This window comes from Triticum aestivum, chromosome 1D (genome assembly GCF_018294505.1).
Source record: "Triticum aestivum cultivar Chinese Spring chromosome 1D, IWGSC CS RefSeq v2.1, whole genome shotgun sequence".
NCBI classification, from domain to species: domain Eukaryota; kingdom Viridiplantae; phylum Streptophyta; class Magnoliopsida; order Poales; family Poaceae; genus Triticum; species Triticum aestivum.
Window position 1 is genome coordinate 434,993,734 of NC_057796.1, and position 72,089 is coordinate 435,065,822.

At 47.6% G+C, this 72,089-nt stretch overlaps 1 protein-coding gene across 1 annotated transcript; it reads right to left on the bottom strand.

Annotated features, from left to right (window-relative positions):
- Positions 1-23,264: 23,264 nt before the first annotated feature.
- On the bottom strand, positions 23,265-24,343 carry LOC123160119 (uncharacterized). Its single transcript, XM_044577943.1, has 2 exons — positions 24,160-24,343; positions 23,265-24,037 (listed from the first exon to the last, which is right to left on the bottom strand). The coding sequence occupies exons 1-2, from the start codon at positions 24,341-24,343 to the stop codon at positions 23,346-23,348; spliced, it is 876 nt and encodes a 291-aa protein (XP_044433878.1). The 3' UTR covers positions 23,265-23,345.
- Between the last annotated feature and the right edge of the window lie 47,746 nt (positions 24,344-72,089).

Here is a 72,089-nt window from a genome sequence, read left to right on the forward strand (position 1 = left end):
GTTGTAGGAGAACTCAGCATATGGAAGACAATCTTCCCACTTCATGCCAAAGGAAATGACACAAGCCCTGAGCATATCTTCAAGGATTTGATTGACTCGCTCGACTTGGCCACTAGTTTGAGGATGGAAAGCTATGCTGAAACGAATGTTGGTGCCCATGGCCTTCTGAAAAGAGTCCCAAAACTTAGAAGTGAAAATGCTTCCACGATCTGAAGAAATCAATTGTGGAATGTCGTGCAAGGAGACAATCCTGGAGGTGTATAGCTCTGCCAATTGAGCTGCTATGATAGATTCTTTGATTGGAAGGAAATGAGCCACTTTAGTAAGCTTGTCGATGACAACGAAGATAGCATCATTTCCGCGTTTGGACTTGGGAAATCCAGTCACGAAGTCCATTTCGATATGATCAAACTTCCATTCTGGGATAGCAAGAGGTTGGAGGAGACCAGCTGGTCGTTGGTGTTCTGCTTTCACCCTTCGACAGACATCACATTCGTTCACGAATTGAGCGATTTCCCGCTTCATTCGAGTCCACCAATACGACTGCTTGAGGTCATGGTACATATTCGTACTTCCAGGATGAATGGAAAGAAGAGAATTGTGCGCCTCGTTCATAATGACTTTCCTTAGATCACCTTTAGGAACCAGAATCCGGTCCTCGAAGAATAAAGTGTCTCTGTCATCAATGCGATAGCACTTGTATTTGGAAAGACCCTTGTCAATACCACGTTTCACCTTCTTCACCATGGTATCCAGGAGTTGTGCCTCACGAATTTGATCTTCCAAAGTAGGAGAGACTAGGAGGTTGGCAAGAAAGCCTTGAGGAACAACTTGAAGATTGAGTTTGCGGAAAGCTTCACAAAGATCCGGTTGGAATGGCTTGAGGATTAAGCTGTTGCAATAAGCCTTCCTGCTCAAAGCATCTGCAATGACATTGGCTTTGCCTGGAGTATACTCAATACTCGGATTGTACTCTTGAATCATTTCGACCCATCGAGTTTGCCTGAGGTTGAGGTTTGGCTGAGTGAAGATGTACTTGAGACTCTTGTGATTGGTGAATATGTCCACTTTTCTTCCCAACAAGAGATGTCCCCATGTTATTAATGCATGGACAACTGCCGCGAACTCAAGATCGTGAGTGGGGTAGTTCTTTTCGTTGGGCTTCAACTGACGAGAGGTATAGGCCACAACTTTCTTCTCTGCATTAACACAGCACCGAGACCTTGAAGAGAAGCATCACAGAAAACTTCGAATGGCTTGGATTCGTCAGGAGGAGTTAAGACAGGAGCTGTGACGAATTTCTCTTTGAGAGTGTTGAAAGCAACGTCACACTCAGGAGTCTAGACATACTTCACATGCTTCTGGAGGAGGTTGGAAAGAGGCTTTGCAATCTTAGAGAAATTCTCAACGAATCTTCGGCAATAGCTTGCAAGACCTAGGAAACTACGGAGCTGCTTGACATTCTAAGGAGGTTCCCAATTCACAATTGCAGACACCTTCTCGGGATTAACAGCGATGCCCTTGGCAGAGATGATATGACCAAGGTAAAGAACTTCATCAAGCCAAAACTCACATTTGGAAAACTTCGCATAGAATTGATACTCTCTGAGCTTGTCGAGCACCAATCGCAAATGTTTGGCATGATCCTTCTTATTCTTGGAGAAGACCAAGATATCATCGAGATACACCAGGACGAATTCATTGGTATACGGGTTGAAGATGAAATTCATCATCCGAGAGAATGTTGGAGGAGCATTGACAAGGCCGAAAGACATGACAGTATATTCATAAGAACCAAAACTTGTTCTGAATGCTGTCTTGGGAATATCTTCTTCACGAATGCGAATCTGATGATAACCCATACGAAGGTCAAGCTTGGAGAAGACTTTAGCACCTTTAAGTTGCTCGAATAGCTCATTGATGTTGGGAAGTGGATACTTGTTCTTGATTGTCTTCTTGTTCAATGGACGGTAGTCGACACAAAGTCGGTCCATGCCATCCTTCTTCTAGACAAAAAGAACACCACAGCCCCATGGAGAAGAACTCGGTCTGATCAGACCCAGACGCTCTTGTTCATCGAGCTGTTTATTCAATTCTTTCAGCTCCTTGGGTCCAAGCTTGTAAGGACGCTTGCAAACGGGTTCCTTGCCAGGCTCAACATCGATAACAAACTCAACTGGCCGGTGAGGAGGCATACCCGGAAGCTCTTCTGGAAAGACATCTTGGTACTCACAAACGAATGGAATTTGATAAATAGCATCCAACTCGCCCTTCTCATTGAGAGAAAACAACCGAATGGTTTCATCACGAGCGGCATAGATGATAACATCCTCAGAAGAGTGTGTCAACTGAATTTCCCTGGCAGCACAATCAAGTTGAGCCTTGTGCTTAGAAAGCCAGTCCATCTCGAGAATTAGATCAATATCCGAGTCACCAAGAACAATTGGAGAAGACAGAAATTTATAGTTTCCCATCTTAATAGAGACATCAGGAACTATCGAGTTGGCTCTCATTGACTTCCTCGGAGAAACAACACCCAGAGGTTTATCCAGGTAAGACCAAGTAAAATCATTCTTTGCAAAGAACGATCTTGACATGAAACAAAGCGATGCACCAGTATCGAATAAAACTTTTGCAGGAATATCATTAACTGAGAGATTACCCATTATCACATCAGTAGATTCCTCCGCTTGAGCTGCATTCAACATGTTCACCTTTGCAGACTTGGGATTATGCTTGACCACTGCATTGCTGGAAGATCTCACAAGAGGAGGAGGCGGAAGGCGCCTATGGTTGAAGCACTTGTTAGCATAGTGACCTTTCTGCTGACACTTGTTGCAAGTCACCTCTGAGAGTGGACGATGATAAGGAGCATTCGACTTTGGAGCTTGATTCTGAGACTTGTTCTGATAGCCAGGGTTGGGTGGGTGGGAAGATCCATGGCCACCTTTGTTCTTCTGCTGGAAAGGCTGACGAAACGTAGGAGGAGGAGGCAACCAGAACTTCTGTTGCTTAGCAGCCACTAGTGAGGAAGAAGAAGACTGAACTGCGTCCCTGACTCTCTTCTTAGAAGCCTCACACTTCAGCTGAGCAGCCTCTTGTTTCAGAGCCACATTATAGAAATCATCATACTTGGTGGCTCAAAAAGCACGAGAGGTAATTGCAGATCTTCTCTAAGGCCACCTCTGAATTGATAGATCATGCTCTTTTCACCAGGAACGTCTTGCTTAGCGAAGCGAGCGAGTTTCTGAAACTGGGTATTGTATTGATACACAGACATGCTACCTTGCTTGAGATTGCGAAACTCCTCATGCTTGCTCTCAACAACACTTTGTGGAATGTGGTGAGCTTTGAAGTCTCGGCGGAAATCATCCCAGGTAATCACACGACCTCCTCTGGAATCTTTGTATTGTCGATACCACTCGGCAGCTTGATCCTTGAGTTGAAAAGAAGCGAACTTGACAAAGTCCTCAGGCCTGACATTGCTACATTCAAAATGCTTGTTGATGTCCACGAGCCAATCATCGGCGTCTGTGGCCTCGGCACAGTAGCTGAAAGACTTCGGCTGATTTGCGAGGAACTGGTTGAGGGTAGCGAAGTGAGGCTGATTGTTGCCTTGGCCTTGATTTCCTTGATTGCCTTGCCCTTGGGTGCGCTCTTGCAAGAGTTGCAAAATCATCTGAGCATTGGCGTTGGTGGCTGCCATGATAGCTTGCCATGCCTCCGGAGGTGGAGGTGGTGGCGGAGGGTTCGCCCGACTCCCCTCATTGCGTTCCGGATTCTGACGCGTTGGCGGAGCCATCCTGAAGAGGGTGACATCCGTTAGCATCTTGATAGACAGATAGACAAGTTGAATCAACGGATAGAAATTGCAACATATAGTCTTCACAATAAACATTCGAACGAGGATGAACGAATGAATTCCATAGTAAATCATCACACTTCCATTAAGGTGAGAAGCCACTTGATAAAGGATTGATGAATAAAATAACAAGGTGCAAATGGAACAAATAAATGGTAAGGATTACCCAATCACAAACCAAATATCTGCGGGAAGAAATGCTAAGAGCTACTTGAATCCCACCTATAAACTCCCGAAACTTTCTGGTTATGCAATCTGGTGTTGGGGATACAGGGGACACAAAATATATCACCCAAACTAGCAATCCCTAGATCCAGCTGTATCCATCCGTCAACACATAACCAAGAAACCTTCGGAAATCGTGTACCTCAACCTTTGAAAAGCATCCGTTATACGAGTTATGGCAATACTCCCGAACTCCCACCCCAGTACTGGGTGGCGTCGAGGTGATCTCACCAACAACTGCATAAAAGAGATTTTCGATGTCGGCGAAACTCAGGTATTCCAGAACTGCAACGATAAAATTGTGACGACAACACCTCGGAGCTCAACTCCCCGGGACACTGCCACAACCCCTAAATGTCAGGAGGCACCAAGAACAATGTTCTCGTCACAAAACCATCGGAACGATTCCAAGATACCCGCGTGATCCTAAAAAATTTTAGTGAAATTTGAGGAGAGAAGAGTCAAAACTTCTACGTCAGGAGGCCTCACCAGAGCGACGAAGGGACTGAGGAGTAAAAAGAATCCTACTCTCCGATATATATATAATCCTAAGACTCAAAACATTTTTGTTCTAGACTCAACAACGCCAGCGATTCGATCAAGCAGGGGGCTCCTAAGTCGGGGATGGCTCTGATTACCAACTTGTAACGCCCACGATGCGGCTATATCTCCCACGTGTCGAGGCACGACTTAGAGGCATAACCGCATTGTGGTATTGTCGCAAGAAGGGTCATCTTCACACAATCCCATGTAATGAACAAGAATGGGATAACGAGAGTTGGCTTACAATCGCCACTTCACACAATACATAAATTAAATTCATACATCATCCAAAATCCACACATAGACCGACTACGGTCAAATCCAAATGAAAATAAGATAACCCCAAATGCTAGATCCCCGATCGTCCCAACTGGGCTCCACTACTGATCATCAGGAAACGAAACATAGTAACGACCACGTTCCTCGTCGAACTCCCACTTGAGCTCGGTTGCGTCATCTGCACTGGCATCGTCGGCACCTGCAACTGTTTTGGTAGAATCTGTGAGTCACGAGGACTCAGCAATCTCACACCCGCGAGATCAAGACTATTTAAGCTTATAGGAAAGGATGGTGTAATGAGGTGGAGCTGCAGCAAGCACTAAGCATATATGGTGGCTAACATACGCAAATGAGAGCGAGAAGAGAAGCAACGCAACGGTCGCGAAGATAGAAATGATCAAGAAGTGATCCTGAAACTACTTACGTTCATGCATAACTCAAACCGTGTTCACTTCCCGGACTCCGCCGAAAAGAGACCATCACGGCTACACACACAGTTGATGTATTTTAATTAAGTCAAGTGTCAAGTTCTCTACAACCGGACATAAACAAATTCCCATCTGCCTCATAACCGCGGGCATGGCTTTCGAAAGATAATACCCTGCAGGGGTGTCCCAACTTAGGCCATTATAAGCTCTCACAGTCAACGAAGGATAAACCTTCTCCCGGGAAGACCCGATCAGTCTCGAAATCCCGGTTTACAAGACATTTCAACAATGGTAAAACAAGACCAGCAAAGCCGCCCGAATGTGCCGACAAATCCCGATAGGAGCTGCACATATCTCGTTCTCAGGGCACACCGGATAAGCGAAGCGTACAGGTACCAACGTAACCCAAGTTGCCAAGGGACGGTCCCGCACGGTGCTCTAGTTTGGACCAACACTCAGAGGAGCACTGGCCCGGGGGGGGGGTTAAAATAAAGATGACCCTCGGGCTCGCGAAAACCCGAGGGAAGAAGGCAGGTGGCAAATGGTAAAACCAAGGTTGGGCCTTGCTGGAGGAGCTTTATTCAAGGCGAACTGTTAAGGGGGTCCCATAAATCACCCAACCGCGTAAGGAACGCAAACTCAAGGAACATAATACCGGTATGACGGAAACTAGGGCAGCAAGAGTGGAACAAAACACCAGGCATAAGGCTGCGCCTTCCACCCTTTACCAAATATATAGATGCATTAATTAAATAAGAGATATTGTGATATGCCAAAAATATCCATGTTCCAACATGGAACCAACTTCAACTTCACCTGCAACTAGCAACGCTATAAGAAGGGCTGAGCAAAAGCGGTAACTTAGCCAAACAACGGTTTGCTAGGAAAGGATGGTTAGAGGCTTGACATGGCAATATGGGAGGCATGATATAGCAAGTGGTAGGTAGCGCAACATAGCAATAGAACGAACAACTAGCAAAGCAAAGATAGAAGTGATTTCGAGGGTATGGTCATCTTGCCTGCAAGGTTCTCAGAGTTGTCGAATGCTTGATCCTCGTAAGCGTACTCAACAGGTTCCTCGTTCACAAACCCGTCTCCCGGTTCTACCCAAAGCAAGAACACAAGCAATGGAACCGCAATCAATCACGGGAAATGCACAAGCAACATCATGCAATACATGCATGATATGCGAGATATGATATGCGATGCGTATGTGTGCTCCGGAAGAAAAAGAATGAACAAGGCAGCAACTTGGCAAACCAAGTATGCCACTGGAAAGATGAGATGATTTCGGTCGAAATCGATATAAAGATCACCGGAAACGGATGCACGGTTTGCAAATGGCAAGCAAAACAAGAAAGACACGATTCTGCGATTAACAGCATGATAGCACTTAGAATACATCAAGTTACTATGCTACAGCACCCCAACATAGCAACAAAGCATATGGCAGTGATCTAAAGGAGATGCTTGACAAAAGATGAACACTGAGCTACGGCTAGATCACAAAATAACAGGCTCAAACAAGCATGGAAAAAGTGCAAAAGATATCAGCTTCACAGACTGAGAAAATACTGAACATGGCTGAAACAGCATCAGGTAGCAATGTTCAGAGCAAGCAAAACACATGCTACAGGAGCTTAACATAGCAAAACAAGGCATGGCATGAATCGACTAAATGCATAGAACAAAAGTCCCTTACTGACCATGAGCCAAAAAGGATCAGAAGATATGATGGCACCCATGTACACATAGCAAGTTTCGTTAACAGGTTTCAGACTTAGAAGAAAACAGAGCATGGAATTAACAGAATTATGAAGGCATCTTGGTGAGCTTGATTCACTCACCACAAAGAAATGCATGATAAACCAAGCATAACTACAGCAAAAAGGCATGTTTTTGAAGCTAACCATGGCAAGAGCAAGTTCATAGCATGTATGTATCAACTACAACAACCTTGGCAAAATTGAATATCATGTTAACATTCTGCCAGAAATATTTTATAGCAAAAGTAGAGCAAGATTGAGACATGCTAGGGCACTCCATAATTGCAAACAGGGGCATGGATAGATAGAGCACAACTATATCTACAAAACATCCTTACTGAACATACCCAAAAGAAGCATGTATCTCACTGTAGACACATGGATACATGGCAACAAAATAACAGCAGGTAAAAGACTTAGCAAAATCCATAGTCCCTGAAAATAGAAACATCACGAAGCCTAGTTTGCATGCTTGTGCTAGTCACCACATAGATCACAAAAATACGTGGAATACACCTCTGTAAATATGGCATGGCATAGATCAAAACACCTGTAGAGCTCATGCCCATAAGATGCACACATCAAATGCAACAAAAATAATAAAACATCAAGTTCTGATAAGTAACAGCAGTAAACATCATATAGCACTCTTGCACCCAAGATTTGGGCATCAAGGTGGTCTGAAACGAGCATGGCAAATGGAATAAATTGAAGAGCATCTTGTAATGAACATTTTGATATATCATGCGCATGAACGGAGCAGTATGCAATGGGATATTCCATGATGAACAGAGCAACATATTGCAATAATTCGGGGACTTAGAGGAAATACGGGGTCAACATCTTCCAGATCCAGATCCGGCGCGGTCTTCTTCGAGGATCGCCGGAGTCGGAGCGCGTGGCGGCCGAAGAGGGCTCGGGGAGGTCGCCGGGGTTGGAGGGGACCGGATCCGGCGAGGAAGAGGAGGGGCGGCGGCGCGGACGACGGGGGCGGTCGCCGGTGCGGAGGACAAGCGCGGCGGGGCGCGGTGACGGACACGGGCGCACGGGCGGTCGGGAGACGGCCGGCGGGGAGGCGCGGTCGCGGCGGCGCGGAGAGACGGGCCGCGGGGCCGGGCGCGGCTCGGCGGGCCGGCGCGGCGCGGGTGGCCGGGGTGCCACGTGGCGGCCTCCGGTTGGCTCGGGCGCGGCGGCGGTTTCGTCCGGCTCGGGCTGGACGTGTCCGGCGGCGGAGAGGGAGCGGGCTAGGGTTTGATCTGCGCGAGGATTCCGGGAGGATCACTCATTTATAGGTAGAGGGAGCTATGAGACTCCAAATGGAGTGCGGTTTTCGCCCACACGATCGTGATCGAACGACCGAGAGCATGGAGGGGGCTTAGATGGGTTATTGGGCTGTTTGGAGGGGGTTTTGCTGTAACACACAAAAGTACTTTGCGGTTACCCGGTTAACCGTTGGAGCATCAAACGACCTCCAAATGGAACGAAACTTGAAAGGTGGTCTACCGGTGGTGTGCCAAGGCCACTTGGCAAGACTCGGTCCATTCCGAGAATGTTTAACACCCGCTCACGAAAAGAAACAAGAGGGGTGCGCCGGTGCATGTGGGAGTGCCGGATTGCAAAACGGACAACGGAGAAAATGCTCGGATGCATGAGACGAACACGTATGCAAATGAGATGCACATGATGACATGATATGAGATGCATGACATGAACAAAATGCAAAACGAAAAACAATACCCGACCACGAAGGGAATATCATAACACATAGCCGAAAATGGCAAGAGTTGGAGTTACAAATACGGAAAGTTACATCCGGGGTGTTACAACGTACTTGTCTGCTATGATCATCAGTTCGTCGAGGGTCGCCGGCTCGTCGCAGTGAAACCGGTGCTTGAGGAGGTTGCTTTCTCGGCACCCGGCAGTGAAGTACTCGATGGCCTGCACCTCGTGCACGCCTTCGCAAGAGTTGCGCAGCTCGGCCCAACGCGTGAGGTAATCGCGAGTTGATTCGTTGGGGTCTTGGACGCACAAGGAGAGCTGGCGGGGCTTGGGAGGCCGCTTGTACGTGCTGGTGAAATTGCGGACGAAAGCTTCAATGAAATCTACCCAGTTGTTGATGCTGCGGGGCTTCAGGCTGGTCAACCATGTCCGGGCCGTGCCCTGGAGCATGAGCGGAACATACTTTACGGCAACGCGCTTGTTGCCGTTTGCTATGCTGACGGCCGTAGAGTAGTCGACCAACTAGTCCTCTGGCTTTACGGAGCCGGTGTACTTGGGCGTATCTCTTGGGAGCGTGAACCCTTTGGGGAAGGGCTCGTCACGGATGCGGGGGCTGAAACAGGGTGGGCCCAGCGCGTCTTCTTCTTCTAGCGCCAGGGGTCGGTTGAGGCAGTCGATCCGATGGCGGGCATCATTCTCTACGACTCCTTCTCGGTGGCAAAGGCGGTCGCCGAGTGTCAGGTGGTCAACAGGTGGCGGGGAAGTGCGCCTCTCCCTGCGGGGAGGTGGGGAGGCGGACAGTCGTCCCGTCGTTCCACTGCTCTTGGGCGGCCGTCTTGGTCGCGCTCGATGGTGATGCGAGTCCGGCTGCGGCTGGCAGCCAGCTCCTTGTTCCTTCTATCACGGACGCCACCAGTCGGCGTCCGGGATGTCGCGCCTTGATCTCGGTGAGGAAGCGGTTCGTCGTAGACCACCACGTTGGTGGGGAACGCGTCGAGCGACGCCGTGTCGGAGTCGACAAGCATCGGGTCGGTAGAACCAACCGACTCCAAATCCACAGCTGGCTCGCTAACGATGTGGAGCTGGTCAAGGAGGCTGCTGAGGCGGCTCTCGGGGCCGTTCGTGCCCGCTTCAGATACGGGCTCGTCGGTGAGGCGAATCTCGCCAACAAGATCGGCGAGGCAGCTCGCCGCGCAGGCGACCTCCGCGCCGTGCAGCGCGTCGGCGCAGACGCCGTCTGGCGTGCCGGGCTGGCTGCACTCACCAGGAAGGAACAGGGTTCCCGTCAAGAGCAGGTCTTCGGACGACAGTGCACCTCGCCCCACGGTGGGTGCCAAATGTCGGGGGTTGGGTGCGATATATGCCAAGGGATGGCTTATCATGGTGGGAGCGAGTAGAACGTCGCCGGTGCCCGGAAGCGGGATGAGGCGTAGACATGAACGCCGACGTACTTTACCCAGGTTCGTGGCTCTCCTAGGAGATAACACCCCTAGTCCTTCTCTACGGGGTCTCCGCATGATCACTAAGGCACTAGTGAGTACAATGGTGCTCCTCGAGCTGTATGCTAGAGGTAGAAGAAAGTTGGGCTAGCTCTCTCCCTTCTCTATGTGTGAGTCTGGGTCTAACAGGTTGGGAACGCTTTGCATGGGTGCCCTGGGGGGTTTATATAGGCCTACCCCCAGGGGTACAATGGTAATCTGGCCGGGTGTAGGACCCAGCTATCAGCGTTTCTGGTCGCCGGCTTCTCCGCCGGCCGCTGGGGCCCGCCGCCTGGTGGGCCCTGCCGACTGGTCTTGTACGGAGCCGACAGGCTGCCTCCGCCGCTCGCGGGTCCGGCCGGCTGCTTGTTACTGTAGTCGTAATGCTAATGACGCACGCTTGGTCGGGGAGGCGTGGCTACAGTCCCGCCGTCTGGTGGGAGATCACTGTAGCCACACCGTGTCTCATCTGGTTAATGGTGCACGGACTCCGAGGGAGGAGTGGGCCGCCTGCCAGAGGCCGGCCTCCCTCGGGTCCGACTGGTCAGGTTCTGTCGCCTTTCGGGCTCTCACTGCCTGGTAGGGCCCGCTGCCTGTAGGCCATACCGACAGGCCGTTGTGGGAGCAGGGCTCCGCCTGACAGGGGTGATGTCAAGGGTGGAGTGGCAACAGTGCCGCGTCGTGCGGAGATCTCCGCTTGTACGGGGCACTGGGGCCGCCCCGTGCCCTGGATATGGGGGTGATGGGCTACACTGTAGCCACATCCTGTCTTATCTTCTTAAAGGGGGCGCAGACTTTGTGGGCGTCGTGGGCCGCCTGCTAGGAGTCGGCCTCTCTGGAGGCCGCCTGCTTGGAGTCGGCCCGTCTTGGGGCCGTCCTCTAGTGCGTGGCCGTCTTCTGGCAGCCGGCCGCTTGATCCAGCCGGCCACCAGAAGGCGGCGCTTCATCCTTGATGTTTGAGGGGCGCAGCCGGCCCCGATGTCTTGAAATGCTCAGGGACTCGGGTTAAGCTATCCGTGGCCCATTACTCCGACAACACTTCTATGTTACAAGGATCCAGATGGTGTGTACCTTTGAGCGGTTGCAACTGGAAGCTTTGAAAAGGGCCTTGTTATTAAGCATAATGGCTCTCCTTACAACAAGTCTTAGTTAACCACCATCACCTGCATAAAATGGAAAAACACTTCATGAACAAGAGAAAGAAAGAAAAAAACATTTAAGTTCATCACACTGTTTATTTGCTTACCTGAGAAAAAGGACTGCATCCCCTAAAACAAGTTTCTTTTTATTGACAAATGAACTTCATCCAGTCATTAAAAGTATGCCTACGTAGTTGACCTGGTGTTCGCACACGAACACGTCACCGTGTACCCTCGACACTGGGGGCGATACACCGCAGCTCACGTCGAAGGAGACCCGACCGGAAGCGCAGTACGCAAGCAGTCCGACGGGCTCTTTTGAGGACCTGAAACCCTACACGCCCGGGAGGGATCCCGTCAGGGCGCGCGGCGGCTATGGGCTGCCCTAGCTCGACCTGATCGCCACTAGGGCTCGAGGTTCGCCGCCCTGCAATGAAGAAGAACAAACGAAGAACGAGGAAGAAGAAGAACCAGGGTTAAGAAGAAAAGATAAAAGATAAGAAGTGGTAGATGATTTGTTTGATTGTGTGTTGTTCAATCGGCTGTCACCCCTTAGGTATATAAGAGGCGGCTGGACTTCCCGTGCAAGGAAAAGGCTTGGATTCACGACCAAAACCCTTGTCAAATTCGGATTGGTTTTGTCCGAACTTTCCAAAATTGTTCGGTTTAAACTGGCTGCACCTTGCGGGTCTTTTGTGCGGCAGTAAACGACCTCGGATGGAAACGTTCCCAAAAGCAATCTTCACCGTTTCGACGAGACGAACAACTTTCATGTTGAACGTTTTTTTATCAGAGGTCATCTCGATGGTCAAATCGCTCGTGCAAAACAGGCTACTATTCGCGCTACCCATCAGACACAGTGGCTGATGGGGCGCGCCACTTTTGGCTCGTGACAGCGCTGTATTCGGATGGCTCTAACTTTTGCATACGAACTTAGATTGGGGCGATTTTTATATCAAAATCGACCTTTTCGACGGGGCGAAGACAATTCGTGTAGAAGGGTTTTTCATATGAGGCCATCTTGGAGGCTTAATTGGCTGAATAATACTCTGAATAGAAAACCTGAGTACGTCGAGTATAGTTTCGGCCCTCGAGATGAGATCGGATAGCGATGGCCCAAACTTCAAAGATGTTCACTTCAACAATACAGAACTTTTTCATGTAGACCACTTCTCCATTTGAAATCATCTTAATTGTCTTTTTGACCATGCCAAAATCTGGTGTCAACACATGCCCCCCTGTTTTTCGGCAACGCTTGTGTGCCGAAAAATAACTTGCACATAGCTTGTTCTAAGGATGATGTCAACACTCCATCGGCCATTTTTCATGTTCTTAGGATGATAAGTATATATCGACCATTGCTTGTTTGAACTTCTTGATGCAAACTTGGGTGAAAACTTCTCAACTTCTATGACAATCCGGTGATAAGGTTTCATAGATCAAAACCATCCTCCGAACCATATTGTTCACCCTTTCGCTAGGATTTTGCAGATAATCAAAAATGAACTTCATCCAATCCTTACTTTGTCTGTATAAAAGTTTCATTAGTGGCCGATGTAGTGAGCTCCAACTCGGCCTTACCTGGGTTGGCAAGAACAAGCATCGGCTATTGATAGACGTACAATACACCATGACCAACATGGTAGCCATATTTTTGTTACGTCAACCCTCTCGAATTTTCATGCCTAGATATATGATGAATATAAATCCAAGGCAATTTTTATGTCTAGACATACCTCAAGATAAACTAAAAGTGATTCGTCAAAACATTGAAAACCATTGGATATTTGTTGCACTACTAATAATGAATCACCGGAAGCCTCAATATGTATAGCAGCTATAGCAAGGAAAAGCTCCAATCCGAATAACAATGTGTATTCGGCTTTGATCATTTGTGCATAAATATTTTAAGCTGCATGAGGCTTCACAAAATAGCACCATAAGGAGATATATAAACAACACCCACACCTTGGCCATTGTTATGAATTGAACCATCAAAAGATAATCTCTATAGTAATTGTCTCTCTCTCTCTCCAATTGAACTAAGGACGATGTTAGAATTCCACACCGGCCATGATTAGATACTTTCTTAGAGCGATAGTTAAGTATCGGCCATTACCATGATGTCCATATAGAATTCATCCACCAAATCATGTATAGCCAAAATAAACAAATGAAATAGCAATAAAATATTTCGGCTCTTTGGATTAGCAAGAAAAAATGTATCTTAATCAAATGTATAAAGATTTGGTAATACCCTCTCATAATGCAGAAAATTATGTCGCGTCCATGGATCAAAATAAATCCATGGAGGGTAATTGAACATACCTGATGATGAATTCCATGGCAAAGGCATCAATGGCATGGTTGAAGAATATGGATGATGTGCTAACCGAAGATTTTGATGTTGTGATGCACACCTTCGGCTTAATTGTTTGTTGCTTCCATTCTTCTCTTTCTTCACTTTTATTGTACTTGTTGAAATATAAGCATGCACATCATTTTTGTTATAAATGATCCGCTTGGGAACCCATGCCATGTTCTTCTGTCTCAGCTCTTGTGCACTAAGATTTTGTAATTCCTTCTTTTGCCAATACGTTAAGCCGAGTGGGCATCTCGGCTGCGATTCTGTTTTGACCAATGGCAATTCCTTTTTGGCCTTATGCACTCTCAACTTCTTTTCTTAAGATTTCACACTTTGACTCTCAATAATTGGTTGCTTTGTCTCATTGCCTTTAGTAGCCAATGTCAACACTTTAATTTGCTCTTTTTCATTTGAGATCAAATATGAAGTTGCACTCTTACGACCATCTCTTTTAACACGGTAAACTTGCTTGACCACATCGTTCTTCTTCCTTGAGCTCTGGACCGATTCCTTATGATTGAAACGGTCTTTAACATGTGATTGTTCAAATGTTGATCTCCTCAGAGCTGCATAATATTAGTGAGATGGTCTAAAATAAGATGAAGAATGTGCCCTTGTATCATACCTGTCCCATGATGGATATGGATCTATATGAGCATAGGGAGGCATCCACGGCATTGGCATTGGAGGCCCAAAATAAGGATATAAATATGTCGCATTAAAATTCTCACTTTGCCAATACCGATCCTCATATTTGTGCCTTGGGGGTGATCTTGGTTTCTTTGCATGATTTGGCCGATAAGCATTCCTCTCTTCACTCTTCTTTTGATATTTATCCAATAGTTCAGCGAAGGTGATTTTTGATCTCTTACACTTGCGCTTATTTCGGCCTTTGTTTTCTTTTGGTTTGGTTTCCTCGATCATTGGATTTGCTTGCTGCCCCCAGTCCTTGGCGTCTTCACTGTAGCTTCAATGGAATTCTCACCCTCAAGTTTATGTTCATTGTGCTCTTCAACAAATTCTTTACTTGAAAGCTTGATCCCGTCACCTGTAGTTTTTACCTTCTCTTTAGATGGATCAGCTTGAAGCAGCCGATGCAAAAATGTTTTGCCATCAAGACCAATCGGAATAGACTGATCATCCTTTGGTGTCTCAACAATTCTCAATCGTCCCTTATCAATGGCCGATTTGACTATTTGGTGAAATATATTGCAATCCTCAAAATTATGCTTGGACGAATCATGCAACTTACAATGCATTCGTCCCTGGACAGATGGCTCAACATGGTGATCAAGAATTCTAATATAATCATTTCTCAACAACAAATCAAATATTTGATCACACATGCTTGAATTGAAGGTAAACTTTTTATTCTCTAGCCGATCTTGTTGTGAGAATGGCTTTGGAGTTAAGCAAACGAATGGTTTAGATTTTGCATCACCCCATTCGGCTATGCATTGTGTTTGCACTCTATCTCCGATGTCTTTGGATAAGAAACTATACTGGCATCGGTTTGCTCAGAAGATTTTAACCTTGGCTTTAAATTTCTGAAACGAAAATAGTTAGAACATACATGTCTCAATTGAGGCCAAGTGTAAGCCAAGTAAGAAATAAGAAAAGCTATCCAATTAGATATGAGCTTTAGATAAAGCAATGGGGAAAGCCTTGGCTGCAATATTTTTTCGCTATCGGTCTTTCTGAATGGTGCAATGTGTTGACCGATATGCTTTGTGACAATCTGAATGTTAACAAATAAATTACCCTTCTTCATTGGTCTCTCAATATTTCTTATGAAGATTTTTCTAATATATGCATCAACAACTAAGTCATGACCAAATCTGAAAACTGGTAAATTAATTGCTAGACATGCCTCTTCAAATATGTTGGGAGAGCATGATGGTGGTGTGACTTGAAGAATATCTTGCTCCGCCTTCGGATAGCTCCCCAACGCCTTGTCATCATCTTTTTCTTGATTTTGTGCATCATTAGTTTGAAGATATTAGTCCACCAAACTTTCTTCGGCTACTTGTTCTTCTTCTTGAAGCTCGTCAATTTCTATGGCACGAAACTCATAGGGCAGGAAGTAAGCTCCATTTACTTCAGAAAAATCAAGTATGGCTGTCTTGCTATACTTTCCATGCCCTTTCTCAACAATGTTTGCCTCTTTGGATTTGATGGATTCGGAATATATACTACTTGATTCGGCTTTTTCAACCGAAGCACTTTTAGTTTCCGAATCACCATTCTTTTCACCGGTTATATCAATTGGTAAGGCTTCTTTTCTTTGAGCTAATTCCCTATCAATTTTCTCTTGGCGAAGTACTTGCACCCTATCGCGCAAAGATTTAACTCCCCTCTCAATTTCAGCCCGCTCTAGATTAGTTTGCCCCCCAATGCTTTTAGGATCTTTCGGCAATGAAGTGTTAGTGTTGCCGAAATTTTGCAATTGTGTAGCGGGTGTATAATATGCTGCGGTACTAGGTGGAGGTGTATGCACTGCTGTATAACCATATGCTCTCTCACCAATACTATCAATTGATGAAGTTTCGTCTTCCTGCAAAACTCTAGCCTTTATTGCAGCATAATCAGGAAACAACCCCTTTTCATATTGTTCAAGGCAAAGAGCACTAATTCTCTTGTTTCGTGCCAAGCTCTTTTTTAATGCAGCCACAACCGCTTCTGGAAGGGATTGCTCCGGAATACTTTCAGATTCTTTCGGCAATGATTCGTGAGTGTTGCCGAAATTCTTGAATTGTGTAGAGTATGCATTATATGCTACAGTATTTGATGACGGCACATGTGTTCCTGTAAAATTTTCACTTATTCGGCTATGACCATGAAGATGCGGGTCCGAATTATGAACATCTACAGTTGCATACGGTGCTGAAAAATTACTAACATGAGGTGTAGCATATGATGGTTGAGAGTAACTGGCCGAATAGCTAGTAGTAGCATGGCGAATTCTCCCATCCATCGGCAAGGTTGGATTCACATATTGCAAATTAGTTGCCGATGAATAAAAAGGTGAAACACTTTCTTGTATGCTATTGCAAATTTTAACATGGGGTGTTTCAAATTGATTAACCAAACCCATCATGTTGTTCATCGGCATATGGATTTGTGGGGTTGCCGATGCATGAGAGTTTGGATACATATGGTGTACATTGCTAAAATCATAAGAATTAAGCATGAAGATTGTTTTGCATCGGCTCTTGCGCATAATTAGATGCATGATTGATAAAACTAGGGCTAGCCGATACATTATGCTCATTAGGTGATCTAGCAACAACATATGGATTATTTGCAGCTACAAAAGAGAATTGGGTATTCTTATTACGTTTGTAGATTGCAGTAACTTGATGACGATCTCTTTGTAGCAAGAACGGGCTGGAGACCGTTCAAAGCTTCGCCCCAGCGGAGTCGCCAAAAAGTGTGTTCGCACACGAACACGTCACCGTGTACCCTCAACGCCGGGGGGTAATGCACCGCAGCTCACGTCGAAGGAGACCCGCCCGGAAGCGCGGTACGCGGGCAATCCGGCGGGCGCTTTTGAAGACCCGAAACCCCACACGTCCGGGAGGGACCCCGTCAGGGCGCGCCAGCGGCTATGGGCTGCCCTAGGTCGACCTGATCGCCCTAGGGCCTCGAGGTTCGCCGTCCTGCAACAAGTAGAACGAACGAAGAACGAGGAAGAAGAAGAACCAGGGTTAAGGAGAAAAGATAAAAGATAAGAAGTGGTAGATGATTTGTTTAATTGTGTGTTGTTCAATCGGCCGTCACCCCTTAGGTATATAAGAGGCGGCTGGATTTCCCGTGCAAGTAAAAGGCTTGGATTCACGTCCAAAACCCTAGTCAAATTCGGATTGGTTTTGTCCGAACTTTTCAAAACTGTTTGGTTTAAACTGGCTGCACCTTGCGGGTTTTTTTTGTGGCAGTAAACGACCTCGGATGGAAACGTGCCCAAAAGCAATTTTGACCATTTCGACGATACGAACAACTTTCATGTTGAACGTTTTTTGATCAAAGGACATCTCGAGGGTCAAACCGTTCGTGCAAAACAGGCTACTATTCGCGCTACCCATCAGACACAGTGGCTGATGGGGCGCGCCAATTTTGGCTCGTGACATGGCTGTATTCGGATGGCTCTAACTTTTGCATACGAATTCAGATTGAGACGATTTGTATATCAAAATCGACCGTTTCGACGAGACGAAGACAATTCGTGTATAAAGGTTTTTCATATGAGGCCATCTTGGAGGCTTAATTGGCAGAATAATACTCTGAATACGAAACCTGAGTACGTCGAGTATAGTTTCGGTCCTCGAGATGAGATCGGATAGCGATGGCCCAAACTTCAAAGACGTTCACTTCGACAAGACGGAACTTTTTCATGTAGACCACTTCTCCATTTGAGACCATCTTAATTGTCTTTTTGACCATGCCGAAATCTGGTGTCAACACCTGGAAGGCAAAATTCATACCATCGCATATGGAGCTTAGGTAGAACAACAAGATAACTGATATATTTGCCTTAAAATCAGAATAGATGATAGAATTACAGAGAGCAGTTTTTCCAGTTCAAAGCTACAATTTCTGTAAGGCACTTTGGCAATAAATTCCCACAACACATGTAGTGCCCGTTTCCAGAATATGTAAATAGCACAATAAGTCGTACTGAACGTGTGCAGGAATCAGGAAGTCGTATTTCCTTGAAAAAATGGTCAGAGCAATGAACACGGTCCAACAGTCCCACACAGGTTCTGAGTTTCTATTGTACATGTGCACACGTGTTCTTACAAAATGTACACGAAACAAAAAAGTAACATGATATGTTTGAGGAGGTTGCACTCAACCATAGGAGATGAATCTGAAGTACAATAAAGACATGAATGAACAGAAAGATTCTGTTTCTATCACCCACAACATACAATTACAGCATTGAGCAACTCCTTCTGGATCAAGCTTGCAAGATTGAGCAATCATACCCTCTTCTTGCTAGCCGGTGGTGAGGATACCCGTGCAACAATTAGTATTGCAAAGTTCTTGCAAGGCACCTGAAGCTGACCAGCAATAAGAATCTCAGCCAGTACTCTACAATTTCGCCATTGGTACTCATTCGAATTAGTCATTACTAAAAAGGGGCATAGCTCTGGCCAGAAACTGCATATAACTCCAGTCCTTGTTCTTCGTTGTCAAAATTTCTGCATAGATATGAAAGTTTACATTTGGCAAAGCAAGTACAAGATGAACTAACATAAATGAACCACAATTAGAAGTGCCCAACCACTTCTCGAATTGCACTTTCTTGCTACTCAGCGGCACCTGATGTAGTCTGAAACTAAATTTTTGCCTCCCAAAATGTAAAAGACATCACCAAATACAAACACAGTAGCCACATGGATCCAATCCAAAGGAGAGGGTGGATGGAAGAACATGTACTCTGCAGCATATGAGGTGGAGGAGAACCTCGAGCGGGGATGCCACTGGGACCCGAGTTTGGGCGTCGGCCCTCCCGAGGATGTCAGGCGATGGGCTTCAACAGCAGCGGCTCCGGAGCTCAGCGGCGCATGGCAGAGGGGAGCCATGGACGAACGACGCGTTAGAAGCGGAGTCGCATTAGCTAGGGAAGTTTCGGATGCGGCGCCCTGAGAATCAGCGCTGACTACGCTCTGCGTGCTCGCCAGATAGGGTGGCTGCCGCGTTGTCGGAAGCGGCGATCAGCACGGCACTCGCGGAGGCTCACGCATCGCCGGCACACGCGCGTACCTTGGCGGTGTGGTGGCTGCACTTCCGCGGCGTCCCTTGATGGTGCGGTGGCGGCAATCCTGCGGCCCAATAGTCATGCATGTTATATTTATTCTTTTTTAAATATAAAGTAAGAGTATTCTTTCATTTGTATTTTCGTTACTTTTAGTTGCTTTTAAGCACTTATCGATGCATTACTCTAAACACAGATCCCGTGGTAACGCGCAAGGCATCATCTAGTTTATTATAAGTGTAAGAGTAACTATAGCTGATCTCCTAAAATCGGTTAGAGGAGTAAAAAAATTGGTTTACTCCTCTAAACCGGAACTAGCCGATCCCTTATAACCGTTAGGTGAGTATAAATTTTATGTCGAGCGGCCGCCAAGGAGTAAATATACTCAACTTCTCGGTCGTCGAGTAAAATTTCCCCACACCCACGCGCCTCACCTATCACCGCCCCCGCCACGCAAACTACCTCCGCCGCCGCCCAATCCACGGCAGCACCGCACGTACGTCCACTAAGCCGCATGCGTGCCGGCAACAATGGCCGTATCCGATCACCGCCGCTCCCACCCACGCATCCGCGACGCTCGGTCAGCGGAACCCCGCCGAGTCGGCTCCTCCTCGTCTAGCTTCGGCGGAGCCTCCTTCTCCCACGCCTCACCCGCCTCCCGTCGCTGCCGCCGGAGCCGAAATACATCAGTGTGCGGCAGCGCAAGTGGGGGACATGGTTCGTCGAGATTTACGACCGCGACATCGGCAATACCCACTGGCTAGGATCGTTCCACTCGGCGCAGTAGGCGGCGCGTGCATACGACATCAAGTCGATGTACCTGTATGGCACCTCCGGCCGCCGTAACTTCCCCTTCGGTTGCCTTTTGCCGTTTTGAGCCGGTGGACCCTTGGGTGGTCACCTCACGCGAGAGGTGGGAGGACCGGAAGGCCCGTGAGCATCTCAGCGGAGCAAGCCGGAGAGACATACATGGCGAAGCTCCGCCCCGCCAACGCTAGACGGAGTGTGTCTAGGAGGAGCGTTGGCTGTATGTGGAGCACGCAGTCGGGGAGGACCACCTCTCTAGTGATGAAGTAGGTGACGGCGACGGCCCCGACCCAATGATCGAAGGTTAGAGCAGAACGGATTGGAAGAGGTTGAGGGAAAAGTTGGAGTAGGTTTAAAATTGTAGCCTAAATTTTAAATTTTGTTTTAAGTTGTATATCAAATATTTAGAATTTGCACCGAATGTCATTTAAGTAAGTTCTATGTAGTATTTTAAACCTAATTTAGCATAGAATTTGTGTGTGCTTGTGCCTTTGGATTATTTTGCTCCCTAAAGTTTTGGGGTTCGGTTAGAAACGTCGTTTTTTTAGAGAAGCAAATGTGCTCCTCTAAAATTTAGAGCATCTCCAACAGCCGCGCCAAACTAGCGCCGTGCCGCAAAATTGCCCGTTTTAGCGCGTGCGCAACTGGTATAGTTGCTCCAGCGGGCGCGCAAAAACAGCGCGCGCGGCATATGTAGTTCAGCGCGCAAGCCGAAACTCAATCGTGCGCCGCTTATTTGCTGCGCCCGCTCCCGCGCGCTGGACTCTCGCGCGCTCGCTCGCAACTCCCATCCCCCATCCAGCCGTGCCGCCGCCGCCGCCCGCGCCACCCGGCAACCGTTCCGGCGCTTCCCTGGCCTATCCCCGCGCCGCGGCGGCTTCTCCGCCCCCCCTAGTCCCGCCGCCCCTCGCGCGCGTCCGTCCTCCGACGAACAGTGCCCGAGCGCTCGCTGCCGCTCGGCGCCTGCAAGGTGTTCGACAAAACGCCTACAAGGTATGTATCGCTCAAACTTCATGAATTTGGTGCATGTTGATTGTAGTTTTTATAGCATAGTATTGAACATTATAGATGAGTTCGTCGTATGATTCTTCCGAAGAAGAATTTGATATGGAAGAGGAGGAGGATCTTGCAATGATTCTAGCTATGCATATCAATAAAAAACCAAAGCACGGTGGTTCGGTTATGGGTCGGCAGAAAATTTGGAGAGACAGGATCGATGCCCATAACAGATTGATGAGGCACTATTTCGTGGAGAATCCCACATACCCGGAATCGTATTTTCGTCGCCGGTTTAGGATGAGCACCGACTTGTTCAGGCGCATTGCAGAGAAACTAGCGAGCCATGACCGGTTTTTTCAGCAAAGGAGGAATGCCGCCGGAGAGCTCGGGCATAGCACCTTTCAGAAGGTGACAGCCGCTTTGCGTATGTTGGCATACGGTATCCCGGCTGATCTAGTTGATGATCACTTGGCTATGGGTGAGAGCCAAGCCATCATGTGTGTCAAGCGCTTCGCAGTCGGAATTGTGCAAGTGTTTGGCGAGGAGTATTTGAGATCTCCCAATGCTGAAGACGCCGCAAGGCTATTGGCAATGAACAAAGGTCGCGGCTTTCCTGGCATGCTTGGCTCAATAGATTGCAGGCATTGGAGTTGGAAGAATTGTCCAAAGGCATGGCATGGGCAATTCCACGGCCAAAAAAGGGTTCCACTATGATCCTTGAAGCGGTGGCCGATCAAGAGACTTGGATTTGGCATGCATTCTTTGGAATGCCTGGATCTTTGAATGACATCAATGTTGTCAACCGGTCACCACTGATGAATAAGATTGCAAATGGTGAGTTGCCACCGGTGCAGTTTGTAGCAAATGGTCGTACATACAACTATGGCTATTATCTAGCGGATGGCATCTATCCAAAGTGGCAAACCTTCGTGAAGCCGTTGAAAAAGCCGGAAGGTAAGAAAAATCTTGATTTTCACAATGCTCAGGCGGCGGCTAGAAAAGATGTGGAGAGAGCTTTGGGGATTTTGCAAGCCAATTTGCTATTGTGAGAGGACCGGCTAGATTTTGGGATCAAAAAATGCTTTGGTACATCATGCACGCTTGTGTGATCACAACATGATCATCGAGAATGAGCGTGGCCAAGATTTAGACTACTCACAATATGAGCTCTTGGGACATCCCGTGCGAGTGCGACGGAGGGCTGAAAGGGTGGCCCGTTTTGTTGCCTCCTATCATGCCATTCGGCGTCCCGCAGCGCACAATGATCTTCAGAAGGATCTCATTGAGGAGTGGTGGGCATGGCATGGACGACAAAGAGCATGATTTCTGCGTTCGACATTGTATTGTTCATGAACTATTTGTTGTGTTTATTGCACTATTTGTTGTACTGAACGATAAACTATTTGTTTGGGTAACGAAATTGAACTATTTATTGTTGATTTATTTTGTTAGTTTGATCATTTTTGCTTCTATTTGAAATGTATATGTTGTTTGTGCAAGTCGCGCGCTGAATTTTTTGCACGCTGCTGGAGCGGCGCGCGCGCTGCATTTTAACGCGGCTGTTGGAGCCAGCGCTAGCGGCCGCGCAAAACCAGGCGAACGGCGCGCGGCGCGAAGCGCGGCTGTTGGAGATGCTGAGATGGGCTAGAGTTGGTCCAAGTGATGACTTGTACACGAATAGATGATACGGTTGCTTGAATAATTTAGAATCTAAACTGCGACGCTAGTCCTAAGTGTGTCAATCAAGTGAAGGGTCTTGCATGCATGTAAGGAATCAATAATAGTCATATGTACACAATTGTCCTACGTACAGCCGTACAGGTGATTGGAGTGAAAGCACTCAAGACGTACGTTGGAGACCAGGCTAGGCGCAAAGAAGTCTCAGGTTGGACGTACGGGACGTGCTTGTGTTGTTCAATTCATTCTTTACAGGAGCACCATACATGACATGGATATCCAAATTCCAACCTAGAGTAGCTAGTGGTGCTTGTTCCAAACCTTGTTGAGAGTACGGCGCTGGCGCCACCAGAAGGTCTCTTCCCTCCAGAGCATGCGCAGCAGGCGGCGCCGCCAGCTCACCTCAATGCCGAGAGCGCCGGCGTCCAGAGGCTCAACCTTGATCTGGGTAAAGCTCCTGAAGGCGGTCTTGGAGATCCACCGAACAGGCCCTTGCCAGTTGTGGTTGTCGACCACCCGTATCAGCTCGCCGTCCAGTCGGTACTCCATGCAAACCAGAGCGTGACCCACCGCCTTCTTCTTGCCCGATCCTCCTGTGTACACTCGCGTCTGCCAGCCAGGGGCGTAGTAATCTGCTCGTACAACGTCCAAGGAACCAATGAGTGGCCCCTCTGTGCGCATGATACGCGCGAGGCTGGAGCTGGATGGTGAGGGCAGTCGCTCCCATGACTTGATCTGTAGCTTGCAGTGCTCCAAGCCTTCCTCGTGCCAAGCCACAGCCCCGCCGTTCCGCTGCATTACCTCCAGCACCTTGCCAACATTGGCGCCTTCCTTACGTGTCCAGACGCCGGCCTTCTTGCATGTCTCCAGCAAGTCTGCGGCCGTCTCACGAGGGATGGCATACGGAAATGTATCGCTGCCGTGCCTCCTCTCAAACGCCAGCCGGTGCTGGGCCTCCAAGCACATCAGGCAGGCGCTCAGCACGCACGAGCCTGTCATGCATGCATGCATGCATGTGAAATGAAATGAAATTCAAATCAAATCACACCCGGCCGATCTCAAATTCAAATGAAGTGAAATTCCTTCGAGAAAAGTGCAAGGCGGACTCACTCACCCTTGTTCTGGCCGATTGGACGTCCCATAATATCTATCCAGCTCCACGACTCCATCGGCCGATACTGCCGTGGTGAACCCATGAGCTCGCCGATCCAGTCCTTCATCTCAAGAAACCAGTACGTGGCCCCAATGTCGGTGGCCACCCCGCCCCCGTACCTCCCACGCGCCAACATCACGTCCATCGCCGCCTTCGCTCCCCCGACTTCACCTGAAGCTAGAGCAATTAGTATATTTTACTTCCTTTTAGTGACGGCCGGCAATTAAAATCTTGCACTTGTGCGAAACTCTAACAATACTAACAATAAGACATAAATACGGCTCGGCTACACGGACTGTAAATCTTACCCAATAGCTGTAGGATTATATTGCTCCAAAAAACACAATGGCACACCCAACAAAAAATACCTTGCATGGCCACTGCTGAACGTGGAGTCTACACCAAATTTGACACTACTTTCACACTCGGTTTTAGTCTGCTACGTACTAAAAGATCATACCACGAAATTAAAGAGGAATCCAGTTATCAGAGTACTAGCATGATTTCCTTTCAACTTATTTACATGAATGATGGCAGCTGATCTGTAACACTTTAAAGTCTATCTAGCAACATACCAAATTGAATCAACACTAAAATTTATTTCAACATTTTTGTAGGGTAAATTTCTTGTAACCTATCCACACAGAACAAAACAGAGATGAACAATCCCAGTGATGGATCAAGACTAAAATTTCTTGCATAACAAAACTGCAGTTAGAGACATGCGGGGAGGCTCTCAACAGCGGTGCCGGCCGTGATGGCGTTAGCACTCGTGCTGGGCATAGCGTCGTTGCCATCGTCTGCCGACCCGAAGCAGCAAACCTCCCAGTCCGGCCTCCCTGTGCGGATGAGGACGACCCCGCCGCTGCCGGAGTCGCCGCGGCGGCGCTGCACCAAGTACTGCTGCCGCCCCTGCATTTGGTCGCAAACAATCGTTTAGAAACCGCAGATTCAGAAAGAAGGGGAGAAGAATTGCTCTCAATCTGACACCCATGAACAAACCAAGTCGCACAAGGATCGGAACTCACCAAGATCCGGCGGCCAGGACGAGACCCGCCCGTGGCGGCGAGGTTGCCGCTGTACACGTCGCTGGCGTACGTGCCGTCATCCTCGTCGTCGGTCAGGAGCACGCGGCTCCGCGGCCGCACGTGCTGCCCGTCGCCGTCCATCGGTGCCCGCGGGGATCGCTGAGTCGGAAAGAAGCAGGCGCCAAGGTAGACGGCGTCGCCGTGGTGGAAGTCGGCCGCGAGAGGCGCGCCCAGCGACGCGTGGCTCCCGCCGAGCTCCCCGGCGCGGAGGCCCGTGCCACCTGGTGCGGGCGCGCCCGCGGAAGCCCCGGTGCGCAGGCCACCGCCGTGGATGGCCGGTGGCACGTTCAGCAAGGCGCGCCTCTGGCGTCTGGCGGCGCCCTCTCCGTCGTCGTCGTCGTCCCGCAGCAGGCCGCGGCTCCGGGGCCGCACGTGGTGGCCGTCGTGGAACTGGTCCATCGGTGCTCGCCGGGATAGTTGAGTCGCAAAGAACTGGGAACCAAGGTCGCAGCCGTACGTTGCGCCGGTGTACACGCCTTCCTCGTGGTGGAAGTCGACCGCGGGAGGCGCGTCGAGCGGCGCGAGGCTCCGGCGGAGGTCCGCGCCGCCACCTCGTGAGGGCGCGCCTGTGGCAGCCCCGGTGTGCAGGACGCCGCCATGGATGACCAGAGTCCCGTTCAGCAAGACGCGACTCTGGCGTATGGCGGCGCCCTCCCCATCCTCGTCGTCGCGCGGGAGGCCGCGGCTCCGCCGCCGCACGTGGTGGCCGTCGGGGAACTGGTCCATGGGTGCTCGCCGGTGCTGGTTTGGCTCCAGAGGAGACGCGATTGTCGGCAGGTCCGGAGACCCCTGTATCTTGGCGATCTTGGATTCTTGGTCCCGGCGAGGTGAATGAAGAGAGTCGAGGCAGCCGACGAACTAAGTCGGTTACGAGCGGGGTTTTTTTTCTGGTGGTTACGAGTGGGTAGTATGGTCGTTTGTTGGGTAAATACTTGTAAGCATGGGACGTCCATTGCAAGTCGGTCACTACCTAGAAGAATGGCAGGCAACATCTCTTGAACCCTTTCTCATTACCCAAAGTACTTCATCCGGCGCGCGTTCGATCGCTGAATCGAGCGGCCGGCCACGGACTGCTCGATCAGCACCGATCGTGCGGCCGCGGTTGACAGATGTTCTCTTAGTTGGAGTCTGCCCCGTACAAGCCCCGCGCACCTGGTCCGGTGGCATCGCGTAGCGCAGCCGTGCACCCTTTGTGGTGGGCCTCACCTGTCACTGACCCTTGTAGCGGGACGACAAGTAGTGGGGGTCGGAAGTTTCAAATTTCGTGCCACTCTTCCCTCTCACGCCTCCATCTCTCTCCGCTTCCCCCTCCCTCATTTCTCTCCATTCTCTCTCCCTGCGCGATTCACCGGGGGTTCGTAACCGGTGTCGGGGGTTCGTACACCGACGTCGCCACCGCAACCGCAGCTGCAGGAAGGCGAAGGCGTAGCGAGCGGCATCCGCTGCTCGTCGCCGGCTCAGGTACGGTCACCGCTCACCCTCGCCTTCCTCTCTTCATTTACCCCGTGGGTATCCCTATTTGCTAGCGCCCCTTTTGCTAGCCCTCGTCGACGGGGGAAGCAGCGGTTACTACAGCGAACCGAGAGCTGGCGGTGCTTACCGTGGTGCCCGTCGGTGGACGTTGCGCTCAATTTTGGAGATGTATAGCAACAGTCCATGCGATTTTGCCGTTTAGATCCCATTTCAAATAGGCGCATCCACATCGCGTAGCTACGACGAGAGATTTCGATGCGGCGTCCCCAAACCATAGACAGAGTTGCAACTTGAGGGAGTAGAGAAATCCGTAGAGTATTTTATCCTTTTGATTTTGTTTTTTTATATGTCTACTTGCAAACTGAGGAGTATCAGTTGGCAGTTCTAGATGTAAGAGTTACCACACAAACACAAACATTGTAGGGTCACCTGGCTTGGGGATGGGGCAGTGATGTTGAAACACAAACATATAGGAAACTGACATTCTACTTGGTGGTACTATGCAATTGTACCGGTTTGTGTGTGCAACTGAAACAAGTAATGTGTGCAAATAATTGACATTGTGAGTGTAACTTTTTTCCTGTCTGTGTGCAACTATACCTCTTGGGTGTGCAACTTGAAGAAATGATCTGTGCAAATGAGATTTGACATGTGTGCAACCTGTTTTTGTAATGAAAATGGTTGTAGAGGAAGATACCGGTGGAAGCGGAGGAGGGGCAATTTTTCTGCCCATGTGCATGATATGCATGTTCTATTTTTCATTATAATATTTTCGCACAAAGGCTTGAGCAAGCATAATGTATGTGCCCTGTTCATTTATTTAAACTTGGTTCTGTTTTGTCCCATGCAGGGGAATGCACCAGAGTCTAATCTGCAGAACCAGAAAAAAGATTATGTGCGGACCTTCACAGTTTTGTTCATGTTGATGAGGGCACGGAAGTTGAGGTAAGGATCATGCACAACCTAAAGAGTCGTTTTCTTACTTTAGGAAATGTATGGAAACAATTTTCAATGTGTGCAACTAGTTTCTAGCGTTTGTGTTTATGTTTTTATTCCTCTTTTTTCCTGATTTTCTATGTGTTATGCATGTAGGTAGAGGATGGTGATCAATGCCGTCTTGTAAAGCGTCCAAGACGAAAAGCGAAAGCCGCGGTCTCTGATGCAGGCGGCTCCTCCTCTGCACCAGTTGCCGAGGTATCTCAATTTGACTTTGTTGGTATCTTTTTTTACAGTCGCACATTAGATTGGTAGTAGTTGGCATCCCTTACTTTTGTTGTTGCACATGAAAATGATTGTGGTGGACAGTAGTGTTTATGGAAGTTTTTTAACCGGCTCATTGAAACTTCTTTCGGTATGGGTTTTGTCCGCATCCGCTTATGTACAAGGTGTAGATGTACCTTATAGTATTTTGCATTATTCATAGCTTTAGTGTTGAGTATATATATCTACCTTGTAGAACGCGAAACTTTTTCGGTGCAGTTTGCATTCAGATGACTCATGTTGTATTGGAGTTGGCACCATTCTTTATCTTCAGTTGCACAAAAACTTGTCTGCAGCTCACATTTTTAATTTCTCTTTTTTCCCCTTGTGTTAACATTCTCAGCAGAGTGAAGTTGGAGGGGAAGGAAATGAAGCAAATGTCCCCCATCGACTTTCACAGGCTGGAACGATCAGGGCCTCACCAAGGAGGTTTGTCAAGATGAATAAGGATCTAACGCCTGTTCAAAGGACTTTCTTGTACAAGCAGATGTTAGGAGTCTTAGTAAACTTAGTCGACACATTGCCTTCGGAGTTGACCAAATTCCTGCTCCATTCGTATGACCCAGACAATTCTGCATTGGTCTTTCCAGTAGGGGCCACGATCTAGTTGACGCTATCAGTGTGCACAAAATTTTGGTTTACCGGAGAGAGGGCCATGTCTGAAGTATACTATAGAAAAGGAGGCGGTCAATGAGATTTTCCACCACACCGGGCCAACAAAACACCCCATGGTCACCTCATTTTACAAGACAATGAAAGCCATGAAGGGAGCAACCGATGACAAGTTCCTCAACGGGTGGCCTGCACTTGCTTTCAGCTTTTTCTTAGCTCCTACCAACAGTCTTTCTCTAAGCCCACACTGCTACGGGGTTGTGTTGAAACCCGGATTGCTGTAATGTATGCTTGTTCTTTGCTGAACACATAAACGAAGCATTCCGCAGCATAGGCGAGGATAAGCAAACAGTTTGTTCCTGCATGTACCATCTAATGGTTAGTAAATTAAAATGATAGCTTGGTAGACGTAGTTTTTTGTACCTGGTGGTTTTGACCATGCATTGCTCACATGCTCTCTTTTTTATTTGGGGGATGGCCTTACGCGAGGCGTTCGACAAAGGGGATCCCCTGGCCCCTGCTCTTTTCGTCCTAGCTATGGACGTGCTACACACCGCCATCTAGTGGACCATGGAGCATGCCCTCCTCTCTGACCTGGGGCTGCACAACAAAGTGTCGTGTATATCAATATATGTTGATGACATCATGCATGGTATTGCTCAAGTCCCTTCCCATGGACTTCCAGGTGATCGCGGCCTTCCTGCAGCTGATTGGTGAGACCTCGACCCTGAACATCAACTTTGAGAAGAGCACCGTCTCCTGCATTTACTGCAATTACAGACACTAGAGTCTTGTAGTGTGGCCTCAAGCCATTTCCTATCGTCTACCTCGGATTTCCGCTCACACCTGGTAGACTGCCAGAGGCACTTTGTCAAAAATGCTCCAAACATAGGAGGGTTCGTAGTCACGCCTGCAGGCCACAAGTGGATGGCTAACTCTCATCTGCTCAGTTCTGGTGGCCCTGCCCAATCACTTACACTCCCTCTTGCCGCTCCCAGCCTAGGTAATCAAGATCCTTAACCACAAGTGCATGGGATTCTTGTGGAAAGGGGAGGAAGAGATCAATGTAGGTCACTGTCTGCTGCCATGTTCCAGAGTCTACATGCCTACCAGCAACGGAGCTATGGGTATTCTCAACCTGCTGCTTTTTGGCGTGGCCCTAACCTGCGCACAAGACGAAACGATGGACACCGTCGTCGACATGGACGACGAGCTCGACGACGCTGAGGAGGAGGTGGAGGAGGAAGAACAGGTGGAGGCGGAGCCGGAACCAGCACCGAAAGGGAGAAAGAAGAAGCGGGCGCCCAACGCCAGACCGGGCGAGCCTCGGGTCAAGTGGACGTCCAAGGAAGACGAGTGTCTCGCCGAAGCCTGGAAGATCGTCAGCATCGACCCGGTCATCGGCTCGAATCAGAACGCTGACACATACTGGAAGAAGGATCAAGACGGCGTTCGACGAGTGCAAGTTGGTCGACCCCGACTTCACCAACATCCACATGGACCGCGGCGAAAAGGCCATGGCGAATCACTGGGCGACCATCCATATGGCCTGCAACAAGTGGCATGGGATCGTAGAGGAGGTCGCGGCTCACCTGGAAAGCGGCGCCAACGTCGAGGGTCATGTATGGCCATAGTTCGCCGGCCCAGTTCGTCGTTGTGTACTTCGCCGACAATTTTTCTCCTCGGCTGTGTAGATGGTTCAGATGTTCAACATGTTTCGCCAGGACAATGGTGACCAAGAGTTCAAGTTCCTTTACGTGTTCTCCAGGATCGAGTCATGCGAGAAGTGGAGGGAGGTCTGGCTCAGTCTCGCCAAGGCCAAGGAGACCTACAAGACGCACACGCCTGCCCCAAACGGCTGCAATCTTCGATCAAGCAGTGCATCGCCGACGCTAAGAACATCGCCGCCAAGAGGGAGGACAAATCTGACGCGAGGTGGTCGATGTTGATGATGAAGCAGGACGTCAAGCTCGAGCTTCTCAAGACCAACGTCACCGCGGAGAAGAGGAACATCGACCTTGCGTTCTTGATGGTGGAAGACATGTCGACGATGGATGAGCAGGTGAAGGCATGGTACCTGGTGGAGCACGACCTCATCTTGAACCAGATGCCCGAGGTGGCGGCGACCATCGCCCCTATGCCCACGACGACACCAACGCTGACGACCAGCCCGAGCACAGAAGCCACGCCGACGCCGATCCCGGCTACGCCCACGCCGACCCCGACCAGTCCCACGGCAGAGGAGCCTGCCGTTTGATGTGTTCCATGTCTATGATTCCTTCCTTTTTGATCGCCGAACTTTTGGGTGTGTTTGATCGCCGAACTATGGCATGATGATCGCCGACTTGTGGCATGATGATCGCCGAATTTTTGGCGTTTTATGGCAGCAGGAAAGACAAGTTTGAATTTTAGGGCGTCTGGGGCCCAAAACTTGGGGCGCGGCTGGAAACTCGATCGCCCACAAGGCGAAAAAACCGCCGGCGTCTACGGTGACTTCATAAATCTCAAGATGATATGCCGGCTCAGTCTTTCAAAGGTGCTCAAAGAGGTAGGGTGTGCATGTGTGCATTCATAGGGGTGAGTGTATGTTGATATTTAAAAAACCGCCGGCGCAAATGCCTTTTGCCGGTTGCACTGGCGGCCAAACGGCAGATGCTCCTACCCCCCCCCCCGGTCTACTGAGATTCCAAACGTGCATGTGGGCCACCCATGTCATCGACCTTGCGTACAGACTAATCAGCCCCAGTAACTTGAACACACCCCAGCGGACGCTGCCGTGAACCGGGTCCGCGTACGCCCAGGAGCTGGCATCGCTGCCGCGGCCTCAGCCACAGCCGTGCACCAGGTCCAGCCTCCAGCGAGCCCCAAACCAAGCAGAGCGAGCGAGCGAGGGGAGGGAGCGCTGGCCAAAAGCCCAAAACCCCCCTTGCATTCCAGTCCAGTTCATTCAAAAGAAAAGAGAAGAAAAAACTCGTTCGCAATTGGCAAAGCCTTCCCTTTTTCCGGAAGCCTCCCTGCTGCTGCCTCTGCCAGCGCCAGAGTGAGATGGCCGCCCATGGCTGCGCCCTTCGTGTACACCCGCAGCTCTGGCAACGGCACCAGTACGGCCAGCCTCCCCCTCCTCCCCTTCTCTCTCTCTCTCTCTCTCTCTAAGTACGGGAGCTTTGTGTGTGTGTGTGTGTGTGTGTGTGTGCAGGTCAGGACGCGGCCATGCGAGCGGTGTTCGACGGCGACCTTCGGCGCCTCAGAGGTCAGCCTTGAAGGAAATGTGCCCTAGAGGCAATAATAAAGTTGTTATTTACATTTTCTTATATCATGATAAATTTTTATTATTCATGCTAGAATTGTATTAACCGGAAACTTAGTACATGTGTGAATACATAGACAAACAGAGAGTCCCTAGTATGCCTCTACTTGACTAGCTTGTTTATCAAAGATGGTTATGTTTCCTAGCCATAGACATGTGTCTCATTTGATGAACGGGATCACATCATTAGAGAATGATGTGATGGACAAGACCCATCCGTTAGCTTAGCACTATGATCGTTTAGTTTGTTGCTATTGCTTTCATCATGACTTATACATGTTCCTCTGACTATGAGATTATGCAACTCCTGAATACGGGAGGAACACTTAGTGTGCTATCAAACGTCACAACGTAACTGGGTGATTATAAAGATGCTCTACATGTGTCTCTGATGGTGTTTGTTGAGTTGGCATAGATCGAGATTAGGATTTGTCACTCCGATTGTCGGAGAGGTATCTCTAGGCCCTCTCGGTAATGCACATCACTATAAGCCTTGCAAGCAATGTGACTAATGAGTTAGTTGCGGGATGATGCATTACGGAACGAGTAATGAGACTTGCCGGTAACGAGATTGAACTAGGTATGGTGATACCGACGATCGAATCTCGGGCAAGTAACATACCGATGACAAAGGGAACAATGTATGCTGTTATGCGGTTTGACCGATAAAGATCTTCATAGAATATGTAGGAAACAATATGAGCATCCAGGTTCCGCTATTGGTTATTGACCGGAGAGGTGTCTCGGTCATGTCTACATAGTTCTCGAACCCGTAGGGTCCGCACGCTTAACGTTCGATGACGATTGGTATTATGAGTTTATGTGATTTGATGTACCGAAGGTTATTCGGAGTCCCGGATGTGATCACGGACATGACGAGGAGTCTCGAGATGGTCGAGACATAAAGATTGATATATTGGACCATGTTGTTCAGACACCGGAAGTGTTCCGGAGTGTTTCGGGTAAAACTGGAGTGTCGGAGGGTTATCGGAACCCCCCCCCCCTCCCCCGCCCCGGGAAGTTATGGGCCTTAGTGGGCCTTAGGGGAGAGAGAGGGCCGCAGCCAAGAGGTGGCGTGCCCCCCCAAGGGGAGTCCGAATAGGACTAGGGGAGGGGGCGCGGTCCCTCTTTCCCTCTCCCTCTCCCTCTCCTTCCTTCTCCTCCTAGTTGGACTAGGAAAGGGGGAAACCTACTCCTACTAGGAGTAGGATTCCTCCCCCCTTGGCGCGCCCCTTGTGGCCGGCTGGCCTCCTCCTCCCCTCCTTTATATACGGGGGAGGGGAGCACCCCATAGACACACAAGTTGATCTTTAGCCGTGTGCGGTGCCCCCTCCACAGTTTTTCACCTCGGTCATATCGTCGTAGTGCTTAGGCGAAGCCCTGCACCGGTAACTTCATCATCACCGTCACCACGCCGTCGTGCTGACGGAACTCTCCCTTGGCCTCAGCTAGATCTAGAGTTCGAGGGACTTCACCGAGCTGAACGTGTGCAGATCGCGGAGGTGTCGTGCATTCGGTACTTGATCGGTTGGATCGCGAAGACGTTCGACTACATCAACCGCGTTACTTAACGCTTCCGCTTTCGGTCTACGAGGGTACATGGACACACTCTCCCCGCTCGTTGCTATGCTTCTCCGAGATAGATCTTGCATGATCATAGGAATTTTTTTGAAATACTACGTTCCCCAACAGTGGCATCCGAGCCAGGTCTATGCGTAGATGTTATATGCACGAGTAGAACACAAATAATTGTGGGCGATAATAGTCATACTGCTTACCAGCATGTCATACTTTGATTCAGCGGTATTGTTGGATGAAGCGGCCCAGACCGACATTACATAACCGTGTTCATGAGACTGGTTCTACTGCCGTGCTCTGCACACAGGTGGCTAGTGGGTGTCTGTTTCTCCAACTTTAGTTGAATCGAGTGTCACTACGTCCGGTCCTTATTGAAGGTTAAAACAACACATTTGATGAAATATCGTTGTGGTTTTGATGCGTAGGTAAGAACGGTTCTTGCTAAGCCCATAGCAGCCACGTAAAACTTGCAACAACAAAGTAGAGGACGTCTAACTTGTTTTTGTAGGGCTTGTTGTGATGTGATATGGTCAAGACGTGATGATATGTAATTTGTTGTATGAGATGATCATGTTTTGTAATAGTTATCGGCAACTGGCAGGAGCCATATGGTTGTCAATTTATTGTATGAAATGCAATCGCCATGTAATTGATTTACTTTATCACTAAGCAGTAGTGATTGTCGTAGAAGCAATAGTTGGCGAGACGACAACGATGCTTCGATGGAGATCAAGGTGTCAAGCCGGTGACGATGGTGATCGTGACGGTGCTTTGGAGATGGAGATCAAAGGCACAAGATGATGATGGCCATATCATATCACTTATATTGATTGCATGTGATGTTTATCCTTTATGCATCTTATTTTGCTTAGTACGGAGGTAGCATTATAAGATGATCTCTCACTAAATTTCAAGGTACAAGTGTTCTCCCTGAGTATGCACCGTTGCGACAGTTCGTCGTGCCGAGACACCACGTGATGATCGGGTGTGATAAGGTCTACGTTCACATACAACGGGTGCAAGCCAGTTTTGCACACGCAGAATGCTCGGGTTAAACTTGACGAGCCTAGCATATGCAGATATGGCCTCGGAACACTGAGACCGAAAGGTCGAGCGTGAATCATATAGTAGATATGATCAACATAGTGATGTTCACCATTGAAAACTACTCCATCTCACGTGATGATCGGACATGGTTTAGTTGATATGGATCACGTGATAACTTAGATGATTAGAGGGATGTCTATCTAAGTGGGAGTTCTTAAGTAATATGCTTAATTGAACTTTAATTTATCATGAACTTAGTACCTGATAGTATTTTGCATGTCTATGTTGTTGTATATAAATGGCCCGTGCTACTGTTCCGTTGAATTTTAATGCGTTCCTAGAGAAAGCTAAGTTGAAAGATGATGGCAGCAACTACACGGACTGGGTCCGTAACTTGAGGAATATCCTCATTGCTGCACAGAAGAATTACGCCTGGAAGCACCGCTAGGTGCAAGACCCGCTGCAGGAGCAACACCAGACGTTGTGAACGCCTGGCAGAGCAAAGCTGATGACTACTCGATAGTTCAGTGTGCCATGCTTTACGGCTTAGAACCGGGACTTCAACGACGTTTTGAACGTCATGGAGCATATGAGATGTTCCAGGAGTTGAAGTTAATATTTCAAGCAAATGCCCGGATTGAGAGATATGAAGTCTCCAATAAGTTCTATAGCTGCAAAATGGAGGAGAATAGTTCTGTCAGTGAACATATACTCAAAATGTCTGGGTATCATAATCACTTAACTCAACTGGGAGTTAATCTTCCGGTTGATAGTGTCATTGCCAGAGTTCTTCAATCACTGCCACCAAGCTACAAGAGCTTCGTGATGAACTATAATATGCAAGGGATGGATAAGACAATTCCCGAGCTCTTCGCGATGCTAAGGGCTGCGGAGGTAGAAATCAAGAAGGAGCATCAAGTGTTGATGGTTAACAAGACCACTAGTTTCAAGAAAAAGGGCAAAGGGAAGAAAGGGAACTTCAAGAAGAGCAGCAAGCAAGTTGCTGCTCAAGTGAAGAAACCCAAGTCTGGACCTAAGCCTGACACTGAGTGCTTCTACTGCAAAGGGACTGGTCACTGGAAGCGGAACTTCCCCAAGTATTTGGCGGATAAGAAGGATGGCAAAGTGAAAGGTATCTTTGATATACATGTTATTGATGTGTACCTTACTAATGCTCGCAGTAGTGCCTTGGCATTTGATACTCATTCTGTTGCTCATATTTGCAACTCGAAACAGGGGCTACGGATTAAGCGAAGGTTGGCTAAGGACGAGGTGACGATGCACGTTGTCGGAGTAATGGGCCACGGGTAGCCTAACCCGAGTCCCTGAACGTTTCGAGACATCAGGGCCGGCTGCGCCCCTCAAGCGTCAAGGACGAAGCGCCGCCTTCTGGTGGCCGGCTGGGTCAAGCGGCTGGCAGCCAGAAGGCGGACACGCACCAGAAGACGGCTCCAAGGCTGGCCGACTCCTAGCAGGTGGCCTCCAGAGAGGCCGACTCCTAGCAGGCGGCCCACGACGCCCTCAAAGTCTGTGCCCCCATTAAGAAGATAAGACAGGATGTGGCTACAGTGTAGCCCATCGCCCCCATATCCAGGGAACGACGCGGCCACAGTGCCCCGTACAGACGGAGATCTCCGCATGGCGCGGCACTGTTGCCACTCCATTCATTGACGTCACCCCTGTCAGGCGGAGCCCTGCTCCCACGACGGCCTGCCGGTACGACCCGCAGGCGGCGGGCCCTACCAGACAGCGAGAGCCCGGAGGGCGCCAGAGAGCCTGACCAGTCGGACCCGAGGGAGGCCGGACTCTAAGCAGGCGGCTCACTCCTCCCTCGGAGTCTGTGCACCATTAACCAGATGAGACATGGTGTGGCTGCAGTGATCTCCCACCAGACGGCGGGACTGTAGACATGCCTCCCCGACCAAGCGTGTGTCGTTAGCATGACGGCTACAGTAACAAGCAGCCGGCAAGACCCGCGAGCGGCGGGAGCGGCCTGTCGGCCCCGTACCAGACCAGTCGGCGGGGCCCACCAGGCGGCGGGCCCCGGCAGCTAGCGGAGAAGCCGGCGACCAGAGACGTTGACAGCCGGGTCCTACACCCGTCTGGATTACCATTGTACCCCTGGGGGGGTATGCCTATATAAACCCCCCAGGGCACCCATGCAAAGGGTTCCCAACCTGTTAGACCTAGACTCATACATAGAGAAGGGAGAGAGCTAGCCCTGCTTTCTTCTACCTCTAGCATACACCTCGAGGAGCACCATTGTACTCACTAGTGCCTTAGTGATCATGCGGAGACCCCGCAGAGCAGGACTAGGGGTGTTATCTCCTAGGAGAGCCCCGAACCTGGGTAAAGTACGCCGGCGCTCGTGTCTACGCCTCATCCCGCTTCCGGGCACCGGCGACGTTCTACTCGCTCTCACCATGATGAGCCATCCCTTGGAATATGTCGCACCCAACCCCCGACATTTGGCGCCCACCATGGGGCGAGGTGCACCGTCGTCCGGAGACCTGTTCTGGATGGGAACCCTGTTCCTTCCTGGCGAGCGCAGCCAGCCCGGCACGCCAGACGGCGTCTGCGCCGACGTGCTGCACGGCGCAGAGGTTGCCTGCACGGCGAGCTGCCTCGCCGATCTTGTTGGCGAGATTCGCCTCTCCAACGAGCCCGTATCTGACGTGGGCACAGATGGCCACGAGAGCCGCCTCGTCAGCCTCCTCGACCAGCTCCACATCGTCAGCGAGCCGGCTGTGGACCTAGAGTCGGTTGGATCTACCGACCCGATGCTTGTCGACGCCGACACAGCGTCGCTCGACGCATTCCCCACCAACGTGGTGGTCTACGGCGAACCGCTTCCTCGCGAGGACAGCGGTGGAAGCACCGTCACAGAAGTGCTTGTCATTAGCCATGGCGAGCGCTCGGGCGGGGATGGTGCTCGAGACCCGCTCGAGGCGGTGTTGCAAGACCTGTCTGCGCCCATCCCAGAAGACGCCGACGCCGAGACGCTGGAAGCACGCCGCATCCAGCTTGTCGAAAGCGCCAAGATGCTAGCCAGCATGAGACGCCTTTCGGAGGCTTACCAGCGCGAGATGGACCGCGCCGTTGGCGGCACGCCGGCTCCTGGCGGACCTAGCCGCATCAGCACGGTCCGGCAGCGCGGCGCGGCCATTGCCAGGATGTTCGGGCAGATCGCCCTGTCTACGCCACGCCCGCGGAGAACATACGAGCTGCCCAGGCGGCAGGAGACGAGCTGGACAAGCTGGAGGGCGACGAGCATCACCACATGACGGAGCGCATCCAGCGGCTCATTGACGCGGCTGCTGAGCAGCAAGAAGCCGGCTGCCGCACTGAAGGACCCAACCGGCGGGACGACGACCCGCCTCCTCGCCGAGATCAAGGCGCAACATCCCGGACGCCGACTGGTGGCGTCCGCGATGGAAGAGACATGGAGCCGGCTCCCAGCCGCAGCCGGACTCACATCACCATCGTGCGCGACCAAGACGGCCGCCCAAGAGCAGTGGAACGACTGCCCCCCCTTCCTGCAGGGAGAGGCGTGCTTCCCCACCGCCTGTTGACCACCCGACACTCGGTGACCACCTTGGCCGCCGAGAAGGAGTCGGAGAGAACGATGCCCGCCACCGGATCAACTGCCTCAACCGGTCCCTTGCGCTAGAAGAAGAAGACGCATTGGGTCCGCCTTGTTTTGGCCCCCACATCCGAGATGAGCCCTTCCCCAAAGGGTTCACGCTCCCAAGAGATACGCCTAAGTACACCGGCTCCGTGAAGCCGGAAGACTGGCTGGTCAACTACTCCACGTCGTCAGCATAGAAAACGGCAACAAGCGAGTTGCTGTGAAGTACGTTCCGCTCATGCTCCAGGGCACAGCCCGGACATGGCTGAACAGCCTGAAGCCCCGCAGCATCAACAACTGGGTTGATTTCACTGAAGCCTTCATTCGCAACTTCACCAGCACGTATAAGCAGCCGCCCAAGCCTCGCTAGCTCTGCTTGTGTGTTCAAGGCCCCAACGAGTCGACTCACGACTACCTCACACGCTGGGCCGAGCTGCGCAACTCTTGCGAGGGCGTGCACAAGGTGCAGGCCATCGAGTACTTCACTGCCGGATATTCTACTAGTTATAATCAAACTTAACAACCATGCATAATGACTGAGGTAAGTCGATTTGCAGCAAGAGGCCATGTGAACGCGAAGAAACAAACGAATCTGCGGTGTCCACCCGCCATGTCGGTTCGAGCGACGGACCAGATCCAGCCTCGCCCCATATAACAAACGAACCCAGCCACCTGCCTCCCTAGATGCATGCTGGATAGTGGTCGATGTGTGGAGTAATAGTAGTAGATGCAGGCAGGAGTCGGTCTACTTGTCACGGACGTGATGCCTATATACATGATCATACCTAGATATTCTCATAATTATTCGCTTTTCTATCAATTGCTCGACAGTAATTCGTTCACCCACCGTAATACTTATGCTATCTTGAGAGAAGCCACTAGTGAAACCTATGGCCCCCAAGTCTATTTTCCATCATATTAATCTCCCGTCAACAAGTTATTTCTGGCACCATTTATTTTCCAATCTTTACTTTTAATCTTTATCATAAAAATACCAAAAATATTATCTTATCATCTCTATGAGATCTCACTTTTGCAAGTGGCCGTGAAGGGATTGACAACCCCTTTATCGCGTTGGTTGCAAGGTTCTTATTTGTTTGTGTAGGTGCGTGGGACTTGAGCGTGGTCTCCTACTGGATTGATACCTTGGTTCTCAAAACTGAGGGAAATACTTACGCTACTTTACTGCAAAACCCTTTCCTCTTCAAGGGAAAACCAACGCAGTGCTCAAGAGGTAGCACATTTCAACACCACAACTTCATCGAAAGTGAGAAGTAAATGAAATGATATGCATTGAAGAAGTGGGAGTCAACCTTGAACTTTGTGTTCATGCCCATGTACACGATGTAGATCTTATCATGGAAGCTTCTCTTAAAATTAATTATCCCCATGGTATAAGATCATCTTATATATGGGATTTGATCCTTTGCAACCGTGGTTCTGACCATGAGTGTTCCCCTTTGATCCCATTTCCCGGACAAGTTAAAGTACTTGCCTTCTGCAGATCAATACATCTCCGCAACCTCTATTTTGATCTTCCTTCGAGTATTACCCTCCGGTATCTTGAGGATATCAAAGGACCGTGTTGCTTCCTATGAGTCTTCATCTAATATTGCTTCTCACTGATTTCATATTTCCCCTGGGTTCTGTTTTATTAGTCACTCAAGAACACCGATAAGTGAATCGATCCCGCACTCCGAATCAATAACTCTAAGTAATTTTCGTTGCTTACGAGGTAAATAATCCTTCAAGTCATTCCTAGCCTGATTGGGTATATCATTATCATGCTGAAATTTAATTGTGCTACCTGGTCCTTCTTCCCGGAGCACACTTCTTGACGATGAGCTAAGCCTACGTCGATCTTCCTCGTCATATCTTTTCTCCTTGAACAGCAAGCTTGATTTCGAGTTTGTGTCGTACCCATGGTACCAATAACCTTTCGCTTCATCATGCCTTTGACTTGATGTCATCCCCGATCGATTACATCATCATGAAACCTCTCGACAAATATGTCATGATCATCATCAATATTCTGAGCTCTTCCAGGTTATCAATCAAATTCATGATGAGAAATATCATCCTTTCCCCCTCGATGAATTATTGCTGAGCCCGTGGGCCCTATCCTCATCTTTTCCTTGCTGAAATTGTACGACTTAATTTATAAGTTGTTTCCGATGGATCCTTTGTGTATCCAAAGACTGACCTTTATCTGATGATCATGTCAATGCTATCCCGAAGCATGACTGTGGTACTCTGTTCATCAACAAGAACATTGGAAGCGCAATGCTTAATGTTTCTTGATCAACTATCCAAACACCATGGCATGGGTAACGTCAGGAGTTTCGTCGCCCCTTTTTCCAAATCGTTATCTGCTTGTTGTCTTGATGGGTATATCAATCTCTGCTTGTCCTTTGGAAGGGTATACTCTGATATGTGAGTATAAACACCTTTTCCTTTCCATTTGACTGATTAATACAATAATCACATTTTCTTTTCCATTGTTTTGTATAAACACCTTTCTCGTGATCTATATGATATAAGCAATAATAGTTCCCTGCTTATGTAAACACCTCGGTATACAATTTGTCAGTAAGACCCTGTTATTATTGTTGTTGACATTCCGGTAACCACCGGTGGACGAGAACTTTGCCTATTGGTCCGCCTCGTCTCAACGAGCAGGAAAATGGTTCTCTTCGTCCCTCGCCCTTGGTACCAACGTTGTTTCCAACATAACTGACAGGCTATCCTCTGACATACCTTGTTACCATGACCGTGCAATAGGTCAGCGTCCTACCTACTTTTGGACCACATGGTGAGCCCATAACCCACAGTTCCACAGGATCGAAACCTGACTCTCCTGTACACCCTTGATGTTAAAGTATCCTTTGCACTTGGCTTCGTATGTAATTCACGAGCTAATATTCCATACCATGTTTTCGTTCTGGTATCAGACGCGATACTTATTCTCGTTGATCTGAAATCCTTTCACACTCTGTTTCATACATCAAACGATTGCCTACCCGGTTGAAGCTTCTTATTGCACCTCCTTACCTTGCTCTCGGCGTCTTTCTTGATTTTTGACTCGAGAGGAGCCTCTATGCCACGTTCACTGAGATAGCCCCCACGTACCTATCTTGTGTTGAGCTCCGTCCTTCTCGAGTCTTTCCCCCTTACTCCACCCCTTAAATCTCGGAACGAGATTTCTTGTAGTGGAGGAGATTTGTAACACCCCCAGTGTCATGCTACAGTAGCCCTCTATGATTAAACTAATCATTTTTCAAACAGTGCTTAATCACCTTTGTTCAATATCCCATTTGAAATTCCAGTCAATTCAAATTCAAGTGAAGTTTGAAGTTGCTCAAAAGTTGTTGGAAAAATGTTCATCATTTGTCAAAAATTCAATAACAATTATTTATTAAGGAACACAACATCACTTTTGTGCAAAGATGAGCATTAGCAATTATAACATCACCAATTCAACATTTTTCAATGCTATCCTATTTATGAAAAATACCAAATGAATTCCTCTGGTCTCCAAAATATTTGTGGCACTGTCTATAATCACCAGGGATTTACTGGGACACCTCCCAAATTTTCCCTAAGTGAAATAGTTGACCAACTAATTCCCTTTCTCTCTCTCTGTTAATAAGTAAAAGCTAAAATAGAAAAGAAGAAATAGAAAAGGCCTAAACGCTACTGTGGGGATAGGCCTCTAGTTCTACAGCGCCATGACCCAGCCCATCTGGGGTTTTCCCCTACCTTCGTTCATCAGAGCTTGGTGGACGCTCGTGCAACGTCCACGGCTCAGATCGGCCACGGGGCGGCCATCCGCTGCCTCCCAGCGCGTATAAGGTTCCTGCTGGAATTTTGTCTATTTTGGGCCTAGCCCAATAGCAGTTTCAGAAATTCCTAATAAATCCTAGAGGCCCACGCAGCCCATTCGTGCAAGGCAAGAGGTGGAACTAAAGTTTAGTCCCACATTGCTAGTTTAGTGGGAGTTGGACCTCCTTATAAGGGAGGTTCTTTCCCCACTTGTATGGGCATGAGAACAAGAGGGACATCCACGCGCGCTCCTCCTTCGCCGCCCGCCTCGCCACGCCACGCCTCGTCACGACGCGCCGCGGGAATGAGCCGAGCCGATGTCTAAATTTTTGCCACGGGAGCTGAAACGTTTTCTGTAGTGGACACTGAATTCGAACGGCGCGCCTCTTCGGCCACTGCCTGTTCGCTTCGTCTCCCTCCGTTGCTTCACCTCCCGTCACAGCCTGTTCGCGACACACCAGAACGACACAACCCTCTCGCCTCCAAGTTCCTGGCCACTGAGCTATTGCTACGATCTTCCCCATCCCGGCTTGCGGCGTGCACCGCAGGTCGGGACAGTAGGCCTCCGAAACCGTCTTTGCTCTAGTGTTTGCCCTACATATGTTAGGTTCTACTTCGTATATGCAGCTTCATCTAGTGTTTGTCCTAGATGTGTTCAGTTCAAGTTCATATATGCAGATGCTATTTACTTTCTCTCCGTCAGATTGCATGACTTGCTTTATCGCTGATATTTTAGTCATGATTTATCTAATATTTCCGTCAGTAAAATTATTCGGTAAATTGCTCATATTTCCAACAATCCAAAAACCTTATTATAGGCAATTTACCCCCAAATGGTTTTGCTGCTTCCATGAGACCTCCTATGTTTGAGGGTATCCACTATAAGAGGTAGCGCGTGAGAGCAGTCTTATGGTTTCAAACCATGAGTTGCTATGACGCCACGCTTGGCAAGCCTGAAGGGGAGCTTGATGCCCAACAGGAACAAGCTTTTCAGAAAATGGATACTCTGTTTAGGGCTGCTCTCTTGAGTGTTCTTGGTGAGAACATAGTTGATGCTTATGCGTCAATTGACAATGGAAAAGATATGTGAGACGCACTCGAGGCCAAGTTTGGGGTCTCGGATGCTGGCACTGAGCTGTATATCATGGAACAATTCTATGATTACAGGATGACTGAAGAGCGCTCCGTGGTTGAGCAAGCTCATGAGATACAGTCATTTGCTAGAGAACTTGAGCACTTCAGTTGTATGCTACCAGACAAGTTTGTTGCCGGAGGTATCATCACTAAGCTTCCTCCTTCGCGGAGGAACTTTGCTACCTTACTGAAGCATAAGAGACAGGAGTTTTCCGTTCCGGATCTCATTGGTACTCTTGATGTGGAAGAAAAGGCGAGAGCAAAGGACATACGTGCTCGAGGTATTGAGGGAGGATCTAGTGCCAATCTGGTACAGAAGAAGAACTTCCAGCCCCACAAGTTCAAGAACAAGGGCAAGTTTGATGGTAAAGCAAAGTTTGATGGGAAGAACAAGGCTGTGCAGCACACGAACTTCAAGAAGAAGAATGACAAGAAGAAAGGTGTTTGTCATGTGTGTGGGGATCCTGATCATTGGGCTCCTAGTTGCCCTAATCGCTATGACAAGCGTCATCCTCGGAAAGGCGGCAAGACCGCTAATGTTTTCATTGGAGACATTGACATGAAGGTTGCTGGTATGGCCGCAGGGACTTCAACCGTGCTGATGGGCAATGGTTCAAGTGATTCTGTTCGTGGTGTTGGCACGGTCGATCTGAAGTTTACTTCGGGGAAGATCATGCGGCTGAAGAACGTGCATTATGTCCCCTCCGTCAATAAAAATCTTGTTAGCCGATCTCTTCTGTGTAGAGATGGCTATAAGCTTGTCTTTGAGTCGAATATATTTGTAATATCCAAGTATGGAACCTTTGTTGGTAAAGGCTATGAGTCAGGAGGCCTGTTTTGTTTATCTTTATCAGACGTTTGCAATAAAGTTGTTAATCATGTTTGCAACAATAGTGAATCAAATGTGTGGCATTCACGTCTTTGTCATGTTAACTTTGGTTGCATGTCGCGACTAGCGAAGTTGAACTTAATCCCTAGTTTCACCACAAGGGATCTAAGTGTCAAGTTTGTGTGCAAGCTAAGCAACCTCGTAAGTCACACACGACTGCGGAAACGAGAAATCTTGCACCACTAGAGCTCATACATTCAGATCTATGTGAAATGAATGGTGTTTTGACAAAAGGTGGAAAGAAATATTTCATGACGTTAATTGACGACTCCACTAGATACTGTCGTGTGTATCTTCTAAAATCTAAGGATGAGGCTTTGAACTTTTTCAAGATCTATAAAGCTGAAGTGGAAAACCAACTTGATCAGAAAATCAAGAGGCTTAGGTCCAACCCTGGTGGAGAGTATTTTTCCAATGAATTTGATGCTTTTTGTGCGGAACATGGTATAATCGATGAGAGGACGCCTCCCTACTCACTGAAGGAAATATGCCCTAGAGGCAATAATAAAGTTATTATTTATTTCTTTATATCATGATAAATGTTTATTATTCATGCTACAATTTTATTAACCGGAAACATAATACATGTGTGAATACATAGACAAACAGAGTGTCACTAGTATGCCTCTACTTGACTAGCTCGTTGATCAAAGATGGTTAAGTTTCCTAGCCATTGACATGGGTTGTCATTTGATTAACGGGATCACATCATTAGGAGAATGATGTGATTGACTTGACCCATTCCGTTAGCTTAGCACACGATCGTTTAGTATGTTGCTATTGCTTTCTTCATGACTTATACATGTTCCTATGACTATGAGATTATGCAACTCCCGTTTACCGGAGGAACACTTTGTGTGCTACCAAACGTCACAACGTAACTGGGTGATTATAAAGGTGTTGTACAGGTGTCTCCGAAGGTACTTGTTGGGTTGGCATATTTCGATATTAGGATATGTCACTCCGATTGTCGGAGAGGTATCTCTGGGCCCACTCGGTAATGCACATCACTATAAGCCTTGCAAGCATTGCAACTAATGAGCTAGTTGTGGGATGATGTATTACGGAACGAGTAAAGAATCTTGCCGGTAACGAGATTGAACTAGGTATTGAGATACCGACGATTGAATCTCGGGCAAGTAACATACCGATGACAAAGGGAACAACGTATGTTGTTATGCGGTTTGACCGATAAAGATCTTCGTAGAATGTGTGGGAGCCAATATGAGCATCTAGGTTCCGCTATTTGTTATTGACCGGAGACGTGTCTCGGTCATGTCTACATAGTTCTCGAACCCGTAGGGTCCGCACGCTTAAAGTTAGATGACGGTTATATTATGTGTTTATGTGTTTTGATGTACCGAAGGAGTTCGGAGTCCCGGATGAGATCAGGGACATGACGAGGAGTCTCGAAATGGTCGAGACATAAAGATCGATATACTGGACGACTATATTCGGACATCGGAAAGGTTCTGAGTGATTCGGGTATTTTTCGCAGTACCAGAGAGTTACGGGAATTCGTATTGGGCCTTAATGGGCCATACGGGAAAGGAGAGAAAGGCCCCAAAGGGTGGCCGCACCCCTCCCCATGGACTAGTCCGAATTGGACTAGGGAGGGGGGCGCCCCCTTCCTTCCTTCTCCTTCTCCCTTCCCTTCTCCTACTCCAACAAGGAAAGGAGGAGTCCTACTCCCGGTGGGAGTAGGACTCCCCCCTTGGCGCGCCCTCCTCCTAGGTCGGCCACCTCCCCCCTTGCTCCTTTATATACGGGGGCAGGGGGCACCCTAAAGGCACAACAATTGATCTCTTGATCTCTTAGCCGTGTGCGGTGCCCCCCTCCACCATAATCCACCTCGGTCATATTATAGCGGTGCTTAGGCGAAGCCCTGCGTCGGTAGAACATCATCATCGTCACCACGCCGTCGTGCTGATGGAACTCTCCCTCAAAGCTCGGCTGGATCGGAGTTCGAGGGATGTCATCGAGTTGAACGTGTGCAGAACTCGAAGGTGTCGTGCGTTCGGTATTTGATCGGTCAGATCGTGAAGACGTATGACTACATCAACCGCGTTGTGCTAACGCTTCCGCTTTCGGTCTATGAGGGTACGTGGACACACTCTCCCCGCTCGTTGCTATACATCACCATGATCTTGCATGTGCGTAGAATTTTTTTTGAAATTACTACGTTCCCCAACAGTGGCATCCGAGCCAGGTTTTATGCGTAGATGTTATATGCATGAGTAGAACACAAGTGAGTTGTGGGTGATACAAGTCATACTGCTTACCAGCATGTCATACTTTGGTTCGGCGGTATTGTTGGATGAAGCGGCCCGGACCGACATTACGCGTACGCTTACGCGAGACTGGTTCTACCGACATGATTTGCACACAGGTGGCTGGCGGGTGTCAGTTTCTCCAACTTTAGTTGAACCGAGTGTGGCTACGCCCGGTCCTTGAGAAGGTTAAAACAGCACTAACTTGACGAACTATCGTTGTGGTTTTGATGCGTAGGTAAGAACGGTTCTTGCTCAGCCCGTAGCAGCCACGTAAAACTTGCAACAACAAAGTAGAGGACGTCTAACTTGTTTTTGCAGAGCATGTTGTGATGTGATATGGTCAAGGCATGATGCTAAATTTTATTGTATGAGATGATCATGTTTTGTAACCGAGTTATCGGCAACTGGCAGGAGCCATATGGTTGTTGCTTTATTGTATGCAATGCAATCGCCCTGTAATGCTTTACTTTATCACTAAGCGGTAGCGTTAGTCGTAGAAGCATAAGTTGGCGAGACGACAACGATGCTACGATGGAGATCAAGGTGTCGCGCCGGTGACGATGGTGATCATGACGGTGCTTCGAAGATGGAGATCACAAGCACAAGATGATGATGGCCATATCATATCACTTATATTGATTGCATGTGATGTTTATCTTTTATGCATCTTATCTTGCTTTGATTGACGGTAGCATTATAAGATGATCTCTCACTAAATTATCAAGGTATAAGTGTTCTCCCTGAGTATGCACCATTGCGAAAGTTCTTCGTGCTGAGACACCACGTGATGATCGGGTGTGATAGGCTCTACGTTCAAATACAACGGGTGCAAAACAGTTACACACGCGGAATACTCAGGTTAAACTTGACGAGCCTAGCATATAACAGATATGGCCTCGGAACACTGAGACCGAAAATCGAGCGTGAATCATATAGTAGATATGATCAACATAGTGATGTTCCCCATTGAAACTACTCCATCTCACGTGATGATCGGACATGGTTTAGTTGATTTGGATCACGTGATCACTTAGATGATTAGAGAGATGTCTATCTAAGTGGGAGTTCTTAAGTAATATGATTAATTGAACTTAAATTTATCATGAACTTAGTTCTGGTAGTATTAGCATATCTATGTTGTAGATAAATAGCTCGCATTTAGCTCCCCTGTTTTTTTATATGTTCCTAGAGAAAACTAAGTTGAAAGATGTTAGTAGCAATAATGCTGATTGGATCTGTGATCTGAGGATTATCCTCATTGCTACACAGAAGAATTATGTCCTTGATGCACCGCTAGGTGACAGACCTATTGCAGGAGCAGATGCAGACGTTCTGAACGTTTGGCTAGCTCAATATGATGACTACTTGATAGTTTAGTGCACCATGCTTAACGGCTTAGAATTGGGACTTCAAAGACGTTTTGAACGTCATGGACCATATGAGATGTTCCAGGAGTTGAAGTTAATATTTCAAGCAAATACCCGAGTTGAGAGATATGAAGTCTCCAACAAGTTCTATAGCTAAAAGATGGAGGAGAATAGCTCAAGCAGTGAGCATGTGCTCAGATTGTCTGGGTACTACAATCGCTTGAATCAAGTGGGAGTTAATCTTCCAGATAAAATAGTGATTGACAGAATTCTCTAGTCACCATCACCAAGTTAGTAGAACTTCGTGATGAACTATAATATGCAAGGGATGACGAAAACAATTCCCAAGCTCTTCGCGATGCTAAAATCGGCGAAGGTAGAATTCAAGAAAAACATCAAGTGTTGATGGTTGACAAGACCACTAGTTTCAAGAGAAAGGGCAAAGGGAAGAAAGGGAACTTCAAGAAGAACGGCAAGCAAGTTGCTGCTCAAGTGAAGAAGCCCAAGTCTGGTCCTAAGCCTGAGACTAAGTGCTTCTACTGCAAAGGGACTGGTCACTGGAAGCGGAACTACCCCAAGTATTTGGTGGATAAGAAGGATGGCAAAGTGAACAAAGGTATATTGGATATACATGTTATTGATGTGTACTTTACTAGTGTTTATAGCAACCCCTCGGCATTTGATACTGGTTCAGTTGCTAAGAGTAGTAACTCGAAACGGGAGTTGCAGAATAAACAGAGACTAGTAAAGGCGAGGTGACGATGTGTGTTGGAAGTAGTTCCAAGATTGATATGATCATCATCGCACACTCCCTATACTTTCGGGATTAGTGTTGAAACTAAATAAGTGTTATTTGGTGTTTGCGTTGAGCATGAATATGATTTTATCATGTTTGTTGCAATACGGTTATTCATTTAAATTAGAGAATAATTGTTGTTCTGTTTACATGAATAAAACCTTCTATGGTCATACACCCAATAAAATGGTTTGTTGGATCTCGATCGTAGTGATACACATATTCATAATAATGAAGCCAAAAGATGCAAAGTTAATAATGATAGTGCAACTTATTTGTGGCACTGCCGTTTAGGTCATGTTGGTGTAAAGCGCATAAAGAAACTCCATGCTGATGGGATTTTGGAATCACTTGATTATGAATCACTTGATGCTTGTGAACCGTGCCTCATGGGCAAGATGACTAAAACGCCGTTCTCCGAAACTATGGAGAGAGCAACAGATTTGTTGGAAATCATACATACAGATGTATGTGGTCTGATGAATGTTGAGGCTCGTGGCGGATATCGATATTTTCTCACCTTCACAGATGATTTAAGCAGATATGGGTATATCTACTTAATGAAACACAAGTCTGAAACATTTGAAACGTTCAAAGAATTTCAGAGTGAAGTGGAGAATCATCGTAACAAGAAAATAAAAGTTTCTACGATATGATCGCAGAGGTAAAATATTTGAGTTACGTGTTTGGCCTTCAATTAAAACAATGTGGATAGTTTCACAAACTCACGCCACCTGGAACACCACAGCGTAATGGTGTGTCCGAACATCGTAACCGCACTTTATTAGATATGGTGCAATCTATGATGTCTCTTACCGATTTACCACTATCGTTTTGGGATTATGCATTAGAGATAGCTGCATTCACGTTAAATAGGGCACCATCTAAATCCGTTGAGACGACACCTTATGAACTTTCGTTTGGTAAGAAACCAAAAGTTGTCGTTTCTTAAAATTTGGGGTTGCGATGCTTATGTGAAAAAAGTTTCATCCTGATAAGCTCAAACCCAAATCGGAGAAATGTGTCTTCATAGGATACCCAAAGGAGACAGTTGGGTACACCTTCTATCACAGATCCAAAGGCAAGATATTCGTTGCTTATAATGGATCCTTTCTAGAGAAGGAGTTTCTCGCGAAAGAAGTGAGTGGGAAGAAAGTAGAACTTGATGAGGTAATTGTACCTGCTCCCTTATTGGAAAGTAGTTCATCGCAGAAACCAGTTTCTGTGACGCCTATACCAATTAGTGAGGAAGTTAATGATGATGATCATGGAACTTCAGATCAAGTTATTACTGAACCTCGTAGGTCAACCAGAGTAAGATCCGCACCAGAGTGGTACGGTAATCCTGTTCTGGAGGTTATGTTACTAAACCATGACGAACCTACGAATATGAAGAAGCGATGGTGAGCCCAGATTCCGCAAAATGGCTTGAAGCCATGAAATCTGAGATGGGATCCATGTATGAGAACAAAGTGTGGACTTTGGTTGACTTGCCCGATGATCGGCAAGTAATTGAGAATAAATGGATCTTCAAGAATAAGACTGACGCTGATGGTAATGTTACTGTCTATAAAGCTCGACTTGTTGCAAAAGGTTTTCAACAAGTTCAAGGGATTGACTACGATGAGACCTTCTCACCCGTAGCGATGCTTAAGTCTGTCCGAATCATGTTAGCAATTGCCGCATTTTATGAAATCTGGCAAATGGATAAACAAAACTGCATTCCTTAATGGATTTATTAAAGAAGAGTTGTATATGATGCAACCAGAAGGTTTTGTCAATCCTAAAGGTGCTAACAAAATATGCAAGCTCCAGCGATCCATCTATGGACTGGTGCAAGCATCTCGGAGTTGGAATATACGCTTTGATAAGATGATCAAAGGATATAGTTTTATACAGACTTACGGTAAAGTCTGTATTTACAAGAAAGTGAGTGGGGGCACTACAACATTTCTAATAAGTATATGTGAATAACATATTGTTGATCGGAAATAATGTAGAATTATTCTGCAAAGCATAAAGGAGTATTTGAAAGGAGTTTTTCAAAGAAGGACCTCGGTGAAGCTGCTTACATATTGAGCATCAAGATCTATAGAGATAGATCAAGACGCTTGATAAGTTTTTCAACGAGTACATACCTTGACAAGATTTTGAAGTAGTTCAAAATGGAACAGTCAAAGAAAGAGTTTCTTGCCTGTGTTACAAGGTGTGAAATTGAGTAAGACTCAAAGCCTGACCACGGCAGAAGATAGAAAGAGAATGAAAGTCATTCCCTATGCCTCGGCCATAGGTTCTATAAAGTATGCCATGCTGTGTACCAGATCTATTGTATACCCTACACTGATTTTGGCAAGGGAGTACAATAGTGATCTAGGAGTAGATCACTGGACAGCGGTCAAAATTATCCTTAGTGGAATAAGGATATGTTTCTCGATTATGGAAGTGACAAAAGGTTCGTCGTAAAGGGTTACGTCGATGCAAGTTTTGACACTAATCTAGATGACTCTAAGTCTCGGTCTAGATACATATTGAAAGTGGGAGCAATTAGCTAGAGTAGCTCCGTGCAGAGCATTGTAGACATAGAAATTTGCAAAATACTTACGGATCTGAATGTGACAGACCCGTTGACTAAAATTATCTCACAAGCAAAACATGATCACACCTTAGTACTCTTTGGGTGTTAATCACATAGCGATGTGAACTAGATTATTGACTCTAGTAAACCCTTTGGGTGTTGGTCACATGACGATGTGAACTATGGGTGTTAATCACATGGTGATGTGAACTATTGATGTTAAATCACATGGCGATGTGAACTAGATTATTGACTCTAGTGCAAGTGGGAGACTGAAGGAAATATGCCCTAGAGGCAATAATAAAGTTATTATTTATTTCCTTATATCATGATAAATGTTTATTATTCATGCTAGAATTGTATTAACCGGAAACATAATACATGTGTGAATACATAGACAAACAGAGTGTCACTAGTATGCCTCTACTTGACTAGCTCGTTGATCAAAGATGGTTAAGTTTCCTAGCCATAGACATGAGTTGTCATTTGATTAACGGGATCACATCATTAGGAGAATGATGTGATTGACTTGACCCATTCCGTTAGCTTAGCACACGATCGTTTAGTATGTTGCTATTGCTTTCTTCATGACTTATACATGTTCCTATGACTATGAGATTATGCAACTCCCGTTTACCGGAGGAACACTTTGTGTGCTACCAAACGTCACAACGTAACTGGGTGATTATAAAGGTGCTCTACAGGTGTCTCCGAAGGTACTTGTTGGGTTGGCGTATTTCGAGATTAGGATTTGTCACTCCGATTGTCAGAGAGGTATCTCTGGGCCCACTCGGTAATGCACATCACTATAAGCCTTGCAAGCATTGTAACTAATGAGTTAGTTGCGGGATGATGTATTACGGAACGAGTAAAGAGACTTGCCGGTAACGAGATTGAACTAGGTATTGAGATACCGACGATCGAATCTCGGGCAAGTAACATACCGATGACAAAGGGAACAACGTATGTTGTTATGCGGTTTGACCGATAAAGATCTTTGTAGAATATGTGGGAGCCAATATGAGCATCCAGGTTCCGCTATTGGTTATTGACCGGAGACGTGTCTCGGTCATGTCTACATAGTTCTCGAACCCGTAGGGTCCACACGCTTAAAGTTAGATGACGGTTATATTATGAGTTTATGTGTTTTGATGTACCGAAGGAGTTCGGAGTCCCGGATGAGATCAGGGACATGACGAGGAGTCTCGAAATGGTCGAGACGTAAAGATCGATATATTGGACGACTATATTCGGACATCGGAAAGGTTCCGAGTGATTCGGGTATTTTTTGGAGTACCGGAGAGTTACGGGAATTCGTACTGGGCCTTAATGGGCCATACGGGAAAGGAGAGAAAGGCCCCAAAGGGTGGCCGCACCCCTCCCCATGGACTAGTCCGAATTGGACTAGGGAGGGGGGCGCCCCCTTCCTTCCTTCTCCTTCTCCCTTCCCTTCTCCTACTCCAACAAGGAAAGGAGGAGTCCTACTCCCGGTGGGAGTAGGACTCCCCCCTTTGTGTGCCCTCCTCCTAGGTCGGCCGCCTCCCCCTTGCTCCTTTATATACGGGGGCAAGGGGCACCACAAAGGCACAACAATTGATCTCTTGATCTCTTAGCCGTGTGCGGTGCCCCCCTCCACCATAATCCACCTCGGTCATATCGTAGCAGTGCTTAGGCGAAGCCCTGCGTCGGTAGAACATCATCATCGTCACCACCCCGTCGTGCTAACGGAACTCTCCCTCAAAGCTCGGCTGGATCGGAGTTCGAGGGACGTCATCGAGTTGAACGTGTGCAGAACTCGGAGGTGCCGTTCGTTCGGTACTTGATCGGTCGGATCGTGAAGACGTACGACTACATCAACCGCGTTATGCTAACGCTTCCGCTTTCGGTCTACGAGGGTACGTGGACACACTCTCCCACTCGTTGCTATGCATCACCATGATCTTGCATGTGCGTACGAATTATTTTGAAATTACTACGTTCCCCAACACTCACCACAGTCAAATGGGGTGGCCGAAAGAAAGAACCGTACTCTAACTGATTTGGTTAACACCATGTTAGACACATCGGGTCTCTCCAAGGCATGGTGGGGGGAGGCGATATTGACAGCATGTCATGTCTTAAACTGAGTTCCCACAAAGAACAAAGTGATAACTCCATTCGAGGAATGGGAGAAGAAAAGGTTAAAGCTCTCTTATCTACAAACCTGGGGTTGTTTGGCGAAAGGCAATGTGCCAATTCCAAAGAAGCGCAAGCTTGGACCAAAAACTGTGGATTGTGTTTTCCTGGGATATGCTTTTCATAGCATTGGTTATATATTCTTGGTTGTAAAATCTGAGGTACCTGACATGCATGTCGGTACGATCATGGAGTCGAATGATGCGACTTTCTTTGAAGATATCTTTCCCATGAAGGATATGGCTACCTCATCTAATCAGGAGATGCCTAGTTCATCTAATCAGGAACCAGTTACAATTACCGAACCTGCCATTTCGATGGAACACTTTGAAAGTCCTCTGGAGGAGAACAATGAAGTTCCTACTAGGAGCAAGAGACAGAGGACTGCAAAGTCCTTTGGTGATGATTTTCTTGTGTATCTCATAGATGACACTCCCAGTTCCATTTCAGAGGCCTATGCATCTGAAGATGCTGACAATTGGAAGGAAGCGGTTCGTAGCGAGATGGATTCCATCTTGGCGAATGAAACTTGGGAGATAACTGATCGTCCTTATGGGTGAGAACCTATAGGATGCAAATGGGTATTCAAGAAGAAGCTTAGGCCTGATGGTACTATTGAAAAGTACAAGGCTCGGCTCGTGGCTAAGGGTTATACCCAAAAGGAAGGTGAAGACTTCTTTGATACTTACTCACATGTGGCTCGACTGACCACTATTCGAGTTCTACTTTCACTAGCTGCCTCACATGCTCTTCTCGTTCATCAAATGGATGTTAAGAGGGACGCAATTCTGCGGGGGGATGGCGACTCCCACCTCTCCACCGCCACCCTAACCCTAGCCACCCCACATCGCCGGCGATCCCCACATCCCTCCGTGGGTTTTGGCATCTGATCGGCTCATCTTTCCCGGCGTCTCTTCCTCTCGCCTCTGGTTGTCTTCTTCCTCATGGCGGTTCACGCTGCGCTCTCCTTGGGATTGGATTTCTCCCCGGGGATGAAGTTGGCGTCCGAGATCCAACGCACCTTCAACAGATCGGTGCACCCAACAGAAGACACGGGCCATTTCATTATGGTCGTCTCTTTTGCACGACACACCTTCCGGCTTGATGAGGAAACTGTGGGGTTCGCTCTTGAGGCGGCCATCGGAGGTTATTGCTCCCACCTCAAGGTATCTTTTCTTCACCATGGCGTCTACTCTTTCAACGTTTCTTGCAAGGAGGTGGGTTTTTTCATTCTGCACCAGCGGAGTTTTGTCTGCGATCAGTTCAAGTGTTTTTTCCACCTCTGGGGTCATGGTGGCCCGGATTGGCAGAAGGAATTTCGTCTTTGGGAATCTGAATGCCAAGAGGAATGGGTTTTAGTCAGCCCCTCTAAGAGGAGAGCTCGCATTGGTTTAGAGGCCATGAAATTTCCTCCGGCCAAATCTTCTCTCCGTGCTCGCGCGGCCAGATCTCTTCCTAAGAAACATGCTACGTTTGCAACATTCATGCAGTACCCAGCGCATAAGGGCTATAGCTATGGCCCGTCTACCGATGAGGTGGCCATGGTCCGAGCAGCGGGCTACCGTGTCTCGTCTCATGAGGATGCGGATGATCTTTCTCCGGCGACCACCCCACCGCCGGCAAGGCTAGCGATTCAGTTTGGAACAATCCCGCCTTCCCCGGAGGGTTTATCTCCTGCCCGTTTAAACCCTGGAACCTCGGGTGGCCGTTTAGTTTTCACATTGGAAGGTTTGGATTCCACTGTACCCGCTCAACCGCCTCTACCAGGCCATGTTCCTCAGTTGGGCTCCAGGGTGCAGCCCATATGCCTGTCAGATGACGAGAGTGGCAGCCCATCACCTATGGCCTCTAGGGCTTCGTCCCCTGAGGATATTATCCGAGACCTGCAAAGTTTTGATGTTATGATTGAAGATATGGCTGCGAGCTATTGGGACTGTCAGAATTGCTTGGCTATGCGCCACACATCAGAGACATGCACGAATCCGGTCCGGTGCCGTAATTGTTTTCGTTTGGGACACGTTAAAAAAAATTGCACCGGCAAGCTGCCTGACTTATCCGTCTGGGTGCCTAAAGTCCCATCACCGGGTTTTGGGAAGCGGGACCGAACAGAGGATTCTCCCCCTGCCTCTCCAGTTTCCCGAGACCAAACGCCTCCGGGGAAAACCCCATCTGCTTCCCCGCCGCCACCATCGCCGCCGGACCACCCTCACGAGCACGCCCACGCTTCCCCCAGCTCTGGTCCGGCTCCTGCTCTGCAGCCTTCAATGGCGGTGTTTGAGATTGACCCGCATCGCTTTATCCCTGCGGGCTTCGACATTGAAGATGGCGGAGCAGATCGTCTACCTCGCACCTTCTACACGCCGGCCGTCCCGCCGCCCCGAGCGCATGAGCAGTACATGGTGGCCATTGTGGAGCCGATCCCGCCTCCAGAGCTAGTTGGGGTCCGTCGTCAGCAGGTTCTTGATTTTCTAGTTCAAGTGATGCATGTTCCAGTTCTTTCTGCTCAGACTTGGTATCAAGGAGTTGGTCTGTTCGAGATGGAAGATCCAGTTGTCCGGGGCTCTTTTACTCTGCATCCACCGTTTCCCTTAGGGATTGATGATGATGGCAACGAGTTTTTTGTCCGTTTTATTCCGCATAATCAGGGTGAAGGTTTTCGTGCTATTCATGGTCAGCGGACGGGGTGGTTGATGTTCATCGGCATCCCTTTAGACTACAGGAATACGCAGTGCATTGCTGATATGGTTGGCTCTTTTGGGCAGTTCCACTACTGGAATAGTACTGACCGGCGCAAGGTTCGAGCTTTGGTCCGTGCCTCGTTCCCCGACAATGCGCTAGTTCCTCGTTCGGTCACCTTTCGGGAATTTGCCAATTGGGGCGACGTCATGGTTTCTTGGTCTGCTGGTTGCTATATCCTGTCAGGGGAATTCGCTGGTGCCATGATCCCAGCGGATGAGGACCCAATGCCTCTAAATGGGAATCCCCACCCGTTGCCTGGAGTTCAAGTGCCGCAGCCATTTTGGGCAATGCCTCCATACCCTGCTTTGGGATGGAACGCTGTTCCTCCGGGCCCTCCTCAAGGGCAGAATGAGGGGGCGGGCTGGGCTGACAATGTGCCGCAAGGAGCAGGATGGGGCCCATGGGAGGAGCAGATTCAGCCTGACCATCAGCAGCAGCATCAAGAGGTCCAACCTGTCCAAGACCAGGATTCTATGATTCTGAACCCATCTGCGGATTCTTCTGACGATGAGGATATGGCTGAGGTCCAGCAGCCTCTACAAGCCCCACCAATTGTGCAGCTGGAGCCGATTCATCTTGGCCTGGTCCGGGTTTTTTATGGGCCAGTTCTGCCGCCGGCCATGATCTGGGAGAGATCTTTCAAGACTTTGTTACCTGAATTCTTCATCAAGGATATACCAGCTTGCCTCCCTAGTTCTTCTGCGCTGTTGCTACAAATCAAATTTGGGTCTGCCGATCTGCAAGCGAAGTATCAGCTTTTTTCTGCTCCGCCTGATGTCTCCGTTCCTGGACCCAGCTCCTCGGTGGTCATTGAGGAGTTGGCACCTGAAGATCACTCGTGCTCCACTTACCAGGTCTCTCAAGAGGACTTTCAGTTTTCTTCGGTTACACCTTCTCCGCTGGGCAAGCGACCACGTCAGTCTGCACGCTCAAGGCGCTCTATCACGCTTGTGGAGCCAGTTTTCGACTTCTCCACTAGACGCATGACGCGCAGTGCTGCCAAGAGGACAGGCATGAAGCCCGTCTCTGCCATTCCTCCGAGGTCTGCCCCCCAGCGTCGCCCGAAGGCCAAGAAGCTTCGACTTGAGGATGAGCCCAGCATGCTCCCTCTCCCACCTCCGACGCCTATTCCGACGCTGCAGGCCATTGGAGTGGCTTTGGGCATCGATCCAGCTGAGTTATCAGTGGAGAAGCTTATGGCTTCTCCCAATCCTGCTGAAGAAGGTGATGGTTCACATGATGCTTGACGGCCCACGAAGATTCCTGGCGAGTTGGGCGCTTTTGCTTTTGTGCCCATTTTTTGTTTTCAGTGACTGTCTGCAACACTTGGTTACTGTTATTGCCACTTATGTTCTGTTTATGTCCATGCTGTTAAGCAGCTGGATCTGCAACTATACCCCTGCGTTGTTTTTTTATGGATAATTGCTATTTTCGCAACTGGAATGTGCTCTGTTGGAATGTGCGAGGGCTCAATTCTGAGGCTCGACAGCGTGATCTACGTGCCAAGATTGAGGAGAGCAGATGTTATGTTATTTGTCTGCAAGAAACTAAATGTGAGAGCTTTGATATCCGTACGATTAGATCCTTCTGCCCTAGGCAGTTTGATCAATTTGCGTTCTCCCCTTCTGTTGGAGCCTCTGGCGGGATCCTCGTTGTTTGGAACTCCTCGATCTTTCATGGTCAGCTTGTGGATATTTAGAGGTTTGGTGTTATCGTCTCTTTCCAGTCGTTGCAGAATTCTGAAAAATGGACCCTAACCTCTGTCTATGGGCCATGTGAGGGCCAGCCTAGGGATGATTTTGTTAGTTGGCTTTATCACCTACAAATCCCCCCGGATGAAAATTGGCTCTTGTTGGGGGACTTTAATTTCATCAGATCTTTGGAGAACCGAAACCTTCTGGGTGGTGATACCAATGATATCTTTCTATTCAACGAAATAATTGGTCACCTGGGTCTTTTGGAGCTGCCCTTGAAGGGCCGGAGCTTTACCTGGTCTAATATGCAGCAGAACCCCCTGCTTGAGCAACTCGATTGGTTCTTCACTACTGCTGATTGGATTTCACACTACCCAAACACCGTGGTTACACCACTAGCCAGAACTTCCTCCGACCACGTGCCTTGTGTGGTGTCCATTGACACTACCATTCCTGCGGCCAAGATTTTTCGGTTTGAAAATTTCTGGTTGGATATGCCGGGGTTCATGGATTGTGTCTCCAAGTCCTGGAATGCACCTGTTTTCTCTGATCTTTCTGCTTCCGCGGTTATCACAAGGAAATTTAAGCGACTGCGGTACGATTTGAAAATTTGGAGCAAAAAATTATCGTACATCAAAAAGCTTACTGTTGATTGTTCAAAGGTGATTCTGCACTTTGATCAGCTGGAGGAAGTGTGACCTTTAACACGGCCGGAATTCAACTTCCGGAAACTCGTGAAGTTTCACTATGAACATCTGTTAAAACTTCACTATATATATTGGAAGCAGCGGTGCACTATTAGGTACATCAAGGTTGGTGAGGAGAATTCAAAATTTTTTCATGCCATGGCCTCCGAGCGTATGAGGAGAAACTCAATCTCCAGTCTCAAAACCAGCTCCATGCTTGATCCAGTGACTGATCATGCTCAGATGGCGGGAATCCTTTGGGCCTCTTTCAAATCTAGGATGGGCCGGGCCCAAGGGATCTCTATGGGCTTTGATTTGAATCATTTAATCCAACCCATCCCGGGGCTGGAGGAGTTATCCTTGCCTTTTTCTGATGAGGAAATTCACAAAGTTTTGAAGGATTTGCCGGCGGATCGGGCACCTGGCCCAGATGGCTTTAATGGGATGTTCGTCAAGCGCTGTTGGCCTATAATTGAGGGGGATTTCTTGAGGATGATTCGGGCTTTTTATGAGGGGAAGCTTTCGTTGGAAAATATCAACTCCTCCCTCATTACGCTCATACCCAAAATCATGTCACCAGAAGGGCCGGATGATTTCCGGCCAATTTCCTTAACCAACACATGTCTTAAATTCCTCACAAAATTACTGGCCAACAGATTGCAGCGGGTGATCCTTAAGTGCATCCACAAAAATCAGTATGGGTTCCTCAAGGGTCGGTCGATTCAGGATTGTCTGGCCTGGAGCTTTGAGTATATTCATCAATGTAAGCAATCCAAGCGTCCAATTGTAATCCTTAAGTTGGACTTTGCTAAGGCCTTTGACACAGTTGAGCATGAGGTTATTCTTCAGATGTTGCAGCATAAAGGATTTGATGCCAAATGGGTTCTTTGGGTTAAACAGCTGTTGTCTACAGGTTCTTCGTCTGTGCTGTTAAATGGCATTCCTGGAAAGCAATTCTTGTGTAAGTGTGGTGTCAGGCAGGGTGATCCACTCTCTCCTCTGTTGTTCGTCATCGCAGCCGACCTGTTGCAATCTGTGGTCAATCAAATGCTCGCGTCTGGCACACTCTCTTTGCCTCTTCAGACACATGACAGGGATTTTCCCATCATTCAATATGCAGATGACACGATCCTATTTCTTGCGGCTAAGGATGATGAGCTTGTTGCCCTCAAGAATATGCTGCTTACATTTCAACAATCCACTGGTTTAAAGGTTAACTTTGCTAAATCCTCAATGATCCCACTCAATATGACTACCGAGGAGGCTGACAGACTGCTGCTATTCTTGGTTGTAAAATTGGCCAGCTTCCATTTACTTATCTTGGATTGCCTTTGGGAACTACGAGGCCAAGGATCATTGACCTCATGCCCTTAGTTGACAGTCTTGAAAGGAGATTAACTGCAAGCTCTTCTATGCTGAATCAAGGTTCTCGATTACAACTTCTCACCTCTGTCCTGACCTCTCTGCCAATATACTTTCTGTGTAGCCTCAATATCCCAGCCGGGATCATTAAGCAACTGGACAGGATCTTCAGGCAATGCCTTTGGAGGGGTAATAGTGATGTTCCAAAACAGTCCCTGGCTGCTTGGGAGCTCGTTTGCAGGCCAAGAGATAAGGGTGGTTTGGGCATTATTAATCTGAACATCCAGAACAAAGGACTGCTTCTCAAGCATCTACACAAATTCTATAACAAGGTTGATGTTCCTTGGGTGACCCTGATATGGAATAGTTACTATGATCATGGGGTCCCACAGGCAACAGCTACTGCTGGATCTTTCTGGTGGAGAGATATTCTGAAGCTGCATGAGGCTTACACTGCTATTGCTTCAGTTCACATCAACATGGGTGATTCTGCTCTTTTCTGGACTAATTCCTGGCACATTGGGGGCTCTGCTAGACCCCTCTGTTGGAGATTGCCAAGGTTGTTTTCTTTTGTCAATAATGACAGGATCTCTGTGAGGGAATTTCTCCAATCCCAGGATCTCTTTTCCATGTTTTATCTGCCTCTTTCTCAGGAAGCTGCTGCTGAGTTGCACATATTGGAAAATTGGATCATGCAGTTAGACAGAGACCCCACCATACCTGATGTTTGGATATGGCCTGGTCAATCAGGAGGGTATACTGCAAAAAGTTTTTACAGGATCATGCACTCCCACTTGCCTACAATACAACCCTGTAAATGGCTTTGGCAGAGTAAATGCACCATGAAGATCAAGGTGTTTGGCTGGCTTTTGTTCTTTGACAGACTTAACACCAAGGATATGCTGGTTAGGAGACACTGGCGCTCGAATCAGGATGACAATCTTTGCCTCATCTGCAGTGAGTTGGCGTATGAGAATAGGATACATCTATTTTTTAACTGCACCTTCAGCTGTAGAATCTGGAACTATTTGGGTATTGATTGGTCTGGAGGTTCAGATATCCTGCAATGTCTCCTGCACGCCAGGTCTAACTTCACACACCCTTTCTTCATTGAAGTTATACTAACAGCAGCCTGGAATATTTGGATTAGGCGAAATGGCAGAATTTTCAGAGCTGAGAGAGCTACTTTCAGTGCTTGGAAGTGTAATTTCATCCATGATATTTCTTTGCTTGCTCACAGGGTGAAGGACTGTAACAAGCCAAAGCTTTTGGCTTGGATTGCTTCTTTGTTGTAAAGCAAGTACAGTTAGTTAGCAAATAGGTAGACTCTTTCCCCTTTTGTTTTCCTTCTTTGTATAGTCTGTTTTACTTGTACAGTGGTTCTTTATATAATAAAGGGCTGTGGGGCTTTGCCTCGCAGTAAATATTCAAAAAAATGGATGTTAAGACTGCTTTCCTAAATGGAGAGTTGGACGAGGAAATTTATATGGAACAACCAGATGGGTTTGTACTAGATGGTCAGGAAGGAAAAGTGTGCAAGTTGCTGAAGTCTTTATATGGACTCAAGCAAGCACCTAAACAGTGGCATGAGAAGTTTGAAAGAACTTTAACAGCTGCAGGCTTTGTTGTGAACGAAGCTGACAAATGTGTGTACTATCGCCATGGTGGGGGCGAGGGAGTTATCCTTTGCTTGTATGTTGATGACATACTGATTTTCGGAACAAATCTGAATGTTATTAAGGAGGTCAAGGGTTTCCTATCTCGCTGTTTTGAGATGAAGGATTTAGGAGTGGCTGATGTCATTCTGAACATCAAGTTGTTGAGAGACGATGATGGTGGGATTACATTGCTTCAATCTCACTATGTGGAAAAGATCTTGAGTCGCTTTGGCTATAGTGACTGCAAGCCCTCTCCAACACCATATGATGCTAGCGTGCTGCTTCGAAAGAATTGTAGAATTACTAGAGATCAATTGAAATATTCTCAGATTATTGGTTCGCTTATGTACTTAGCCAGTGCTACAAGACATGACATCTCTTTTGCTGTTAGCAAACTGAGCCGGTTTGTCTCAAAACCAGGAGATGTGCATTGGAAAGCTCTAGAGAGAGTTTTGCGTTATTTGAAAGGCACTGCGAATTATGGAATTCACTACACCGGGCACCCAAAGGTGCTTGAAGGGTATAGTGACTCAAACTGGATCTCAGATGCTGATGAGATAAAGGCCACGAGCAGTTATGTACTCACTCATGGAGGTGGAGCTGTTTCTTGGAAGTCTTGCAAGCAGACCATCTTAACGAGGTCAACAATGGAAGCAGAACTCACAGCACTAGATACAGCTACGGTCGAAGCAGATTGACTTCGTCGGCTCTTGAATGACTTGCCGGTTGTTGAGAAACCTGTACCGGGTATCCTTATGAACTGCGACAATCAAACTGTGATCACGAAAGTGAGCAGCTCAAAGGATAACATGAAGTCATCAAGACACGTTCAGAGAAGGTTAAAGTCTGTCAGGAAAATGAGAAACTCCGGAGTTATTGCATTGGATTATATCCAAACGTCTAAAAATCTGGCAGATCCTTTCACTAAGGGTCTATCACGTAATGTGATAGATAATGCATCGAGGGAGATGGGTATGAGACCCACAATATGAGTTGTTCACAGTGGTAACCTAGTCTATGTGATCGGAGATCCCGTGAATTAGATGTGGAAGACAAGCTGTTGGTCAACTGAGAGGAGAGTATCCTTACTATTAATACCACTCCATGAAGATGCAATACTCTCCTAATCTGCATGGCAGGTTGATGTATATCTTAATGTGTTCTAAGTGGCTCATTGAAACAGAGATGTCGTCCTGCAGAACATCTTTTAAAGAATGCACCTATATGAGTCTGATTGTTAAACGTCGCAATCTATGAGAGTAGGGTTCTCTCTAGTAAACTCATGAAAGGTCTCGGAGTATGACGCATAAGATCCACCCGCGGGGAAGACCCATGGTAGCCACGTATCGGTCAAGGCTTTATGTGAAGCTAGATTCGCAGAAAACTTACAGTTCAAGGCCCAGTCCACTGTCCGAGTTGCTTACTAGTGTAGCATAGAGTTATAGGTGGAAGTTCAACTTAACAGTCTCCACTGTAGTACCGGTATATAAAACAGTGTTTTGGAACCAAAGGCAAATTTTGTGTGCCTCTGGGATCTTGTGGGGGATTGCTGGAATTTTGTCTATTTTGGGCCTAGCCCAATAGCAGTTTCAGAAATTCCTAATAAATCCTAGAGGCCCACGCAGCCCATTCGTGCAAGGCAAGAGGTGGAACTAAAGTTTAGTCCCACATTGCTAGTTTAGTGGGAGTTGGACCTCCTTATAAGGGAGGTTCTTTCCCCACTTGTATGGGCATGAGAACAAGAGGGACATCCACGCGCGCTCCTCCTCCGCCGCCCGACTCGCCACGCCTCGCCACGACACGCTACGCCGCGGGTTGCAGGAATGAGCCGAGCCGATGTCTAAATTTTTGCCACGCACGACGGGTATGCGAAAGGTCACGCGGGAGCTGAAACATTTTCTGTAGTGGACACTGAATTCGAACGGCGCGCCTCTTCGGCCGCTACCTGTTCGCTTCGTCTCCCTACGTTGCTTCACCTCCTATCGCAGTCTGTTCGCATCCCTCTCATGTGCCTATAAAAGGGAGGTCGCTCCTCCCAGAGAGACACACCAGAACGACACAACCCTCTCGCCTCCAAGTTCCTGACCACTGAGCTACTGCTACGATCTTCCCCATCCCGGCTTGCGGCATGCACCGCAGGTCGGGACAGTAGGCCTCCGAAACCGCACCTCTTTGAGTCCTGTACGGGAGAAGGGTGATAAGGTTTTTGGGGAGCGCTCCGCGCGACTACTGACCTCTTCATCACGGACTCCGACGACGACTTCTTCCCTAACGTCAACAACCTCATCAACGACATGGCTAGCGAGGATGTTGATCCCAAGTCCAGTGCTTCTGCTACTGCTGTCCCGTACGTGTTCTTCCTATTTCTGTTAGAAGTCCTGCCACAGTTCTTTGCTCTAGTGTTTTCCCTACATATGTTAGGTTCTACTTCATATATGCAGCTTCATCTAGTGTCTGTCCTAAATGTGTTCAGTTCAAGTTCATATATGCATATGCTATTTACTTTCTCTCCGTCAGATTGCATGACTTGCTTTATCGCTGATATTTTAATCATGCTTTATCTAATATTTTCGTCAGTAAAATTATTCGGTAAATTGCTCATATTTCCAACAGTTCCCCCCTCGTCCCCTGGAACCCTAGCTCCACTCCTCCCCCCTCTCGCTCTCCCCCTCAACGTCTCTGCACACAACCGCGCCGCCATCGCCATGGATCCCTCTGTCCCCGCGCTCAGCGTCGCCTCCGCCGCCTAGGAGCGTGTCCGTCCGCTTCACCGTCGTCCGCCTCGTCGTCTTCGACCACCACTCCGAGCTCTACACCTCCACAACGACCGGATCGAGCGGTCTCCCTTCTCTCAACCGACGTTGCCATCGCCGGAAACCGTTGCCGTCGAGCCCTCCTCGAGCTTGCTTTTGCACATCTTCAGGGCTTTAGTGAGGCTCCCCCTCCTCCGTATCCCCCCTATTTTTCCCCTCCCGTCGTGGTAGACCGCCGTCACCATGCTCGTTCGAGCTCCCGCGAATGCTTACGTGCATACGTGCGTGCTGTACTGCTCCGATGCCGCTGCTTAGCCGCTGCTTTTGCTGAGCCTTTGCTGCTGCTGCGTTGCTTGCTATGCTGTGCTCTGCTCGTAGCTGCCGCTGCCGCTCCTCTGCTTCTGCCGCTGCCTACTGCTATTTCTACTACTGCCGCTCGCGTCGCCCGCTTGCGCCGCTGCCGCCCACGGTCACCTCCGCCCTGGCCTCACCTGCTCGCGGCCATGCCCCCTGGCTCCCCTGCCGCGCGCACCGCTGCGCCCCAGCCTCGTGCTCCACCGAGCCAGGCTGCGCCAGCCACGTCCCCTATCCCCGCGCCCTGCTTCGCTCATCGCGCCTCTGGCCTCGATGCCGGCGCCGCCATAGACCACCTCCAGCCATGCCCGCACCCAAGGCGACCTCTCCTCGACGCGTGTCGTCGCCCTCTCCCTGTAGCCGCTCTTGGCTGACCAAATGGTCGCTGGAGCCGCACGTCCGACGATCCCCGTCGCCTCTGTACGCCACCGCCGGCGCGCGCTGGTTAAACCAGCGGGTGGTCCCGGCTAGTTAATTTAGGTGCTAACCCCCACTTATTTAACCCCTAACCCACCACTGACAGCGGGCCCAGGGCCTCTAACTAAATCTATTATTTTTTAATAAAATCGGTTAACTGGCCCTGAGTCAATGACATGTGGGTCCCACCGGACCCGCTGACCAGTCAACCTTTGACCAGTCAATTGTTGAGTTAGCAGTTGACTGGCCCCACTGTCAGCCCCTCTGGTGCACTCTTGGTGCATTGCACCGGGTGCACCCAGCCTTTTCTGGAGAATTTCGAGATAAAAAAATAATTCCAGGACTTTTCAAAAATGTCTACAACTTAGAAAATTAATATAAAATAATCCGTAACTCGGATGAAAAAGTTTTATATATGAAAGGTGCTCATAAAAATCCAAAGAATCCGGATACGCGGTCCATCTATCTGTCACATGCCCCTAGCATGCTGAACATGGAACCATCCCCTCTCTTTTCATATGTCCGGAAATATCAGACGCCGGAAAAACCCCTCCGGATGTTTTCCCTCTCCGTCGGCAACGTCTAGCACTGCGTTAGTTCACCTCTAACACCGCGTATTGCCATGTTATGCCTTGTGATGCTCTATGTGCTTTGTATTTACTGTTTCTTCCCCCTCTTCTTCTCCGGTAGACCTCGAGACCGCTGTTGATGCTGCTGTGATCGACTACGTCGACGACGACCCTTCTTGCCTTTCAGCGGAGCTTCCAGGCAAGCCCCCTCTTTGATCATCTCGATATCGCCCATTCCATTCTCTCATGCTTGCATTAGATTTAGTTACTGTAATTGATTGCTCCTATTCCGATGCATAGCCTGCTTTTGTACCTGCTTTCATACCTTACCTGCTTATTCTAACTACTTAGTATAGGTTGGTTAGTGATCCATCAGTGACCCCCACCTTGTCCCAGTTGCCCCGCTTTATGTTCGAAGACCCGATCAACGGGATCGAAGACCAGGCCCCGGCACCGCACATCACCCCCCCTTAGTTGTACGACTCTTCAGAGTTACTATCAAGTGCCGAGGGTGAGGCCTCATCAACACTTCTGATGTTAACCCTGTATTGCAGTTATTCGGTCGTGGTCATCGAGGGTGATTCCGCCTTAACCACTTCCGATACGACTCTGTGGTGCAACCCCTCAAGTGTGAACCTCGAGGGTGGATCCTCTTACGTTCACCTTGATGATTACATCGAGTGGAATACACTGAGGGTGGTTCCTCGGAGTTTCCCCTTGGTGTTTGGACACACGGATACTTGGACTTTACAACTGTTACTTGGAAAGGCGGGTCGACCCTGAGGGGTACCCGCGAGTGATGTGGAGACGGGTTGACCTGGAGGGTACCCGAGAGTTGAATATGAGGTGTGGCCGGGCATTCTTAGCCCTTGCCGCAAGTTCTCGAGACGGGGCGACGGGGTCACATCTTTCGTGAGTCTCTGCTCGTGACGGCACTACCAACACACTAACGGTTTGGATATTTGATCTGAGGGGCCTTTGGCCTGATAGCACTAACCATCACGTGGGCATAGTATGGGCGTTTTGCGTCGTATGCATTAGCTGAAGCTTAATAGACGTCAGCTCACCGGCCGCCCTCGCAACATGCAGGAGTTCCCGGGATGATGGCCCAAGACCCCTGGGGGCATAGGTTTAGTCCGGCGTGCTGACCTCTCTATTAAGCCTAGGTCGGGTTGCGGCGTATTGTTTGGCCGAGGCCGGGCATGACCCAGGAAAGTGTGTCCGGCCGGAGTTAATCGAGCGTGGCAGGTAAGTTGGTGCGCCCCTGCAGGGAAGAAAACATCTATCGATAGCCTGTCCTACGGTAACGGACACTCGGAGTTGTATCCCGATCGATACAACTAGAACGGGATACTTGAGGTGATAACTGGATAGTATGGCTCTGGGATTGCTTTCTCGCAGGGAGTCGAGAAAGGATCTCTGGCCGAGGTTGATAACACTACTACTACTTTACTTTATGCTATTTTGTACTCTTCTGAATGCTGCAAGATGCTTGGAGCTGCTTGAAGATGCTAGTCTTCGATAGGCTAGGCTTTCCCCTTCTCTTCTGGCATTCTCCAGTCCAGTCCACAGATACAACCCATTTCATTGCTACCGATGCATATGTGTGTAGATCCTTGCTTGCGAGTACTTTGGATGAGTACTCACGGTTGCTTTGCTCCCCCTTTTCCCGCTTTCTTCTTCTTTCCGGTTGATGCAACTAGATGTCGGAGCCCAGGAGCCAGATGCCACCATCGATGCCTACTACTACGTGGAGGCCGCCGACGACCAGGAGTAGTTAGGAGGCTCCCAGGCAGGAGGCCTTGCCTTTTTGATCGATGTTGCTTTTGTGCTAGCCTTCTTAAGGCAATCTTGTCTAACTTATGTCTGTACTCAGATATTTTTGCTTCCGCTGACTCTTGTGTTTTCGAGCTGATGTATTCGAGCCCTCGAGGCCCCTGGCTTGTAATATAAGGCTTGTATTATTTTAATTTGTGTCTATAGTTGTGTTGTGATATCTTCCTGTGAGTCCCTGATCTTGATCGTACACATTTGCGTGTATGATTATTGTACGATTGAATCGGGGGCGTCACAGTCACGGAACCCGCAAGTTGATCACCAAAACATACATCAAGTGAATCAATAGAATACCCCATTGTCACCACGGGTATCCCACGCAAGACATACATCAAGTGTTCTCAAGTCCTTAAAGACTCAATCCGATAAGATAACTTCAAAGGGAAAACTCAATCCATTACAAGAGAGTAGAGGGGGAGAAACATCATAAGATCCAACTATAATAGCAAAGCTCGCGGTACATCAAGATCGTGCCAAATCAAGAACACGAGAGAGAGAGAGAGAGAGAGAGAGAGAGAGAGATCAAACACATAGCTACTGGTACATACCCTCAGCCCCGAGGGTGAACTACTCCCTCCTCGTCATGGAGAGCGCCGGGATGATGAAGATGGCCACCGGTGATGATTCCCCCTCCGGCAGGGTGCCGGAATAGGGTCCTGATTGATTTTTAGTGGCTACAGAGGCTTGCGGCGGTGGAACCCAATCTAGGTTATTTTCTGGAGGTTTGGGGATTTATAGGAGAGGTTGGCGTCGAGAGCAAGTCAGGGGGGCCCCATGGAGAGTCCACGAGGCACAGGGGCGCGCCCAGGGGGGTGGGCGCGCCCTCCACCCTCATGGGGCCCACGGGACTCCCCTCCGATAACTCTTCGTTCCAGTATTTTTATATTTTCCAGAAAGAATCTCCGTTGATTTTCAGCGCATTCCGAGAACTTTTATTTCTGCACAAAAACAACACCATGGTAGTTCTGCTGAAAACAATGTCAGTCCGGTTTAGTTCTAATCAAATCATACCAAAATATTGTAAAAATATTGTAAACATGGCATGAATACATCAAAAATTATAGATATGTTGGAGACGTATCAAGCATCCCCAAACTTAATTCCTACTCGTCCTCGAGTAGGTAAATGATAAAAACAGAATTTTTGATGTGGAATGCTACCTAACATATTTATCAATGTAATCTTCTCTACTGTGGCAAGAATATTCAGATCCATAAGATTCAAAACAAAAGTTTAATATTGACATGAAAACTATAATACTTCAAGCATACTAACAAAGCAATCATGTCTTCTCAAAATAACATGGCCAAAGAAAGTTATCCCTACAAAATCATATAGTCTGGCTATGCTCTATCTTCATCACACAAAATATTTAAATCATGCACAACCCCGGTTTCAGCCAAGCAATTGTTTCATACTTTAGTATTCTCAAACTTTTTCAACCTTCATGCAATACATGAGGGTGAGCCATGGACATAGCACTATAGGTGGAATAGAATATGGGGTTGTGGAGAAGACAAAAAGGAGAAGATAGTCTCACATCAACTAGGCGTATCAATGGGCTATGGAGATGCCCATCAATAGATATCAATGTGAGTGAGTAGGGATTGCCATGAGACGGATGCACTAGAGCTATAAGTGTATGAAATCTCAAAAAGAAACTAAGTGGGTGTGCATCCAACTTGCTTGCTCATGAAGACCTAGGGCACTCTGAGGAAGCCCATCATTGGAATATACAAGCCAAGTTCTATAATGAAAAATTCCCACTAGTATATGAAAGTGACAACATAGGAGACTCTCTCTATCATGAAGATCATGGTGCTACTTTGAAGCACAGGTGTGGAAAAAGGATAGTAGAATTGCCCCTTCTGTCTTTTTCTCTCATTTTTTTATTTTTTTATTTGGGCCTTTCTCATTTTTTGGCCTCTTTTTTTCGTCCGGAGTCTCATCCCGACTTGTGCGGGAATCATAGTCTCCATAATCCTTTCCTCACTGGGACAATGCTCTAATAATGAAAATCATCACACTTTTATTCACTTACAACTCAAGAATTACAAGTCGATACTTAGAACAAAATATGACTCTATATGAATGCCTCCGGCGATGTACCGGGATGTGCAATGAATCAAGAGTGACATGTATGAAAGAATTATGAAGGTGGCTTTGCCACAAATACGATGTCAACTACATGATCATGCAAAGCAATATGACAATGATGAAGCGTGTCATAATAAACGGAATGGCGGAAAGTTGCATGGCAATATATCACGGAATGGCTATGGAAATGCCATAATAGGTAGGTATGGTGGCTGTTTTGAGGAAGGTAATGGTGGGTGTATGGTACCGGCGAAAGTTGCGCGATACTAGAGAGGCTAGCAATGGGGGGAAGGTGAGAGTGCGTATAATCCATGGACTCAACATTAGTCATAATGAACTCACATACTTATTGCAAAAATCTACAAGTCATCAAAACCAAGCACTATGTGCATGCTCCTAGGGGAAGGGTTGGTAGGAGTTAACCATCGCGCGATCCCGACCTCCACTCATAAGGAAGACAATCAATAAATAAATCATGCTCCAACTTCATCACATAACGGTTCACCATACGTGCATGCTATGGGAATCACGAACTTTAACACAAGTATCTCTCAAATTCACAACTACTCCATTAGCATGACTCTAATATCAGCATCTTCATATCTCAAAACAATCATAAAGAATCAAACTTCTCATAGTATTCAATGCACTTAATATGAAAGTTTTTATTATATCCCTCTTGGATGCCTATCATATTAGGACTAAATTCATAACCTAAGCAAATTACCATGTTGTTTAAGACTCTCAAAATAATATAAGTGAAGCACATGAGATTCAACAATTTCTTCAAAATAAAACTACTGCCGCGCTCTAAAAAGATATAAGTGAAGCACTAGAGCAAATGACAAACTACTCCAAAAGATATAAGTGAAGATAAATGAGTAGTTGAATAATTATGTAACTATGTGAAGACTCTCTAACATTAAGAATTTCAGATCTTGGAATTTTATTCAAACAGCAAGCAAAAAACAAAATAAAATAAAATTACGCTCCAAGCAAAACACATATCATGTGGTGAATAAAAATATAGCTCCAAGTAAGGTTACCGATGAACGGAGACGAAAGAGGGGATGCCATCCAGGGCATCCCCAAGCTTAGGCTCTTGGTTGTCCTTGAATATTACCTTGGGGTGCCTTGGGCATCCCCAAGATTAGGCTCTTTCCACTCCTTATTCCATAGTCCATCGAATCTTTACCCAAAACTTGAAAACTTCACAACACAAAACTTAACAGAAAACTCGTAAGCTCTGTTAGTATAAGAAAATAAATCACCACTTAGGTACTGTTGTGAACTCATTCTAAATTAATATTAGTGTAATATCTATTGTATTCCAACTTCTCTATGGTTCATACCCTCCGATACTACTCATAGATTCGTCAAAATAAGCAAATAACACATAGAAAACAGAATCTGTCAAAAACAGAACAGTCTGTAGTAATCTGTAACTCCGGAGTACTTCTATAACTCCAATAATCCATCCAAATTAGAAAAACCTGAGAAATTTGTGTACCAATTCGTAGCAAAAAGAATCAGATCAAAAGCACCTTTCTGTGAATTATCAAAACTAATTTACTGAGCGCAGAAGTTTCCGGTTTTCAGCAGGATCAACACAACTATCACCCAAGTCATCCCAAAGGTTCTACTTGGCACTTTATTGAAACAAAAGCTATAAAACATGATTACTACAGTAGCTTAATCATGAGGACACACAAAAACAGTAGGGGTAAATGTTGGGTTGTCTCCCAACAAGCGCTTTTCTTTATTGCCTTTTTAGCTAGGCATGATGATTTCAATGATGCTCGTATAAAAGATAAGAACTGAAACATAAAGAGAGCATCATGAAGCATATTACTAACACATTTAAGTCTAACCCACTTCCTATGCATAGAAATTTTGTGAGCAAACAACTTATGGGAACAATAATCAACTAGCATAGGAAGGCAAAACAAGCATAACTTTAAAACTTTAAGCACATAGAGAGGAAACTTGATATTATTGCAATTCCTACAAGCATATATTCCTCCCTCATAATAATTTTCAGTAGCATCATGAATGAATTCAAAAATATAACTATCACATAAAGCATTCTTTTCATGAGCCACAAGCATAGAATTTTTATTACTCTCCACATAAGCAAATTTCTTCTCATGAATAGAAGTGGGAGCAAACTCAACAAAATAACTATCATGTGAGGCATAATCCAATTGAAAATTAAAATCAAGATGACAAGTTTCATGGTTACCATTATTATTTATAGCATACATGTCATCACAATAATCATCATAGATAGCAACTTTGTTCTCATAATCAATCGGAACCTTTTCCGAAATAGTGGATTCATCACTAAATAAAGTCATGACCTCTCCAAATCCACTTTCATAATTATCACAATAAGATTCAACACCCTCCAAAATAGTGGGATCATTACTTCCTAAAGTTGACACTCTTCCAAACCCACTTTCATCAATATAATCATCATAAATAGGAGGCATGCTATCGTCAAAATAAATATTCTCATCAAAACTTGGGGGACTAAAAATATCATCTTCATCAAACATAGCATCCCCAAGCTTGTGGCTTTGCATATCATTAGCATCATGGATATTCAAGGAATTCATACTAACAACATTGCAATCATGCTCATCATACAAAGATTTAGTGCCAAACATTCTAATGCATTCTTCTTCTAGCACTTGAGTACA

Coding starts and splice junctions, on each gene's coding strand:
- LOC123160119 (XM_044577943.1), bottom strand. CDS start 24,343: ATGGACGTGATGTTGGCGCGTGGGAGGTACGGGGGCGGGGTGGCCACC. Junction 24,038..24,159: donor TCCAATCGGCCAGAACAAGG/GTGAGTGAGTCC, acceptor CATGCATGACAG/GCTCGTGCGTGCTGAGCGCC.